Consider the following 72089-nt stretch of genomic DNA (forward strand, 5'->3'; position numbering starts at 1 on the left):
TTTTTAATAGATCTTTATTGGAGTATATTTGCTTCACAATACTGTGTTAGTTTCTGTTGTACAACAAAGTGAATCAGCCATATGCATACATATGTCCCCATATACCCTCCCTCTTGAGCCTCGTTCCCACCATCCCTATCCCACCCCTCTAGATCATCACAAAGCACCGAGCCAATCTACCTGTGCTATGCTGCTGCTTCCCACTAGCTAACTATTTTACATTCGGTAGTGTTTATATGTTGATGCTACTCTCACTTCGCCCCAGCTTCCCCCTCCCACCCCGTGTCCTCAAGTCCATTCTCTATGTCTACATCTTTATTCCTGCCCTGCTACTAGGTTAACCAGTATTTTTTCTTTTTTTTAGGTTCCATATATATGCGTTAGAATACGGTATTTTTTTTTCTTTTTGACTTAACTTCACTCCGTATGACAGACTCTAGGTCCATCCACCTCACTACAAATAACTCAATTTCGTTTCTTTTTATGGCTGAGTAATATTCCATTGTATATATGTGCCACATCTTCTTTATCCATTCATCTGTCGATGGACATTTAGGTTGGTTCCATGTCCTGACTATTGTAAATAGTGCTGCAATCAACATTGTGGTACATGTCTCTTTTTGAATTATGGTTTTCTCAGGGTATATGCCCGGTAGTGGGATTGCTGGGTCATATGGTAGTTCTATTTTTAGTTTTTTAAGGAACCTCCATACTGTTTTCAATAGTGGTTGTATCAATTTACATTCCCACCAACAGTGCAGGAGAGTTCCCTTTTCGCCACACCCTTTCCAGCATTTACTGTTTCGAGATTTTTTTGATAATAGCCATTCTGACCAGCACGAGGTGATACCTCAATTGTTGTTTTGATGTGCATTTCTCTAATAATTAGTGATGTTGAGCATCTTTTCACGTGCCTCTTGGCCATCTGTATGTCTTCCTTGGTGAAATGTCTATTTAGGTCTTCTGCCCATTTTTTAATTGGATTGTTTGTTTTTTTGATATTGAGCTCCATGAGCTGTTTGTATATTTGGGGGATTAATCCTTTGTCTGTTGTTTCACTTGCAAATATTTTCTCCCATTCTGAGGGTTGTCTTTTTGTCTTGTTTATGGTTTCCTTTGCTGTGAAAAAGCTTTTAAGTTTAATTAAGTCCCATTTGTTTATTTTTGTTTTTATTTCCGTTACTCTAGGAGGTGGGTCAAAAAAGACCTTGCTGTGGTTTATGTCAAAGAGTGTTTTTCCTATATTTTTCTCTAAGAGTTTTATAGTGTCTGGACTTACATTTATGTCTTTAATCCATTTGGAGTTTATTTTTGTGTATGGTGTTAGGTAATGTTCTAATTTCATTCTTTTACATGTAGCTGTCCAGTTTTCCCAGCACCACTTATTGAAGAGGCTGTCTTTTCTCCATTGTATGTTCTGGCCTCCTTTGTCATAAATTAGGTGACCATCTGTGTATGGGTTTATCTCTTGGCATTCTATCCTGTACCATTGATCTATATTTCTTTTTTTGTGCCAGTACCACACTGTCTTGATTACTGTAGCTTTGTGGTATTGTTTGAAGTCAGGGAGCCTGATTCCTCCAACTCCGTTTTTCTTTCTCATGATTGCTTTGGCTATTTGGGGTCTTTTGTGTTTCCATACGAGCTGTAAAACTTTTTGTTCTAATTCTGTGAAGAATATCACTGGTAGTTTGATAGGGATTGCATTGAATCTGTAGATTGCTTTGAGTAGTATAGTCATTTTCACAATGTTGATTCTTTCAATCCAAGAACATGGTATATTTCCCCATCTGTTTATGTCATCTCTGATTTCTTTCATCAGTGTTTTATAGTTTTCTGAGTACAAGTCTTTCACCTCCTTAGGCAGGTTTATTCCTAGGTATTTTTTTCTTTTTGTTGCAATGGTAAATGGAAGTGTTTCCTTAATTTCTCTTTCTGAATTTTCGTTGTTGGTGTATAGGAATGCCAGAGATATCTGTGCATTAAGTTTCTATCCTGTAACCTTACCAAATTCATTGATTAGTTCTAGTAGTTTTCTGGTGGCATCTTTAGGATTTTCTATGTATAGTATCATGTCATCTGCAAACACTGACAGATTTACTTCTTCTTTTCCAATTTGTATTCCTTTTATTTCTTTTTCTTCTCTGATTGCCATGGCTAGGACTTCCAAAGCTATGTTGAATAAGAGTAGCGAGAGTGGACATCCTTTTCTTGTTCCTGATCTTAGTGGAAATGCTTTCAGTTCTTCACCATTGAGTATGATGCTTGCTGTGGGTTTGTCATATATGGCCTTTATTATGTTGAGGTATGTTCCCTCTATGCCCATTTTCTGGAGAAATTTTATCATAAATGGGTGTTGAATTTTGTCAAAAGCTTTTTCTGCATCTATTGAGATGATCATATGGTTTTTATTCCTTAATTTGTTAATGTGGTGTATCACATTGATTGATTTGCGTATATCGAAGAATCCATGCATCCCTGGATAAATCCCACTTGATCACGGTGTATGATCCTTTTAACGTGCTGTTGGATGCTGTTTGCTAGTATTTTGTTGAGGATTTTTGCATCTATGTTCATCAGTGATACTGGTCTATAATTTTCTTTTTGTGTGATATCTTTTTCTGGATTTGGTATCAGGGTGATGGTGGCTTTGTAGAACAAATTTGGGAGTGTTTCTCCCTCTGCAATTTTTTCGAAGAATTTGAGAAGGATCAGTGTTAGCTCTTCTCTAAATGTTTGATAGAATTCACCTGTGAAGCCTTCTGGTCCTGGACTTTTGTTTGCTGAAAGATTTTTAATTATGGTTTCAATGTCATTACTTGTGATAGGTCTGTTTATATTTTCTAATTCTTCCTAGTTCAGTCTCGGAAAATTGTACTTTTCCAAGAATTTGTCCGTTTCTTTGTGGTTGTCCATTTTATTGGCATAGAGTTGTTTGTAGTAGTCTCTTAGGATGCTTTGTATTTCTGCGGTGTCCATTGTAACTTGTCCTTTTTCATTTCTAATTTTATTGATTTGAGCCCTCTCCCTTTTTTTCTTGATGAGTCTGGTTAAGGGTATATCAATTTTGTTTATCTTCTCAAAGAACCAGCTTTTAGTTTTATTGATCTTTGCTATTGTTTTCTTCGTTTCTATTTGATTTATTTCTGCTCTGACCTTTATGATTTCTTTCCTTCTACTGACTTTGGGTTTTCTTTGCTCTTCTTTTTCTAGTTGTTTTAAGTGTAGGGTTAGATGTTTATTTGAGATTTTTCTTGTTTCTTGAGGTGAGATTGAATTGCTATAAACTTCCCTCTTAGAACTGCTTTTGCTGTGTCCCATAGGTTTTGGGTCGTCGTGTTTCGTTGTCATTTGTTTCTATGTATTTTTTAATTTATTCTTTGATTTCTTCAGTGATCTATGGGTTATTTATTAGCCCACTGTTTAGCCTCCATGTAATTGTGTTTTTTACAGTTTTTTTCCTGTAATTGATTTCCAATCTCATAGCGTTGTGGTCAGAAAAGATGCTTAAATTTTCCAAGGCTTGATTTGTGACCCAAGATATGATCTATCCTGGAGAATGTTCCATGTGCACTTGAGAAGAAAGTGTATTCTGCCACTTTTGGGTGGACTGTTCTATAAATATCAATTAAATCTATCTGGTCTATTATGTCATTTAAAGCTTGTGTTTCCTTATTTATTTTCTGTTTGGATGATCTGTCCATTGGTGTAAGTGGCTTATTAAAGTCCCCTACTATTATTGTGTTACTGTTGATTTCTCCTTTCATGGTTGTTAGCATTTGCCTTACGTACTGAGGTGCTCCTATGTTGGGTACATAAACATTTATAATTGTTATATCTTCTTCTTGGATTGATCCTTTGATCATTACGTAGTGTTCCTCCTTATCTCTTATAACAGTCTTTATTTTAAAGTCTGTTCTTTCTGATATGAGTATTGCTACTCCAGCTTTCTTTTGATTTCCATTTGCATGGAATATCTTTTTTCCATCCCTTCACCTTCAATCTGTATGTGTCCCTGGTCTGAAGTGGGTCTCTTGTAGACAGCATATATATAGGTCTTGTTTTTGTATCCATTCAGCCAGTCTGTGTCTTTTGGTTGGAGCATTTAATCCATTTACATTCAAAGTTATTATCAATATGTATGTTCCTACTACCATTTTCTTAATTGTTTTGGGTTTGTTTTTGTGGGTCTTTTTCTTCTCTTGTGTTTCCCGCCTAGAGAAGTTTCTTTAGCATTTGTTGTAAAGCTGGCTTGGTGGTGCTAAATTCTCTTAGCTTTTGCTTGTCTGAAAAGCTTTTGATTTCTCCATCGAATCTGAATGAGATCCTTCCTGCGTTGAGTAATCTTGATTGTAGGTTTTTCTGTTTCATCACTTTAAGTATGTCCTGCCACTCCCTTCTGGCCTGCAGAGTTTCTGCTGAAAAATCAGCTGATAACCTTATGGGGATTCCTTTGTATGTTATTTCCTTTTTTATGTTTTTCCCTTGCTGCTTTTAATATTTTTTCTTTGAATTTAATTTTTGTTAGTTTGATTAATATATGTCTTGGTGTGTTTTTCCTAGGGTTTATCCTTTATGGTACTCTCTGCGCTTCCTGGACTTAGGTGACTATTTCCTTTCCCATGTTAGGGAAGTTTTCAACTACAATCTCTTCAAATATTTTCTCAGACCCTTTCTTTTTCTCTTATTCTTCTAGGACCCCTATAATTTAAATGTTGGTGCATTTAGTGTTGTCCCAGAGGTCTCTGAGATTGTCTTCAATTCTTTTCATTCTTTTTTCTTTATTCTGCTCCTCAGCAGTTATTTCCACCATTTTGTCTTTCAGCTCACTTATTCGTTCTTCTGCCTCAGTTATTCTGTTATTGATTCCTTCTCGTGTATTTTTCTTTTCAGTTATTGTGCTGTTCATCTCTGTTTGTTTGTTCTTTAGTTCTTCTGGACCTTTGTTAAACATTTCTTGTATTTTCTCAATCCATGCCTCCATTCTATTTCCAAGATTCTGGATCATCTTTACTATCATTACTCTGAATTCTTTTTCAGGGGGATTGCCTATTTCTTCTTCATTTATTTGGTCTTGTAGGTTTTTACCTTGCTCCTTCATCTGTGACATATTTTTTTTGCTGTCTCTTTTTTTTTTTTTTTAATGAGTGGGATTGTGTTCCTGTCTTACTGGTTGTTTGGCCTGAGGCTTCCAACACTGGAGTTTGTAGGCTGTTGGGTAGAGCTGGGTCTTGGTGCTGAGATGAGGAACTCCGTGAGACCTCACTCCAATGAATATTCCCTGGGGTCTGAGGATCTCTGTTAGTTCAGTGGTTTGGACTCGGAGCTCCCACCACAGGAGCTTCTGCCCAACCTCCGGCTCATGAACCAAGATCCCGCAAGCCACGTGGGGTGGCAAAAAAAAAAAAAGAGAACAATAACAAAGTAAAAAATAAAATTAGATTAGGAAACTAACAGATATGTCAGAAAGAATATAAAAGTAAAAATATAGATGAATCAACAACCAGAAGGTACATCAGTACCACAGTAGTAAAGAAGAGGAGGGAAAAGGAAAAAAAATGAAAGAAAAAAAAAGGGGTGGAAGGCCTTGGCTGTGGAGGAAGGGCGGGGCCTAAGCAAGGGCGAGGTTTGGGTGGTGGGCGGGGCCTATACTTAGGACCCACAGAGCTGGAAAAGACCCTGGGGGCTGTGGGTGGTGGGGTTTAGGCTCAAGGAACAGAAGGGGCCCAGGCATTCCCCCCGCCCCTGGTCTCAGAGGGCAGGGCACCTCACCTGGGAGCCCAGCAGGCTTCCTGGGTTTGAGTTGGAGGGGCAAACGCCCTCCTCTCCTCTCCTGCTCCTCTGGTCCTGGAGGGCCCTTCCCGCCTGTCTCTCCTGTTGTTGCCGCCCTCCCTCCTATGCCCCCAGAACCAATGTGGGGTGGGGTCTTGGAGGGCAGGGGACTGGCCAGGGAGCTCAGCAGGCTCCCCAGGCCAACTGGGCAGGGCAATCACCCTCTGCTCCTCTCCAGCTCCTCCCAGAGGGCCCCTCCCACCTGCCTCTCCTGATCTCCTGGGCCTCCCTCCTATGCCCCCAGGACCCAAGCGGCCTAGAGGGGGCTTTGGAGGGGGGGGTACCGGCCTGGGAGCTCAGCAGGCTCCCCAGCCCGAGTGGGCCAAGAGATTGCCCTCTGCTCCTCTCCCGCTCTTCCCGGAGGGTCCCTCCCACCTGCTTCTCCTGATCTCCCCGGCCTCAGAGCCGCCGATCCTGTCTGGCCTCCACTTCTCCTCCTCCCTCAGTCCCCCCACGTCCTACCGGTTCACTTGCGGGTTCCTCCTGTCTCGTTGGGCATCAGCGTCCCTGACCAGTGGCCAGCAGGTGCCCTAGCTGCGGGGAGACGCTAACTCGACATCTTCCCACACTGCCATCTTGACTCCGCCCCCATCACTTATTTTTTGACACATGTATTGAGATCCTTCTAAGAGACAGGTTGTGTTAGGTGCCATCAATGGAGCAGTACACATAAGACCCAGGATCCCTACTCCCATGAAGCTCATATGCTGGGGCAAGAGACACCCAATTAAGAAATAAAGAAACAAAATTACAAAGTAATTACAGCTTGTGATAAATGCTATTAAAGAAATGAAGAGAGTGATGAGATAGAGATTAACTGGGAGTAGGGGAGGGAGGCCCTTTAGCTATAATGGTCAGGGCTGGCCATTCCGAGGAAAGAGCATTTGAGCTGACACCTCTGGGTGCAAACAAGCCAACCATGTGGAGATCTGGGAGAAGAATATACCCTAAAGAGGGAACAAGGGCAACCATACCCAAAATATGGTACCTTAATCACAAAAATGCATGTTATTAGCAGACGGCAGTATCCATATATACAAGAAAAGAAATATAGGCCAAGATAGTTTGAAATATCTACTAATTTCAGACTTCTATGTCTTAAATCGGATGTCCAGTATGATTCACCCTACTTCTGAATGAGTAGCCACATTTTAAAGCCAACTCCAGAGTCAAAACTACCCTGGTGACAACCTCCGACTTGAAAGGTTCTTCTCCCTAAGCATCCCTGTCATAGTTGTCTCTTCTCACTTTGCTTCCTGAGCTGCTTCTTCTATATTTGCCTTTTAAATGTTTTTCCCTTACATTCCTACTCTTTTTTTGCTCTGTAAAATTCTCCTCAAAATCCTTCATTCCCATTGACATCCATATGTTCCAAAGTCTCTCCAGAATTTCCAAGTCAAATATCCATATTCCATTGGATTTCTCCACATGGATGTCCCACTAGCACTCTAAATTCAACAGAGCCAAAACTGGATGCATTACTCCCTGCCCTGACCACATACTCCACGCATTGCCTATGTAACCTGTCTAGCACCATCAGTGATCATTTGCCCATGCTTGACACCTGGAAGTCCTCTCCTATTTCCTGACTTCTACCCCCTCAGCTCCCACACACAGTCACCCAATCTCCCAGTTTTACAATCTTAACATTTCTTGGCATGAGTTCCCCCAGAAATTAAGTCAACAATGAATTCTTTACTTCTTTACACTATGAACTGGAGTTATAGTAATATAAACTAATTATGTGCTTAACAGGTGTTAGGCACTCTGAATGATTCACATGCATTATGTCATTTCATCCTTCCAATAGCCCTGTGAGCTACGAACAGTGTGATTATTTCTCTTGTGTATATAAAGAAACTGAAGCTTAGAGGTGTTCAGCAATTTCCCTAAAGTCCCCTATGGAAGTGGAAGGGATGAGATTTAACCTATACATTTCTGACTCTAAAATCTGATCTTTTAAACATTATATCATAGAAAAGTAAAAAAATTAGCTTTCATAACAGAAAAATTAAGCATTTAACTTGACAGTTCTCTCTAGGAACAAACTTACCACTTTAAAGATTTTTAAGATTCTGGGATAATGGGCACTAAATCCAGCTATGAAGGTGACATGGTGTTTGATTAATTAAATCAGTTATTGTGAAATGTGTTCAGGAAGCAGACATCTGAAAGTTGTGTTACTTGGGTAATAACCAAAAAAATGATACCTTTAATTTCACCAAAAACCTAGATCTAATGTTTCTAACAGAAAATAAGACTATATTTTACATAAATAGCTCCACATTATTTGGAATGTCTAAAAAACACTTTTAGTCACATGAAATATTTTATCCATCCATTCCTGCTGGTTTCTTCTTTGTTCATTTGTTTTATGACTTGCTAACTAAAAATGCTAGCAGCCTGCCCATTTTTAAAGAACAAATGTGAAGGAGAAATTTTGAAATTGAGAGAAAAAGTTTCTTGCAATAGCCCAAGCAAGAGATGTGGCCCTGAAATAAAGTAGTGAGGTAGGAAGGGCGTAATTTGAAAGACATTTAAGAGAATCAACAGGACTTGACTGGATTTGGAGGTAGAAGAAGGAATCAAAGATGACTCACCAAAGTTTCTATTTATGATAGATGGAAGGTAGATAACAGTTTTTGTTTGGGGTTATATACATAAAACTATAGTGGTCCCCATTTATCCACAGTTTTGCTTTCCATGGTTTTAGTTCCCTGTGGTCAACTTTGGTCCAAAAATATTAAATGGAAAATTCCAGAAATGAACTACAGTAAGTCCCCTACATACGAATGAGTTCCGTTCCAAGAGCGCATTCGTTAGTCCAATTTGTTTTTAAGTCCAACAAAGTTAGCCTAGGTACCCAACTAACACAATCAGCTATATAGAACTGTGCTGTAATAGGTTTATAATACTTTTCACACAAATAATACAAAGAAAAACAAACACAAAAAGTAAAGAAAACATTTTTAATCTTAAAGTACAGTACCTTGAAAAGTACAGTAGTACTGTACTAGCAACAGCTAGCATACAGGGGCTGGCATCGAGTGAACAGGCAAGAAGAGTTACTGACTGGAGGAGAGAGAGGAGGTGGGAGATGGTAGAGCTGAAGGATGGTCAGCAATAGGAGACGGAGGGCAAGCTGCAATTTCACTCACACCTGATGTGGATGGCACAGGTTCTGGTTCCTTGCTGGATTCAATTCTATCTACCCTCTTGAAAAAACAATCCAGTGATGTCTGGGTAGTAGCTCTTTTTTTCTCGTCATAGATGACACGGTAGCACTGGATTGCATTCTGAATGGCTGCTGCAAACTTCGTGTACCATTCTACATTCAGGTCCTGTGCCTCAAAAACTAACAGTGCCTCCTCAGATAAAGAAAATCCCCTTGCCATTTCCCATGTCGTGAATCTCATCAGTTCTTCAGTTACTTCTTCTTTCTCCTATCTCTCTTCATCCTTTCTCTGGGCCTCCAATTCCTGGCGCTTCTTAGCAGTACCAGCTACATCACCGCTGCTTTTACGCTTGCTTCCAGACATCCTGGGCTTGAAATAAAGATATTGTACTCCTGTACTCTATACAGTACTGTAAAGTACACAAAAGCACAACCACTTGCAGAGGATGCAGACACATGAACTAACTTATGTGACTGGACACGGGAACGCACGTTCGCTTCTTTGAAAGTTCGCAACTTGAAAGGTCGTTATGTAGGGGACTTACTGTATTTGTAAGTTTTAAATTGTGTGCCATTCTGAGTAGCTGTTCTGAGTGGCATGATGAAATCTTACACTATCCCACTACAGCCCGTCCAGAACATGAATCATCCCTTTGTCCAGCGTACCCGTACTATATATGCTACCTGCCTGTTAGCACTGTACAGGAAAAGAAAACATAATATATATAGGGTTTGGTACCATCTGCAGTTTCAGGCATACATTGGGGGTATTGGAATATACATACCCCCGATGGATAAGGGGGGACTACTGTATTTATGAAAAGCTCTAAGGCTGTAGAGAGTAATAGGTAGGGTGTGGAGGTGAGAGATAGGAAAAGTTGGCCTAAAATGGGGAGTATAAACTGAAATAATAGAAGATAAAAAGCATAATTGGTTGGAGGAAAGAGTGGAATCCCTTGTATTAAATTCAAAAGGATATGGGAAACCATCAGAAAGCTATTACTAGGGAAATGCCGTGATTTATGGGAATCGTAAGAAATGGTTTTAGCTTCAATGAAGCAAAAAAATATTTGGAAATTGTACATCTTGATTTCTTGACAAATGCCATAATAATTTTATCATAATGGCACCAAGAAATATTTCAAATAGAAACAGATAAGTCACCCATGTAAGTCACCCATTTAAGAAAACTTTACATCAGCGTAGGCTGAAGTGAAGGTTCATAGAATTGAAACTCAAACTGACAAGTTAAAAGAGATTTTACATGCGCTACTGAAACAATGGCAAATCTTTTGTAATAGTTTATTATTTTGGAGAGGAAAAAATGTCTTCAGAAAACTGCCGACGTGTCAGAAGCATTTTGAAGCCCTCAATATTTAAATCAAAATTACTTTCTAATATGTACTGCCTCAATCCATAAAATAAATCAGCAACTTACATGGCCAGTCAAATTAGTCTTGTCTTAATGACAAGAATTTATTTACATAAACTAGTAGTCTTGCCTCTGCTCACCGTAACAACACCCACAGCATAGTTTGGTCTTTTATCAGTTAGTGTATTAGTATGCTGTGATAACAAAATATCACAGACTTGGTGGCTTAAACAACAGAAGTTTATATTCTTATGGTTTTGTAGGCTAGAAGTCCAAGATCAAAATGTCAGCCGATTTGGTTTCTTCTGAGGCCTCTCACCTTGGCTTGCAGATGGCTACTTTCTTGCTGTGTCTTCATGTGGTATTTCCTTTGTGCACATGCATACCTAAAGTTTCTGTGTGAAAATTCCTCTTATAAGGACACCACTTAGATTGTATCACTATTAAAGCCCAACCTAAAAGGCTCATTTTAACTTAATCACCTCTTTAAAGGCCTTATCTGCAAACACAGTCACATTCTGAGGCACTAGAGATCAGTGCTTCAACATATGAATTTGGAAGGGTTGGGGGAGGCACAAATCATCCTGTAACAGAGTCTTTAGGTGCAAACAACTAAAATCAAGCCCAATTTAAGTAAAATATATATATATTGGAAATGTTGCCCACAGAATCTAAGGAATCTGGTACACTTAGGATATCCAGAATCTTGAGAAGCCTGGAGAATCAGGCTGGGAAAACCTAAAGAGCAAGAGATAATAGCAAAGAATGTAATTAAAGTGTAAAGCAGATACTGCCACTGACCTACCACCTGGATTTGTAATAAAGTGTATTCTTCTAATGCCCTGAAAGACTCCAGAACTCTTCCTGAGTCTTGTCTCATTCCTTTGAGATAAAAACCTAGGCATTGGGGTGGGGGGGAGGTGGCAGGAAGAATCTGCCTGCCCAACCCTAAATTATGTAGCTAGAATCTGGTTCTGTGGGATAAGGGAAAGGGAGAAACTTGCCCCTTTTGTTTCTAAAGTGGGAATTTTAGCATAATGGGTAATCCCTCTCTCTCTCTCTCACACACATGCACACACACACATAGGAAGGACATTTGGTTTTGTTTGTTTAAGTTCTTGGATCTCTATTCTTTTCTCTTCCCCCCACCCCAGATTTATTGAGATATAATTAACACATAACATTGTGTAAGCTTAAGGTGTACAACATGGTGATTTGACATATGTATATGTTGTGAAACTATTACCACAATCAAGTTAGTTAACACACCCATCACCTCACATAAGTTACTCTGTGTGTGTGTGTGTATGCATGTGTGAGCAAACTTTTAAGATCTACTCTCAACAACTTTCAAGTATACAATACAGTATTGAGTTTTTTTACTAATTATTCTAAAATTTATTATGCATCTTTTTAAAAATTGAAGTATAATTGATTCATAATACTATATTATCATATTGTTAACTATAGTCAGGAAGCACCTTTGGCTGCTGGGTAGCAAAAAAATAATTTCTTCTTCAGTACCAAATCTCCTACCGCCTAGAGACTCAGGTCCAAGTAATATATTCTGATGTCTTCTAAAGATGTAAAGTTAAGGGAACAGACTACATCCAAGGCAATAAATCCACAGCCTGTCTACCAAATCAATCAGCCAAGACCAACATTTTTTTTAACTTTTTTATTTTTTGAGCTCTTTTATGGTGGGCATTTACCTCAGGTTTAACGCTGGTCCACTATTCCTTAGTGCAGGGGTCCCCAAACCCCAGGCCTCGGACCGGCAGCCTGTGAGGAACCGGGGCGCACAGCAGGAGGTGAGCGGCGGGCAAGCACGTGAAGCTTCATCTGCTGTTCCCCATCCCCTCTACATTGCTCGCATTACCGCCTGAACCATCCGCCTACCCCACCACCCCACCCCAGTCCGTGGAAAAATTGTCTTCCACGAAACTGGTCCCTGGTGCCAAAAGGGCTGGGGACTGCTGCCCTAGTGTATTTCATTCATCTTGACACCCATGTTTATATCCCTGCTTTCTGGGGCATTTGAATTTGTAACCCCTGGACTACACCTTTAAACTTTGTTTTGTGGAAGTTTAGTTTGAATTATAAAGGAGTAAAAGTACTGAATTCCTAATCCTACTTTCATTTGCTACTGGATACCACAAACAAGCAATTATTTCACAAAACAGTGAATTCAATGAGTTAGACTTATTTCTAATGTATGAATAAATGACTATGAGGGACGAGGGCTATCAGAGGAGGTACTATATTTTAAAATGTATATTTTCCACTTAAGGCAAGGCAGGATCTTTTTTCTCTGCCTGGATCACAACTGCGGGGCAGAAACAGAAGTAATGGTCGGAGGTAGAAGGGAGTTAAGACCTATGAACCTGGGGCCACTACCATAATTTAGTTTCTAGATTCTTTATAATGCCCCCATATTTGTTACTTATAATTCATCAGTTTTATAAGAATGATTACCGATAAAATTCTTCAAAAATCAAAGGGCCCAATGCTATCCTTGGGAGCACTAAAAAGAGAAACAAGGCAAATACATTCCACCCCCACCGGAAGTCTTAAAGGAGAAGATTCTCAAAGAATCAGAAAGATTATAATACTGAATAGAGAAGCAGGTGGGGTCCTTCCGTCTTCTGACATGAACAACTACAAAAATAATAAAAGATAAACAAGAAAGTAAATAAATAAGTAAAAGACAGGGGAGTCCACCCATCAACAAGGGATAGGATCCCAGATGAAGTAAAATACATCTCACACACACACACGGGATTCTTTGGCATTATCTTATGTAGAAAGTTTCCACTTCTTCGTAAACCTTCACAGTAACCTGAAGCACGCTGCACTCGCCGGCCGGCCGGCCCTGCCCCACCTGGGCACGAGAAGAAGGTAACTGGGTACCCTGAACCTCCAAGCATCCCCGAGTTGCTGCGGCTGCTCGGTGATCACCCAGGCTGGGGATGCTACAGGCGACCACTAATCCAGCAGGCAGAAAAAGCCTCCACCCGAGGCGAAGATGGGCATGAGTAGCACATCCTCAGCGGAACAGAATGCGCAGGGAGAACTCAAGCGCAGTGGGTTCCAACCCGCTCGCCCCAATCACTATGAGGCCTGACGCAGCCAAGAAGACGCTAGGCGCGTAAGCGACATCACGTGTGACGCCTGGTCATTTTCCCACGTCCCGTCCCCGCCCCATCCTGGCCGGCCGCTGCAGAAGCGCACGCGCACCTCCGCTTCCGCGCTCCTCGCTACCCACAATGCTCCGCAGCACCGAACTGTCGCAAAGGCCGCGTTTCGGCGGCGAGTGAGCGACTAGCTTTCCGTGTGGTGCGGCGGCGACGGCTGCGCGTGTCTTCCTCCTCCTATCGCGGGGCCAGAGTCCCTGAGGGAGTCCAGCTACGCTTAAGTCTGGCCGGTGCCACCTATCTCCGCAATGCCCCCCAAGAAACAGGCTCAGGCCGGGGGCAGCAAAAAGGCGGAGCAGAAAAAGAAGGAGAAGATTATCGAAGTGAGTACCCACCCCCTCCCCCACTCACGCCGCGAGTCCTCAGGAAAGCAGTCTCCCGGTTCCCCGCTCCCCGGCTCCTGTTCGCGTCTTCCGGGGCCACGTGCCCCTTCCTTTGGTTCTGTGTGCCCACAGCCCCTTCTCCAGCGCCCTGATGACGCTCACTGCCTCTCATCGCTGTAGTGACGCCGCTGGCGCCCCCGTACCCAGCCTTTGCTTCTCCGCCCACACGGCAGCCTTCACCGGGTCGCGAGCGAAACGACCCCCACCCCAGTGCCGACACAAGGTTGTGTCCTTCGCTAGTCACCGAAATTGAAGATGTTTTTAGGCTTGTGTTTTAAAAACTACGCTGAACTGCCCCGGACCAGACTCTTTCTGGGAGGCCGACTCATTACGAGCCTTTGTGTTCCTTGTTTCTTTACCCGTCACTTAGGAATAGTGGTTACTTTTTTCAAGGCAACAGATTACTTCTTCGTGGCCTTCTCGATCCATCTCTAAACTGTTTCAAGTTACATAAAGAGAGGAGGTTTCTTTCATGTCGTAGCCCACCGTCTTGTACATGGCGCTTGTCACATAGATTCTGAGTTACGTTAAATCCAATGACGTTTTAAGAGAGATTAGGTCTCATGTCACTAGCTGTGTACAGTGCCGTATCTGGATTTGTTATATATTATACATATTCATTTAGTGCACTGAGCCTGTTGCCCTTTAATGGCAGAGGAACGCTGTTGACGTTCTCAAATGTTTTATGTTTGTAGTCGAACGACTGTATCAATGAGTTTCCTTAATAGAGTGAACCGTATTTGAGATTCCATAAACGTATAGTGTAGTCCCCAACAAGATATTTCTTCCCTCAATTCCTGTTATTAATCCTTCTCATAAACAGTTCCTCGTGTACGTTACAAGTAATTGGAAAAGCCATGACCATTTTTCCTGCATAAGGTATATCTGAATAATTAATGGAGAGCCTTTTGTGGAATAGTTAACTTTTTATTAGAACACGACCAAAATGCGTGTTGCGTGTTTTGAAATGAGATGTTTATTTATAAATGATTATTATTTTTAATATTTAGTATTTATAGCCTTGAAAAATAGCATTGAAAGCCTCCAGAGTTTCATTGTATAAATCTAATCAGAACTGTCAAATTTCACAAAATTTTTAGTCTGCTGGTTGAATTTAACTAACATGCTTATTTAGAATTCTAGTAGCCTTGGCCAAGTTCCAACACTGAAGCAGAACCTGTATTCTTATTGCCAGTTTGTGCTATTTAGAACTGTCATGAGTAGCATAACCGGAGATTTGAAAACAGAATGATTGTCACCTTCACACCTGTGTCTGCTATATCTTTTTGAACAATCTGGACTCCTGGCACTTAGGTAGATCTCTGGGGATGGAGATCTGATGGCATTCGGTGCTGTGTAAATAAACCAGGAGCATTTTAGGGATGACATTTTACATGTTAACTTCCTTTACTGAGGTTGTATTAACATGTTAGACCATGATGCCAAGTAAAACTCCCGTATAGACATGAAATTAAATGTTACATGACAATTTAAGTATACTTTACACATCATCAAGTTTTAACTATATATGATTGTTTCTATTTTTAAATAAATATTTATTTTTGTTTTAAGGAATTGTAAATGAAAGTTACTTATAGTATCCCATCAACTAAAAATGGTAGTTATATTATGGATTCATTAATCTTGTTACAAGGTTATTTTTAAGGTAAAGAGGACTTTAGTTTCGTTAATGAAGACTTCACCAAAGAAAATTGCAAAATAGCTGTATTCTTTAGCCAAAAGTATTCTAACAGAATGGTGAAATTAAGCCTTTTTCCCTCACATTTAACATATATGATGAGTGGGGGTTTTTTTGCTTTTTGTTTTTAATTATTTATTTATTTATTTTTGGCTGTGTTGGACCTTCGTTTCTGTGTGAGGGCCTTCAGTTGTGGCAAGTGGGGGCCACTCCTCATCGCGGTGCGCGGGCCTCTCACCATCGCGACCTCTCTTGTCGCGGAGCACAGGCTCCAGACGCGCAGGCTCAGCAGTTGTGGCTCACGGGCCCAGTTGCTCCGCGGCATGTGGGCTCCTCCCAGACCAGGGCTCGAACCCGTGTCCCCTGCACTGGCAGGCAGACTCCCAACCACTGCACCACCAGGGAAGCCCTGTTTTTTGTTTTTAAATGGTAGTGTGTTGCATAGATCTTTGCTACCACCAGAGAGGAACGACAATATTGTAAATTGTAGGTTAAGTTATATCATTTTTTGTGAAACTAGATTTATAGAGAATATTGTGTTATTCATCATGGTTAGGAAACAGTATATTCTATTTTGTTAAATATCATAAGTGACTTTTTTTTTTTTTTTAAACTTACCTAAAACCCTAGCATGTCACAGTGGCTCTTGCAAGGGGTTGAGGAGAGTTACAGCAGGCTTAGCTCCCAGCTCCTCAATCAGATTTCATCCAGAACAGCACTTTATCAATTTTTGTATAATTTGCACAATTTTGAATACTAGAAAGGATTTTTATTACCAAAGCCTTTAAAAATTAAGATGAAGTAAAATATATATTTTTAAGAATTCTACATGTTTTTTAATTTTTTAAGTTTTATATACAACTTCTAAAGGTTACTTTCCATTTATAGTTATTACAAAATATTGACTGTATTTCCCGTGTTGTACAGTACATCCTTGAGCCTATATACACCCAATAGTTTGTACCTCCCACTTCTCCACCTGTCTATTCCCCCCCTCCACTGGTATCTAGTAGTTTGTTTTGTGTTATATTCACTAGTTTGTTGTGTTTTTTAGAGTCCACATATAAGTGATATCATACAGTGTTTGTCTTTCTCCATCTGACTCATTTAACTTAGTATAATGCCCTCCAAGTCCACCCATGTTGCTGCAGATGGCAAAATTTCATTCTTTTTATGGCTGAGTAGTATTCCATTGTGTGTGTGTGTGTGTGTGTGTGTGTGTATGTACCATATCTTCCTTATCCATTCATCTGTTGATGGACACTTAGATTGCTTCCATATCTTGGCAATTGTAAACAACGCTGCTATGAACATTGGGGTGCATGCATCTTTTCAAATTAGTGTTTTTGGGGGGGGGGGGTTGGATATATACCCAGGAGTGGAATTGCTGGGTCATATGGTAGTTCTGTTTTTAGTGATGTAAAATATATTGTGCAACAGACTTATAATGAACGTAGTTGGAACCTGGTTCTTACTGGTTGTTTATCTCTATGACCATAATATTTGTGGAAAGAAATATTTCTTTTTCAAAATAGTCTATATTTTGACCTGTAAAAGGCTAATACTTATTTAAGAGTCTGGTTAATTTTGGAAGGTTTTTATAGGACTATGACCCGAAATTCTAAGTTCACCAAAAATTGACAGTTAAGTAGAACATAAGCTTTTTAAGCAGTACTTTTGAAGAGATTTTAAAATAAGTGGTTGCACTACTTGCCTGTCCCATCTTCTGTACCTCTGTTGCTTCCACTGCCACCACCATAGGCACTCACTATAGAAGAACAACAGCAACACGTAGCTTTTGAGAACTCTAAGTAAGGAAGTAAAAAGAGGCATGAGAGACAGCATAATTTAATGAAAGAAGCACTGGCTTGGGGCGAGATAGACCTGCATTTGAATCCCATATTTCACATTAAAATTTCAAATTTCGGAGGCTTCCCTGGTGTGGCAGTGGTTAAGAATCTGCCTGCCAGTGCAAGGGACATGGGTTCGAGCCCTCCATGGGTTCGAGCCCTCGTCCGGGAAGATCCCACATGCCACGGAGTAACTAAGCCCGTGCGCCACAACTACTGAGCCTGTGCTTTAGAGCCCACGAGCCACAACTGCTGAGCCTGCGTGCCACAACTACTGAAGCCCGCGTGCCTAGAGCCCGTGCTCTGCAACAAGAGAAGCCACCTCCATGAGAAACCTGCGCACCGCACCAAAGAGTAGCCCCTGCTCGCCACAACTAGAGAAAGTCCGTGTGCGGCAACAAAGACCCAACACAGCCATAAATAAATAAATGAATGAATAAATAAATATATATATATATTTCAAATTCTGTAGTTTTAGGCACGTTACATGACCTATCTGAACCGCAGTTTCTCATTAGCAAAATGGAGCTAATTCTTATATTACAGAACAGTGGGTTAAATGAGATGACATGTAAAGTACCTCACATATGGTATATGTTCAATTAATGGCAGTTGTTAATTTATTAATATAAAAGAACTAGTTAGGGGAAATAGACTGAACTGTACTGTTTATGCAGTGCTTACTTTCTATCACTTGAAATAATTTCCTTATGGTGCCTTCATTTTTTTACTTTCTCTATTTAAACTCCCCAAGATTTCATGAATTCATTTGCATTTATAAGTATTTTCTTTCTGAAATGAGTATATCAAAAAGGGTTATGGTTCTGTTAAACATTTACACTGTTGTCTCAAATGGCATGCACTATTTGCTTTCTTTCTATACAATTTAATAAACTGAAGTCAGCTTTGGGAAATAGAAGGTTTGTTAATGGAAAGGGGGGGATAATCTGGGTTTAGGGCAAGCAAATAAAGGATGTCCAGCTAAGGCCTTGTAGCAGTAAGGAAGTAGTAATGGAGACCTATAGGGATAGGATCCAGGTATGTAAAGGATGGAGAAAGAAATGATTCTCGTTGCCAGTGAAAAACTTCAGCTAAGGTCAACTGTTGATTACTTGAAGCTATATTAACCAGCTGCAGAATATCCATTGCATGGATAGACAACAAAAACATACTGGAGTGCATTTGGGGAAGAAATGAATGAGGTAAAACATTGCTGGCCTTTGTTTATACTAGTGTCCCAAAAGGAGGACTCCAGTTATCTTGGAGTACTATTCATTATTGACCTGCACTCCTGCCCCCTTCCTTTATTCAGACATCTTATTTAAGGAGTGGAGGCTGTCCTGTAAAAGAAGCAGGATTACTGAAGAGTGGAAGGGGGAGAAAGTGTCAGTTTTAAGTGAAGTCTGGAGTTCACTGAGTGTTAAGGCTTTTGGAACCTCTGGGAGTCCTCCTTTTCTTAGAATTACTGCCTGTTCTCTAAACTCCTTTGTATTTAATTTCCCAAGTCTGAAACACACACTGTTTCTTCCTTATCACTTAACCTTTGGGACATTATTAATCTAATGAGGACCACTGTTTCCCTAGTTTTATTTTAACCATGATTTGGGGTTGAGTATAACCTCCAGTCTTCCCATCTCATATCCCCCGACGCTAAATCCTGGTTAATCTTTAGGTAAGGTCTGTCCTGAACTCAAGAAAAAGGGAAAGGAAGCCTTTTGGAAGTATTCCGAATTTCAAACTATCCTATTTTCAAGAGGTACTGTTAGTATCCCAGGTCCACAGTGTAATATTCAGAAAACTTTGTGTACCAACCGACCCAATAACCTAACTAGTTTCTCTGGGAAGTAGTTTTTCATGGTGGAAAGAACAAGGACTTTGCTTGGAGTCAAATATACCTGGGCCAGACACAGTTCTCAGTGTTTTGGGGAAAGGAAGGAAAAGAAACAAGCCATCTACAAGTGATAAATTTACACAGCTCCTTTAATTCTCTCACTGAGATAAGTACCTTTTTGCAGTTGAGGAAACAGAAACAGGTTAAATAACTTGCCCAAGGTTATTAAGCCGGCAAGTGGCAGAGTCAGGATTCTGGCTCCAGAGTCCTTGATGTTGACCACTGTGTTCCACCTCTTTGTAGTAATCCTAAGAGGTTAGCATGAGACCCACTTTACAAATAAGAAAACTGACAAAGAAGGTAATTTGCCCAGTTCTGTTTGGGATTAGAATTTGGCCAGTCTGACTCCAGAGCTTATACTCTTAAATCATTACATTGTACAGCCTGCCCCTTATTAGCAATGTTACTTCGAAAGAATTGTTGAACATTTCTGAGTTTCAGTATCCACATTTACAGAATGAGATAATAGTATATCATATGGTTGTTAAGAGGATTCAATAAAGTATATATTCAGGAGTTTATGTTTAGTGAATACTAGGTAAGTAAGTGTCCCTTATCTCTGGAAAAAAATAACTATTTCCAAGTTCTAACCTAATTAGAGACTTCCAAGACACAACTCATTCATTCTCTTTAGACTGGTTAATTATGTGCTAAAGCAGTGTAATTAAACCTGAAAAACTGTTTTTCTCCTGGAATCTGGAGCTTATATACCTCTACCAGCAGCTGTTGTCATGAGTACTTTCTTCTCTAGCTGGCCACATCCCCTTAGAGGACTTTTTTCTTTCCTAAGTCTTCATATATCAGTATCTACCTTGCTATTTGGCCTTGTTTATTCAGTTTGCTTCTCCTCTGTAGTTACATGTGGGGCATGAGTTGAACCCCAGATACGCTGTTCTCTGATGAGACATATGTAGATGGTGTTGCACTTTTGAACCTCAGCATACGAAGATTGATAGTGGATGGATGAGTTGGTTAACTGGCTTAGTAAAGCAGAGCAGTTGGGCCTGAGTGCCCACCTAAGAGTGCGTGATTGAGAAGCAAGTGGGTTTGCTCTGCAGAAGTCTGCAAAAAGCTCAACAGTGGGAGGTACTAGGTAATGCAGAAGGCGAGTGACTGAAAACTCGGTGTTAAAAGTATAGAAGTAGCTGATAGCTCTTATCTATTCCCCTTGCAAGAAAGGGGGGTGGAGGGGATAAGTCAGGAGGCCTCTTTGCTTCTGTAACTAGACACAAAGGATGTGGGAAGCATGGTTAAAATGTGAGCCTGAAAAGGGCCACTAAGGAGTCTGTGTAGTAAACTAAGAGACACCTTCTCCCACCTGCTCTCTTCTCCAGTCCTTTAGCCAGGGTTGTTGCTCTCCTAGCTAGAAGATTCTTCTCCAGAGAAACAGAAAAGACAGGAAAAAAGACTTCAAATACCAGTGTTTGGTGGTTTCCTGACAGCCTTTTCACCCATTTACCTTAGAGTGAAGCTCACTCAGTCTAGCTTCTTGTGTTAATTTCTTAGGGCTGCCATAACAAATTACCACAAACCAGGTGACTTGAAACAACAGAAATTTATTCTTTCACAGATGTGGAGGCTAGAAATCTGAAATCAGGTGCAGGCAAGGCAGTGCTCCCTCTGAAGACCCTAGGGAAGAATCTTTTCTTGCCTTTTCCTGGTTTCTGGTGGCTTCTGGCAGTCCTTGGCATTCCTTGGCTGGAAGTTGTATCACTCTAATCTCTCTGCCTCTTTCTTCACACTGCCTTCTCTCTCTGTGTGCGTGTCCTTTCCTCTTCTTATAGAGATACCAGTCATTGGATTTAGGGCCCACTGTAATCCAGTGTGACTTCATCTTAATTTATTACAGCTACAAAGACCTATTTCCAAATAAAGTCACATTCTGAGGTCGGGGTAGACATGAATTTGAGGGGGGGACCCTATTCAACCCACTGTAGCCCCCAAACACACACACAGTTGTGCAGTGCTTTCTAAATGTTTTTATGCTGTATACTTACTAAATATGAATAAGTAGTCAAAGACCACCGTTAGTGCCTTGCACATAATGAGCATTCCATAACTGATAGCTGCTATTGTATTAATAACTTGCCCAAATTACTATTTAATAATATTCCAAATTTAGATTGTTGCTTTTTAGTTAGGAATACTTCAATTTTAATATTTCCTGTTTAGCAACAGCTAGTAATGTATATACTTTAGTAGTTTGATTTCTATAAATTTAATTGTTTTGAGAGGATAGCTCTATTACACCAAAAAACCAATCCAGAACTTAATGTATCTTCTTACGCAGTATTCCGTAAAATGTGTTCAGTAGTGCATAATCCCTCAGGATACTCTGAGAAAAATGCTTTCTGAGGTAAAATAAGATTTGGGATTGCTGCCTACTGTATCCCCTCTAGTAAAGGCTCTCACATATCTTGTGCTTGAGAATTAAAAACCCTGTTAAATAAGCATTTTCCTAAACTTATTTGACTGTTGAACTAATTATCCTAGTGTAACAACTCTGCACATCCTGTAATACTGATATTCTAAAAACACAACTGAGAAAAAGCACTATAGGCTAACAAGTTTATTGACGATAGTTATAAGTATGTATTGAATCCTAAAGAATCCTGGGTGATGTTTTGAGGTCATATGTTGCCTAGACTTGTCGTTGTAGTGTTTTGCATGTCTGTGTATAGCATAAAGAAAGAATAATTTTCTTACCAATACGTAAATGAAAGAATGATTTTTAGACATGACTGAAAAAAGATAAGAAATTAATATAAATTGCTAAGATATCTCAATAATTTTTCTCATTTAGGACAAAACTTTTGGTCTAAAGAATAAGAAAGGAGCAAAGCAACAGAAGTTTATCAAGGCTGTCACTCATCAAGTTAAATTTGGTCAACAAAATCCACGTCAGGTAAATAACTTAAATTTCTTCATTTTCTTCATATGGATGTAGTACAGCATCGTTGCAGATAAAAATGTTTGATATTGTAATTGTGTTTCAAAATGGAATCCTACTCTATAAACTTTCCTGCATCTTGCCTTTGTTACTCAGCAATACCTTTTAGATATTCCTCCAAACCATTTTGATATAGTTCTGATTTATTCTAATGGCTGCATACTGTTCTATGATGCGGATGTACAGTATCCATCCATTTCACTGTAAGTAATCATTTTGTTTCCAGCTTTCTGACATTAAAAACAGTTGTACAAGAAATATCCTTATACATGTGTTTTTACATGCATTTGTGCTTTTATTTCTGTAGCATAAATTGTCTGGTGACACATTTCTAAATAAAGGGAAATGGATTTCTAATTTTTAATAAATTTGCCTATCATTCTCCATAGAGATTGTAATACTTCAGATTTTCATTTGCAGTACATGAGTTATAGGTACTAAAGCTCTTTTTAATGTTTTCCAATCTGATTATGTATAAAGTGATACCTCATTTTTACTTTCTTTCCCTTACTCCTAGTGAGTTTGAGTACCTTTTCATAAGCTTGTTGGCTATTTTGGTTTGTACTTCTCTGACTTGTCTATTCAAATCCTTTGCTTTTTTGGTTATTTGTCTTTTTATTGTCAATTTATGAGAGACACCTTCTGTCTACATTATAGATAATTTGTGATGTTTTTGTTACATTTTGTTGTACAACAGTTTTTAGTTTTTGTATTGTCAGATATGTCTAGTTTTTCTTTTATATGGTTAAAAGGTCTCCCCGCCACGAGATTATGTGTGTTTTTCCTCGATTTTTTTCTAATTATTTTATTTGCACAGTCTGTAATTTTATCATATAAATTTATTTTGTATGATACTAAGTTTATTTCTTTTCAAATGAATAGCCACTTAGACCAGCATCGTTCATCTCACTGAATTGAAATACCCCTATTGACATATGTTAAAGTCTCATATATGTTCAGATCTATTTCTGGATTCTCTTTTCTTTTCTGTTTATTGTCTTTCCCTAAATCAGTATCACATTGATTTTGATTATAGCGACCTAGTAACATATTCTGTTAGCTATTAAGGCAAGTCCTTCCCCCCCAAGATGTTACTCCTTTTCTGTTTTTCCTGGCTGTTCTTAGGCGTTTATTTTTCCATATGAATTTTGAAATTATTTAATCATTTATCAGTTTTACCATTTTATCATTCAAAAAAATTTAGCTCCATTTTCTTCAAATCTCTGTATTCTCAATTCTTCAATTTATGTAGATCTTTCACTTTATTGAGTTTAGGATTTTATAGACATGGACCTTTATTTTAAAAAGTACTTTTTTCACCACCCTATCTCCTTTTCCTCAACTTTTGGAAACACTTTTTTTTTCCATCTGAAAATATCAGAATATATATTTGTGAGATGGTTAACCTCTATCACTGATGCTGTCTACAAATTAGTGCCTCCAACACTTTTTTTTTCTCTTACACAGTTTGACTCTAAAGCCAAAAGCTTGATCTTCCACATTGCTGACTTAATAGCTTGGTTTCATAAAAATGCGTGCTCAGGCCTTGGAATCAGATCAACTTGAGTATGCATCCCCCTATTTTGTTTGTTACATGATCTTAAATTATTTAGTGACACTGGTCTTTAATTTGTAGTATAGTGTAAGGGCATTTACCCTTGTAGGGTTTCTATGGTTTAACTAAAAGAGAAGATAATGTAAATCATCTGGCATAATATAAGAATTCATTTCAAACATGTTGCCCCTTCCTCTGTTTTCTCTTCTAGTGGGAAGTATGTTGACTGGTATTCAAATTTTATAGACCTGAGAAAGCCATAAAATGTGTTGTGGTTGTTAGGCTTGATAGTACATTTAGTAATATATTTTTGATAATTTCTTGGGTACCTGACCTTTTATCTGTGAACTTGAGGTATCTAACCACCATACTTAACATTGGAAATGAGCAGCAGTCTTGCTGTTGGAGCCAAGCAAGAGATGCTTCACCCTAAACCCTGTGATGCCGAGGATGACCCTACTCTGTGTCTCCTCCAGATGTACCTCTCCCCACACCAGCTCAGGGCCTGCAAAGGTCAGTTACCCCAAGTCCATCTTAGGGTATACTACACTGCCAATATGCCTGAAGTAGTCAAAGGGAGGATATGTGCTAGGAGTGTGGACAGAGCCTTGATCCATTCCATGTTCTGCTCTGCACCTTCTTTCTCCCTGCACAAATGTGGTGGGATGAAACTCAGGGTGGGAAGAGGAGGAGCCAGGGGTTGACTCTCACTTTACTGCCATGCTCCAGTGTGGAACTCCATGGAACCTAAGCGTTTTAAATTTGAAACTGTCCTTCCAGGTCACAAGATATATTTGTCAAGTAGGGGTACAAACCATACTTGATTTAACATTAGTTTGATTTCTAATTTATAAACATTTACAAAAATGATTTGTAGGCATCCACTGAACTCTTGCTTGGGGTCCCACAAATGTCTGAGTTGGGCCTAATGAGCAAAGAATACTTTTTATTAAAAATAAAGTGACTTAAATTTTTTCTTTTTAGAAAACTTTTCCCATTTTTCTGTTTAAACACATCCGACCCATATGGTCAAAGTCAGGATTTAGAATGCCTTTAACCCTATTATAGTATGTGGCCAATCTTTCCCTAAAATTTCCTCCTCCTTTAGTACATCTTTGTCCTGGATTTCTGTTTCTTTGATGTTTCTTTGTTCCTTTAACGGGCTTTTTAGGTTCTGTTGGCTTGTTTAATATTGGTATTCTTCAGGGAACTGTTCTCTGCTCTTACCACTTTTTTATGCTGTCCTTGCGTAATCTCATACACACCCAAAGTTTACTTATTTGTAAGCAGCTATTTCTAAAATCTTTATCTCAAAGCAGACGTTCTCTCCGGGAATCAAGATCCACGTCCAGCTGCCTTCTAAATAGCTCCACGTAGATGCCCTGTAAGCATCTCATACTCAGTATGTCTAAAACTGAGCTCATCCCCACCTCCTGCCCAGAAACCTGTTCCTCCTATATTCCCTGTCTTCTTTAACATCACTAACCATGCAAGTGATAATCCTAGACTCCTCCCTCTCCCTTGTACTTCATGTCCAGTCACTTAGTCCTAACAGTTCTACCTCCTTAAGAGCGCTCCTTCCCCTTTCCTCCATCCTTGCTACTAATGCCTATTTAAATTAAAGCCCTTGTGCTTTCTTGCTTACAGCAGTTTCATTAGCCTCCTCATTTTCGTTGCCTTCATTCTTGGGCTCCTTCTAGTCCACCCTTCACAAAGTTGTCGTGATCTTTGTAAAATACAATCTGATTGTTTCACTGGCTTACTTTAAACTCTTGAGTCTTATCCTGTCACCTGTTGATACGGTCCAGATTTCTCATTGATGTCTCTCATACCTTTTTCATATCTTTGCATTGACTGGCACTCTCTGCATTTCTTGCCCATCAAAAGAATTCATCTGTAAAATATTAGCTCAGTCTAATTTTCTTAGGCATATTGGCATTCTTTGTTCCCAGAGCACCATGTATTATATTATAGTTGTTGACATGTCTGTCTTCCCACTAGATTCTGAGCTTCTTTAAATAAGCATCTTTGTCTTTTCATCTTTGTATTCCCTGTCATCTAACATAGGACCTGACATGTAAATGTTTGGATGAATCCTCTAATCATATTAGGTATGTAAATTGTATGCCTGGAATTATGTCATATGTCATGTTTGTTTTGTTTTGTTTGATCTCCCCCATTGACCTAGCCCAGTGTTTTTCCACAAGGGTACTTATAGGTATTTGGGTTGGTACAATTCTTTATTGTGTGGGACTGTGCATTTCAGGATGTTTGTATCTCTAATCTTCAAAATGCACCTACTTGTTTCTGGGTTGTTGTCACAGAAGAAATTCCCAGGTGAGAACCATTTGCTAAAAATGCTGGGCATGTAGCATATGCTTAATAAATACTATTGCTATAAGCTTTTGAATATGCTTTTAACTTGGCATGGTACCATTTATAGGTTTTTTTTATAAAAGTCAGCTGCTACAAAATTTAGCAATTTCATTTAATAGTTTAACCACACCATTTAATATATACTGGAAGGCCATGTAACACTGATATTAAGAAGTAAGAACTATATACATGTAATATGCAGTTGTCTTTATGTCAGTGATATTGTATATTACTATATAGTAAAAACAATTTCATTATATGAAATCAAATTTATATTTTATACCTGTGAATATTATAGGTAGCACAAAGTGAAGCTGAAAAGAAGTTGAAGAAAGATGACAAGAAGAAAGAATTGCAAGAGCTAAATGAGTTGTTCAAACCTGTAGTTGCTGCTCAAAAAATAAGTAAAGGTAAACTTTAAATTTCAGAAACGTTATTTTTATCAAATGTAATTCATATTTTAACACTCTTAATATGTTTTCTTTAGATTATAAGCCAGTTGTGTATGCTATGAAAATAATACTCCCTTTGTCAAAGTTATCTTTGTCAATGACTTTCTTATGGTTCCTTTATACATCTGCATAGCTGTGTCGTACAACTGTTAAGTCCAGCCATTAGCCCCTCACTTAAGGGAAAATTAAGGATTTGGGGCAGTCTACTAGTTGATTTATAATATCCAATCTTTGGTAGTGGGCAAAGCAAACCTATGGTTGTAAAAACTGTAAATCCCAAACTGTTGGCAGTATACCTGCATTTATATTTCTCTTTTGCCTCCTGCCTCATTGACTCCAACTAGACAAGTGACGATAGAATAACCTATGTGTTTGCTTGGTTTCCCACCCCTGCTCTCTTTCTTTTTGGTAAGAATAAAGGAAACAAAAATAGATATAAAATGCTTTAGAAAGAACTTAGAAGAAATGTCTTACTGTTCACTTATATATGGCATTTCCTCTCACACCAGTAATAGAAAATAACAAGTTAACCAAAAGTAATTATATCTCAGATAGAAGCTCTACTTTGTGATCTGGCAGATTATGGTACAAATACCATATGCTATTTGACATAGGTGCAGATCCCAAATCTGTGGTATGTGCATTCTTCAAGCAAGGACAGTGTACTAAAGGAGATAAGTGTAAGTTCTCTCATGACTTGACTCTGGAGAGAAAATGTGAAAAGCGAAGTGTTTACATTGATGCAAGAGATGAAGAGCTTGAAAAAGGTATTTTTTTAAAAGATATTCTTTTAAAAGTAAATGTATATTACTTTTGGTTTGTTGTCACTAAGATATTTAATAGCTTGAAGACTGTTTCAGTCTTAGTAGGACTGTGTTTGTCCTAAAGAATAGTTGTTGTTGTTTTTCATAAAATCTGAATTTACCATATTATGCCCTTTGATTAAGTAAATGAAGATGTTTAAAAACCAGTGGCTTATTTTGTATTTGTCTCTTACCCTTTCTTCCAGTACTACTTTCTCATTTGCCTAAGGTACTTAGATTTTAGTGGATAATCTCACAACAGTGTTATTCCTACCTTTGGTGTTTTAAAGGAAATGTGTTTGGTTGTGAGTCTTAAAATAGAGCTTTCCTGTGTAAGGATACACGCAATGTGTTTTGGGGACAGTAGATAAAATTACAGTATTTAGTCTCCATATCTCTTTTTATTTAGATACTATGGATAATTGGGATGAGAAAAAACTGGAAGAAGTAGTGAACAAGAAGCACGGTGAGGCGGAAAAGAAAAAACCAAAAACTCAAATAGTATGTCCTTTTCTTGAATTGAGTTGCTGTGGTATTTATCATTAGGGAGAATTAAGTGGCAAGGTATTTGCTGCTGTTTTCTACTGGATTATTCTTTAAGTTATTGCCTCTTTTCATAAAGATTAGGTGAATCAAGCTTTGTTTTTGGAATTTACAGGTGTAAGTTATACAAATTTGTTTCTTGTTTAAAAGTGACTTGAAAACCATGTGACTGAAGTCCTTCAAATGCCGTTTTCTGAGGTGGTTTTACTTTCTCAAACGTAGAATTCTTTATTTTTTTGTGCAAAATTAATGGAGGTAGAACTATTAAATTAACCCGCTTAATTCATAACATACTCTGTTTTAATGGTAGGGAGACATTAATAAATCACAAGGGTGAAAATATTGTTGCATATGAATTGCAAAATGAATTTTTGGTAGATAATGGTTCTAGTATTCTAGGAAATGTACTTTTAAAAATTGGTGCCTTATTATTTCTCAGACCCTACATTCATGTCCACATATTTATTCTGTAGTATAGTTACCATGAAAAACCTTGCCGTGTTAGAAAAATTCTAAATATTGTTTTTACTTACTTCTGTTGTATTTTTTCAGGAAAAAAATGATGCTTATTAGTTAATTTTTCCTTCTTGTTTGTAAAGCGTGTTACCTAAGGCTTCAGTACAGTTGCATCTTGCACCCATTCATGTTTTAAAGGGTCACTATCCTTTGTGTTTCTTCTGTGCCTTGCTCCTTTCTTAGATGTAAGAAATTGCCTATAATTTCAGGTAATTCAAATAGTGTTAGTATCTTTACTGCATGTGATTAGTTTTTAGGAAAGATCAAATCAAAACAAAGTTATTGGTTTTATTTTTTTGTAACCATTTTTATTTTCTCATATTTGAAAACCAGACTTTTGGATTACATTTACAAAGCCTAAATGGCAGCAAATCCTTTTTGTATAATTCAGTTTAGAGCAATGTCAAAAATAGAAATTTTATACAGATCCTCCCTAAAGGGAATTTACCATTGTATTAAGTATTTTAATTAATTTATATTTACATTTCTGCATGCAAGGTGCTCTGTACGTAAGTGGTTAGCCTAAAAAAGATGTGAATTGAGTGTACTTGTTCCATGTACCTAAGCATTTACCTTGGAAATGGACCACACTGAGCCACTGCTTGTGAATAATATTGTCTCTATAGGTGTGCAAGCATTTCCTCGAAGCTATTGAAAACAACAAATATGGCTGGTTTTGGGTATGCCCTGGAGGGGGTGATATTTGCATGTATCGTCATGCACTTCCTCCTGGGTTCGTCTTGAAAAAAGATAAAAAGAAAGAAGAGAAAGAAGATGAAATTTCATTAGAAGATCTAATTGAAAGAGAGGTAACTAGTATCTTTTTCCTACCATAAAACACTAAAGCAGTATTTATTGTGAAATTCTAATATTTACCACTTGGGGGCAATAGCATGTTGTTATGAAAGGGAAAGAAATATTATGAATTTTTCTTGAAGCTGCCTTACTTTTTATTTGATTATTCTTATATGTCTAAAATGTAAGCCTAGCCATAATCATTAGCCAAGCATGACATTAATTTTAGAATTATGAAATAATTTTTTAAGTACTAGCTGCTGGCTTATCAAATAAACTGTTTCCATAAGATTGATATACTGGTATATCAGTTTGTGAAAATGCTTAGTTGGTATTCAGAGTGATTGAACTTGATGTTTTAGATATTTTCTTTGGTGTCTTTATTTTTTTGCCATTTTACTAATTATTTAGTAGTTTTTAACACGTGTGGAAGCAGACAACTCCACTACAGTTTTTCAACTATATGTTTTATCATCATTCCTGGACTCAAAGACTCTTCAGCTGCTCATCTCTGGCTCAGCACAAGAGTTTTATTCTTTGAGCCAGCAGATAGGGTTACTGAGTTAGCAGATAAGGCTCCTGGCCTTGACATGAAGCATGTTGAGATTATTGGAAATACTAGATTTAGGGTTGTATGCTTCAAACTGTATCCATTTTGCCTTGTCTTGGGTAATCTAAATGTGTTGTGTACATGTCTAATGTTGAGATTATATACATTTCATAAAAGGACGTACTGTTTGGTGTCTCACATAGGCAATATACTGTGATAGAAAATGTAGACTTTGGAGTCAGATATATTTGAGATTACTATTTGTATCCTAGTTCTGCCACATATTAGCTAATAACCTTTGGTAAATTTTCCGTCACCCTCTGTTTGCTTATTTGTGGAGATGGATGTGTTAGCATATGTGTATGAAGTACTTAACATTGAATACCTGGCAGATGTTCAGCAAGTATTATTTTTCTGTATATTTATTATTTGATTATTGGCCCTGAGGAAAGCAGATGGTGCCTTTTGCTTAGTTTTTTTCCTCATCTCTTGAGGATCACAAATGAAACTTGGATATTGTCATGGTGCTTTTCGTATTTATTGTTTTCAGCAATTGACTTATTTTAAAACTATTTCTCGTGACAAGTTTTACTCATCTTCAATTTTGAAAAGACATCTAGCTCAGGATAATATATTTTATAATGTTTAGAAATGTTTGTATCTCTGGACATGCATTTTGCTCCTTGCCATGTAAAGTGAAAATAAATCAGTTTATTCTAAATTTAATGTCTTCATAACAGTCATAAGCAAGGGCTTAATTGAAGTAAGAGAAAACTATTAGATCATAGTATCATAGATGACTTTAGGGGGAGAAAATTAACTTTTTTATCTTTGCAGCGTTCTGCCCTAGGTCCAAATGTTACCAAAATCACTCTAGAATCTTTTCTGGCATGGAAGAAAAGAAAAAGACAAGAAAAGATTGATAAACTTGAGCAAGATATGGAAAGAAGGAAAGCAGACTTCAAAGCAGGGAAAGCATTAGTGGTATGTCCCAAACTCACCCAAATAGATTCTCTATTCTTTCTTTCATTTTATAATTTCTGTATTATGCAAGATTTTATCCTTATTTAATTATGTGTATGTCTAAAATCAGTGACCAAGAAATGTTTGAATTTTGTCCTGAGTTGATACATGTGTGTATTTGAATAGATCAGTGGTCGTGAGGTGTTTGAATTTCGTCCTGAACTGGTTGATGATGATGATGAGGAAGCAGATGATACCCGTTATACCCAGGGAACGGGTGGTGATGAGGTAAGAGGAAGCTTTGTCACCTCATCTTCTCATGTTGATTGAGAGAAACAGTAGAGAGTGACAGTAGAGCAGTATAGTTAAGAGTACCAACTTTGGGGCCTTGGTTCAAATCCTGACTCTAACCTGGGAAATTAGTTACATGCTAGGCCTCCACCCCCATCTGTAATACGGAAATAATGATAATCCCTACATCACAGAGTACTTGTGAGAATTAAATGAGTTTGTAAGTTTATGTTTATTTACAGTTCTTTATAGAACTTAGGGCAGTGCCTAATATATAGTTAAATGCTTCTGTGTATTAGCTGTAAAATATGTTTTATTCTCCCTCTAAAAGAAAAAAGGTTTTTGTTTAATATTTTATACTAAAAAAGAAAAATCATGAGACAGACACTAAAAAGTACAGAGAAGGGAGCAGGAGACAGCAGCAGAATTATTTGGTGATACAGAGATTTAGTATTAGCAAATAGCTTTTCATTTTTCATATGGTTATCATAAAATTCTGACTTCTGCCTTTGAGTTGAAAGATGGAAATATACTCTATATGTAAAAATATGATGTCAGAGGAAGAAGCTTCAGGTATGGCATTGCTATTCTTTTTTCAAGAAGTTTAGAAAAAAGTGAATTTTGGCAATAGTCATTTGTTTTCATTTGGCATTATTAATAATTTTATTTCATTAAGATAAATGTCAGAGGTAAAGGGCAAGTAATTTATGAAAACTATTCTTATTAGTAACACTTTCTTTTCTATGTGTTTTTAAAGGTTGATGATTCAGTGAGCGTAAATGACATAGATTTAAGCCTGTACATCCCAAGAGATGTAGATGAGACAGGTATTACTGTAGCCAGTCTTGAAAGATTCAGCACATATACTTCAGAAAAGGATGGTAAGTATGCTAACTTTTGTGTAATTCTAAGAATTCAGAAACTGTCTAAAGGGGGTTAGGCCAGGCTTGGCAAACTTAGATGCTTGCAGGTATCAGACTGGTAACATATAAACATGTGATTTGGCCGTATATAAAAGTAGTAAACAGTGGAGGCTGTGGAAATGGGTGGCTGGTTGGATATTGAAGCCATTAACAAACTAGAAGGGGCCAAAATGAGTTTGGAGATGTAGCTAATGAGTTCAGTTCAGGACCTCATGAGTATGAGATATTTTGGTTATCAAAAGTGGCGTTGTCTAGGATACTGTGTAGACATTACCAGGAGGAAAAGGTTTGAAAGTCATCTGCATTGGTAGCTGAGAGTGAATGAACACACCCAGGCACAATACATACGATGAAAACATTCTAGAACAGACTGCAGAAAATATCAATGTTTTAGAGTAGTCAAAAGAGAAAAAGCTTGGGAAAGACACTGAGAAGGACAGAGAAAAATTAAGAAGAATTTCAGGGAGATTAAGTAGGATGAGAATTAGAAATAATTCCTTAATTGTGATTAGGGAAGGAGTTGTAGGAATAGGGTACACAGTTTTCATTGGGACTGCAATGGTATGAGGAATGAGGAGAAAAAAATGACTACAGATCACTCACTCTTAAGAACTTTGAGGGGGAGACATGGTCATGAGAAGGGCCTTTTAGGATATGGGAAATCTAAATATATCTGTTGGCCAGAGAAAAAGGATCTGGGAAAGAATGAAAATTAAAAATGAAACAATATTAGGTACAGAAGCAAGATCTGGAAGTATAAATAATGAGTTCAGTTAAGAGTGAGAATGGAGGAGAGGCTGGCTAGGTGTATTTGGAAATAAGGATTGCTGATACAATTTATATCTAATTGTACCTTGAGTGAGGATTTGAAGAAAAAAGTAAAAGTTTGGGGCTTCCCTGGTGGCGCAGTGGTTGAGAATCTGCCTGCTAATGCAGGGGACACGGGTTCGAGCCCTGGTCTGGGAAGATCCCACATGCCACGGAGCAACTAAGCCCGTGAGCCACAACTACTGAGCCTGCGCGTCTGGAGCCTGTGCTCCGCAACAAGAGAGGCCGCGATAGTGAGAGGCCCGCGCACCGCGATGAAGAGTGGCCCCCACTTGCCACAACTAGAGAAAGCCCTCTCACAGAAACAAAGACCCAACACAGCCATAAATAAATAAATAAATAAAAATTAAAAAAAAAAAAGTTTGGCATGGTTGCTGTGAGAGAAAAAGGTAGACTACTGATCAAGGCAAAAGTTGAGGGAAAAAAAGCTAAACCTTGTTTTTACAATGAAGGAATAAAAGTTATAACTTGAAAAACTGGCCTGTTCTCCTGAGATTTGAGAATGCTGTCAGACTATTGTCTTAATGCCAATCTGCTGACTGATTTGCTCCTTTGAGAAGTAGGGCTTTGGTGACAATAGGCACAATTGCAAGTACCTCAGAGGTTATAATTCCCAAGAATTTGTCATCAGAGATGTTTGAAATAACTTTAAATTAGGCTATTAAAAATTCTGTGTGTTCAATATTGATGTCATTGAACAAGAAAAGGCAGCATTTTTGTTTTCTCAGTCATATAATTATAGCCTGAAAGGAAAAGTAGCTCCATAGCCCCAGGGTTTTTTTTTTTCCCCACAGTTTGATGACAAGATGAAATATTTCTTCATTCACACTCATTTACAGCATTACGACTAGTGTGACTTAACTACTATTTGTAAAACCAAAAGCTAAGTAGCTGCTTATATCATAAATGTTTTTTTTTTGATTCCATAATCATTTATTCAAACAAAATATGTGGAAGTTGACTGTTTAAAAACCTAATTGTTGGGTCATGTAGAGAACACAAGGTTGTATAAGATAAATCTTGCCCTCAAATGTATGAACCATTAAGCAGTCAGATGTCTACAGTGAAAGACATATTTTATAGTAGGTATAGATAATTGATACAAATAAGCTCAGAAAAAGAGCAGTTCTTGTTGGAGTAATCTTAGGGAAGGCTTTCATGGAAAAAGGAAAAGAAGTATATCAGTCCTGTGACTGTCCGTTGCTAATGGACTAGTGTTTTCTTTTTCTAGGCCTTACTGATTTCAGTTTTTATTTTTAGAAAACAAATTAAGTGAAGCTTCCGGAGGTAGGGCTGAAAATGGTGAAAGAAGTGATTTGGAAGAGGACAACGAAGGGGAGGGACAGGAAAATGGAGTCATCGATGCTGTTCCTGTTGATGAAAATCTTTTTACTGGGGAAGATTTGGATGAACTAGAAGAAGAATTAAACACACTTGATTTAGAAGAATGACACCAAAGAAGTCAATGAAAAAATTAAGCCAGCTCAGCATGAGTTGAAATTGACTACATTAATTTTTTTCCACCTAGAATTCTTCAACAGGATGTTTGTTTCCCATGCTGATTCTGGAGGGCTTACTCTCCAAAAAAGGAATATTCTCCCTACATCTTGTCTTCTGACTTTGGCTACATCTCATAGTAAGTTCAGAGTAGTTCATGATAAATTAAAAATATAATGGTCATTGCAGAAAATGATTGATTGTTGTAACTGTCCACTCAAGTAGGAAGTGTAACTGCTTTTCCAGCTTTTGATTTTCATTGGGCATGCATTATTACAAGGACAACATAAATTTAAATTACCCTTCATTTAATGCAGTTTTTAATGAGTGGTTTTATTTCCTTTGTATTTATATGTTTAAAAGACTGCCTGAGATATGAGCCTGTACTTCATAAAGGAAACTGCATATGCAGATTCAGTATTGTATATCTTTGGACAATTAGATGGACATTTAAAATGAAACTTCATTAATCTGCCAGGATCGGCTGCAGTGCCCTGTGTTAGACTGTTTTAAACTATTCCTTTTCTTTTTTGCCAATGAAGTTGTAAATAAAGACCGTGATACATTAAAATCCAAGTATGGGCCTTTTTTTTTTTTTAAGGTTTTTTCTGTGAAAGTTTTCTTACCATTTCTAGCTTGAGAATTTTAACTAAATATCTGTTGGAGTTAACTATCACAGAAGGCACAGACACCTAAAGGGGTCTCTTAGTACTGATTATAGGACTGTGTAGAGTGCGGATAGCCCTACTATGAGCTTAGTAACACCAATACTTAGCCTCAGAAAAAGACCATAGGTGATGTTATATGAAAGGGTAATTACTGAATTGAGGATCATCAACCTAATTAAGTATCACCTGCAGTTGAACCAAATACTACTAAAGCATCATTGTGGAGATCCATGGTGTTATAATAGTACCTGATAAAGTTTGATTACTCTGTTTGAGAGAGTGTAAACAAATTCACAAGAAAACTGAGCTGGGGGCCTTTGACATTGAGATCCCCTGAAAAATTAGGGTGATACATTTAAAATGGACATAATTTGCCAGTCACATATTTAATACTAGTTATACCTTTTTATCATTTTTATGTAGGTATATTTTCAAATATTAATACAGTGCTTTTGTTATTTGCAAATATAAATGGATTTTAAGATAATAGCACTAAAAGATCAGGTGACCTGGGCCCTAATTAATTTCTGCCTCAGATAAATTATATGATTTTTAAATCTCTGAACCTTAGTTTCTTCATCTACATAGAGGAGTTAAAGTGCTTCTGAATTGTAAAACCTAAGAAAACATGACTAAATCTTGTCAAATGATAACATCAAAGTTGGTAAAGAAATTGAATTCCTGGCTGTTCAGTACTATACCATAATTGACATTTTTAAAATGTAGAATATCATGAGCCAAGTTTCCCATCTACAGTGGGAGTATACTTACATACTTTCTACGAAAGATTTGTTTCATTCTTTTTATTAAAGAGTTTTAAATGTTACTTATGCTTTATTTAATAATGCAACATTTTCAGTTTAAAGTATTACTACCTTACAGTAAGCATGTGATTTTGAAAACCAAATTTTCTTTAATCAGTGAGTTAAAAGGAAAATGCTACATTGTGGAAGTAATTTTTGAAACCCACAATTCTTTAAATTTTGGACAGCCTTCATCTAGCCTATAAGTATCTTTCATTAGAAAAACAGTATATGCTCAGAGAATGCAAAAAAGCATTTAAATCTGAAAAAATCAAAATGCAAAATTAAATTTGCTTCTAAAGTAACATATACAGGCATACCTCAGAGATATTGAGGGTTTGATTCAGACCACCAGAGTACAGCGAAGTATTGCAGTAAAGCAAGTACACGAATTTTTTTGATTTCCTGGTGCATATAAAAGTTATATTTACACTATACTGAAGTCTATTAAGTGTGCAATAGCATTATGTCCAAAAAACAATGTACATTCCTTAATTTAAAGCAATAGCTAAAAAATGCTAACTATCATCTCAGCCTTCAGGATGTCATTGCATTAATATCAAAGATCACCTATCACATATCACTAAAACAAATATTATAATAATGGAAAAGTTTGCAATGTTGCAAGAATTACCAAAGTGTGACACAGAAACACAAAGTCAGCAAATGCTGTTGGAAAACGACACCGATAGACTTGCTCAGCGAAGTACAATAAAATACGGATATCGCATTTTTACCAAAGATCTGTGGCATCCCTGCATCAAGCAAGTATATCAGCGCCATTTTTCCAACAGTGTTATTTTTAAATTAATGCTGTTTTTTAATGTTCGTTTTTATAGATGTAATACTATTGCATACTTAATAGACTATAGTATAAACTTAACTTTTATATGTACTGGGAAGCCAGAAAATTTGTGTGACTCACTTTATTGCAATATGCACCACTTTACTGTGGTGGTCTGGAGCTGAACCTGCAATATCTCTGAGGTATGCCTAATATTGTTTACAGTGCAGTTACCCTGTCTTAGTACAATAAATCTGAAATTGGCTCTTGTTTTTCAAACTCATTTACACATAACTTTAAATAGTTTTTTCTTACACATTGCTCTTTTATATAATTTCCATTGTAAACATAGTAGGTCTCTGTAATCTAATTTTAATTACGTGATGACTTAGCTTCATTTTTAAAGATTTGTGATTTAGGAATTTAGAAACTTATAATGTAAGCCTTCTACAGGAGGAGAACTATGGCTTTGCACCTATTTCCATATAATTTGTAAATGAGATCATTTTCCAAAACATAAGAACTTTTTATTTTCTCGTTAACATCTAGGAGATTACATCACCCCTACACTCTTTTATCCTGTACTCAATAACAGTTACAACCTATAATGATCCCTTGTTTGCCAAAATATTTCTAATGCAAAATAATTAAATTATGAATTTTAATTTATTTTTGCACAAACGATTCCATAATACTGTAGGCCCACCATGGATGGACTGATACCAAATTGTGTAATTGTTGTACCATATGTTTTTAATATTTGAATTAGTCCATTCTGATCATTAAGTGATTTAGAATGTGATAAAAATGAAGCTGCAGGATCACACATTTAGGTATAGCAGGTCATTAAGAAAGCATTGCATCCATCCTCAGGTTTTAACACACAAAGTACACAGAGGGAGTTTGTGACAAGTTAATACAGATAATTAATAGTATTATTGAATGAGTTCCATTCGTATTCTGGGTATTGAACTTCGTATAAAGAACTTTCAGGATCACAAGCTGCAGGCTACTCCTCACTCTATATATTAAGTTCAGGTCTGTGATTCTGATACATACACTATTATATTAAAGCTTCCAGGTATTAAAACACTGTGTTCACACCATATGAACTCATATACATGTTGCAATGAATGTGTCACAAGGAATACCGTATGAGAGGTAGGTGGACTACCAAAGTCTTGTATTTTAGGTTTTTGTCTTTTTTCTGGTGCATATCCCATTGGTAATAGCAGTGTTTTCTTAATAAAGATAATACCTTGTTTCTCAGTAAAAACTACAAAGATAGAAATTAGTAGAAGCCCACAGCATTTTAACTTTAAACTAGAATTTAGCAACATCCACAAAATTTCATGACATCTTCAGAAATAAACCTGAATGGCATTAGTGCAAAATGTATTTCCAAATACTCCCCTCCCCACCCATTTTAATGTTGTATGTTTACCCTTTCACTGTTCCTTGCTTTCTGTTTATAGGCAAAGAAGAAAGAATTAGCTTTTATTCATTCAATTAACAGGTATTTCTGTTATTATTATTCTCTCTAAAACTGTCAAGTGGTTTTTTTCTCCAGCCTTAGGTAGTTTCCTAACATGCATGGGCTAGTCAGTAGTACTCAGTTGAAGACACAAGAGGGACCCTTTGTGTGTCTCCAGAGTTCTCTTTGTGTGTGGCTTTCGTCCCTGGCACTTTGCCTTGCAAATTCTAGCTGCCTTGGCTTCCCTAGACTCCATCTCCTCCAGGGTTTCCCCTTCCTATCCTTTGGCTAGAAACTCCAGGCAGTAAGCTTGGAAAAATCATGGGGGTCACTTTTGTTTCCCATCTCTTAGAAATCATTGCCTATTGTCTGATATTTATATCTTGAAAACAATTGTTTATATATTACATCTGATTTTTTAATTGTTTCAAGCAGGAGGTAAATCTGATTAATTGCGTCATCTTGTCCAGAAGTGGAAATGAAATCTGAATTTAGATTTTCACCACTTTTTGATACAGGAAATATTTAAATGAAACCTGATTGATTTTCTCTACAAAATCTGCTAAGAATGTGGGTGTTCACAAAGTACCAAACCCCTAGTTAATTCTTCACCACATTTCCTATGTTTACCTGGGTAACTTATGTGTTTAGTCAGTACTACTCATAAAAATCTACTTGACAGAAATAGCTTTGCTAATATTAAGAATGTTCATATTCCCCAAAATATCTGGTTTTCCAGATTCTTTTTTAATGATTAAGTATTGGAATAGAAATTTTCTATATGTGAATTTAGTATAAAGTATTAAAATCTCATGAAAGCAACTCAGGTGTAATATAAATAAATATCAAGAACTTCAAGGGAAAGAACTTCAAGAGTCTACTGAGTGAGAAAATGATCTTTTACATAGTTCTTTGAATTCACTGTTGAAGAGATATATCAGTATTTAAAATGATTCTGTGAACAAGATTCCCCCAAATTACTGCTCTCTCTTTTTCAAGGCTTTTTATGTAAAACCCACAATAACTATAGAACTTTATAGAAGCTGAAATATTTAGTGGATGACCTTCTCAGAGAAGATACAAATATATCTTTATGTCTTGTTTTCATTTCCATATGTTTAAATTAAAAGCTGTTGCTTTAAATTGGATCTTTTGGTTCCAAAAGTATTGGAGTAGAAATTCTCTATATGTGAATATAGTATAAAGAAATACTTATGTATTTCTTGGTTCAAGAAATACTTGGATACTTGACCACTTTTGTTTTCTTGGTTCATTTACTTGCCCATATATTGATGATGAAGACTGAAGTTAACAGCACCCTAAAAATGGGGAAAACATTTGCAGTGATAATAACCTGTTTAAGATCTTAACTTTAAAACTTAGGCTCTAGAAATTCAGGGAACATAGAATATAACAGTTTATTTTACCTCAACCTCTGTACATATCATCCACATAATTATTTAGCTGTGTAATCATCCTGGGATGCTCAGCATCTGCACAGGCTATTTACTAAACATATTGCCCAAAATAGGTCACAGAAATTTTTTTTTTTTTTTTTTTTGGCCACATTGGGTCTTGCTGCACGCAGGCTTTTTTTAGTTGCAGCGAGCGGGGGCTACTCTTCATTGCGGTGCGCGGTCTTCTCATTGCGGTGACATCTCTTGTTGCGGAGCATGGGCCCTAGGCACCCGGGCTTCAGTAGTCGTGGCATACGGGCTCAGTAGTTGTGACGCGCGGGCTCTAGAGCGCAGTCTCAGTAGTTGTGGCGCACGGGCTTAGTTGCTCCATGGCATGTGGGATCTTCCCAGATTGGGGCTCGAACCCTTGTCCCCTGCGTTGGCAGGCAGATTCTTAACCACTGCACCGCCAGGGAAGTCCCTCACAGAATTTTTTTAATGACATGAATATTGCAGTCCATTTTCAAAAAACAGAGATGAAACCATTTATAATGTCAAACAGCGTATTGTCTAGAGAAATTCTAGCAAGTCATTTAGCGACTGTTTACAACTTATTACTGATGTGCTTTACCATCAGGAGCAAGCTTCCCATGGTGATCATATTAAAAATTATCAGTTTTACATTTGAAAGGCCCAATGCCAACCTGGAAAAATTGGTTGCACTGATGAGTAATAAATTGCATATTGCAGATTCCCATATTGCCTGAATTCATTTCACAATATTGGCAAAGAATCTGAATTTTTAACTGGATACATATATGTTTCTCTTCCAAGCAGGTATTAAAAACACATTGTCTGCTTTTCAGAGAATCATAGCAGAGTTGCTGCACTATGTCTTTCTGACAGTAGTTCAAGGTTTGAAATGTATTGAAATTGCTTGAAAAGATTCATTATCCTGCTCTATTTCTTCTCCATAAATTTAATACAACTCCAGTGCACTGTACCATTTGTTTTTAGATATATGGATAAATACGTGGTCTACTTTAAAACTGTTTTCCCTCCAAAAATGAATTTTGTTAAATGAGGGAAAAGATAATTAAACAATTGCGAAGTCACTATTTTCAGTTAGACTTGTAGTAAATGATGTATATTATTGATACTTATTGAAACATCAAAGTTTTTTTAAAAGGAGACAAGCTTAAAAAGCATGCCAGTACTCCTGCTGTTTAACTCCAACTTTCTAGACAGTTAAATAGAGTTTTGCATTTGAAGTGTTTGCATATGGCTTTGTTTTAAGGGCAAAAGAATATGAATTTGCCTTTCAAAATGTAAAAATTTTAAATGCACCTTTTTTCTCACTTGTCAAAGCAGGCTTGAAATTAAACTGAAATGCCCTTTTATATGTTTTTATCAGTGCCATATAGTAATTTTAAGGTGTACCTGGTCTTCCATAGGTAAAATTTATCTCTCTCTATAAGTGAAACATAAGTCCTGGGCCTTCACATATGAACACTAAGCAACTTGTCAATATACCATGTAGTTCTGAATGCACTAATAATACAGAGCTTAATTCTGTTCTTTAGTCTTCATGTCATCACTGATAATGGTGGGAAGAACCCTCAGCTTGACAATCTACAGCAAGTTATGTAGGAAACAATAACATTATTATTCTTATACATATATTAATGTACAGGAAAATGAGTGACAGAATGTAGATTGAGTGGCCCATATCACTTACTGCTGTTTTTAATCTTTTATCAATCACTCTAGTCCTGGGCTAAAAATATATAACATAACACTCGGGAGTTGACATTCAAAAGAAAAAAGTTGATAAAAATGTCATGAAATGATAAAAAGCAGGAAACAGTTTGTGAAGGTGCCCTTTGGTTTCCTGATCAGCTACTTTCAAACTCAGCATTCCACGTGGGCAGTTGGTAATTTTGACTGGGCTCAAGATGATCAGGTCATTATAGAACTATCTATTAACCTCATTTAGTATTTACAAGATGAGAGTTTTTCTAAATAGGTATTTCTTGAGGTCCTTCAGGCCTCTTTGCCATCTTTGATTATTCTCTATTCCTTGGCAGTCTCATTCACTCTCATGATTTCAGTTATAATTTCCGTATGTGCAACAGTATTCCAGCCTCACATTTCCAATAAGCTACCACACAGCTCAACATGATATCCTGCCAGTATATCAGATTCCAAACTAAAGTCATCATTTTCTCTCCTAAATCTTTTCTCCTTCCTTTTTCTTTAATCTCTTTTTTAACCCATTCTCGAGATTTTTTTTTCTTATCCAGCCACTTGAACTAAAAAAATACCTATTATTCTACAATGCCAAGATTTCTCTCACATCCATCCTCCTTTCTGTTCACACTGCCACTATCCTATATTACTCAGGTTCTCATCTCCCTTCATATTTAGCCACATGGTTATTTCTCTTCCAAACCAGGACACTTTTGAGTGTAAAAGGGACATTATGGAGAGTGAAGAAGGCTCTTTTAACACTTATACTAGGACAACTATTGTACACTCAGACTGTCCCTTGCAAACTTGGGCATATGATCACTGTACACTAGTTAATTTATTTCCTTCCTTCCTGTAACTAATCCATCACAGCAATACCAGATTTGTCTTTTTTTTTCAATTGAAGTATTGTTGATTTACAATATTGTGTTAGTTTCAGGTGTATACCATAGTGATTCAATATTTTTGCAGATTATACTCCATTATAGGTTATTACAAGATAATGGGTATAATTCCCTGTGCTATACAGCATATCCTTGTTGCTTATCTATTTTTTTTAAGAACTTTATTTATTTATTTTTGGCTGCGTTGAGTCTTCATTGCTGCATGTGGGCTTTCTCTAGTTGTGGCAAGCAGGGGCTGCTCTTCATTGTGTGCGGTCTTCTCATTGCGGTGGCTTCTCTTGTTGAGCATGGGCCCTTGGCACATGGGCTTCAGTAGTTGTGGCACACGGGCTCAGTAGTTGTGGCTCGCAGGCTCTAGAGCACAGGCTCAGTAGTTGTGGTACACGGGCTTATTTGCTCCTTGGCATGTGGGATCTTCCTGGACCAGGGATCGAACCCTTGTCCCCTGCATTGGCAGGCAGATTCTTAACCACTGTGCCACCAGGGAAGTCCACTTATCTATTTTATATATAGTAGTTTGTATCCGTTAATCCCATAACCCTAATTTGGCCCTCCCTGCTCCCCTCTCCTCTTAACCACAAGTTTGTTTCCTATGTCTATTTTGTCTGTTTCTATTTTGCATATACATTCATTTGTATTATTTTTTAGATTCATATATAAGTGATAGCATACAGTATTTATCTTTCTCAGTCCAATTTATTTCACTGAGCATAATATTCTCTAGGTCTATTCACATTGCTGCAAATGGCAGTATTTCATTCTTTTTCATGGCTGAGTAATATTTCATTGCATATATATGCCACATTTTTGTAAGCCAGTCATCTGTTGATGGGCACTTGGGTTGCTTCCATGTCTTGGCTATTATACATGGTGCTGCTATGAACATTGGGGTGCAATTAGTGTTTTGTTTTTTCCAGATATATACCCAGGAGTGGGATTGCTGGATCATATGGTAGTTCTACTTTTCGTTTTTTAAGGACTCTCCATACAATTTTCCATATTGGCTGCACCAATTTACATTCCCCCCAACAGTATACGAGGGTTCCCTTTTTTCCACATCCTCTCCAACGTTTATTTGTAGACTTTTTGATGACAGCCATTCTGACAGTTGTGAGGTGATACCTCGTGGTTTTGATTTGCATTTCTGTAATAATTAACGATGTTGAGCACCTTCTCATGTGCCTGTTAGCCATCTGTGTATCTTTGGGAAAATGTCTATTCAGATCTTCTGCCCATTTTTTGATTGGTTTGTTTGTTTTTCTGATATTAAGTTGTATGAGTTGTTTGTATATTTTGGATATTAAGCCCTTGTCTGTCACATCATTTGCAAATATTTTCTCCCATTCTGTAGGTTATCTTTTCATTTTGTTGATAGTTTCCCTTGCTGTGCAAAAGCTTTTAAGTTTAATTAGGTCCTATTTGTTTATTTTTGCTTTTATTTCTTTTGCCTTGGGAGACTGATCCAAGTAAATTTTGCTGTGCTTTATGTTAAAGAGTGTTCTGCCTATGTTCTTTTCTAGGAGTTTTATGGTTTCAGGTCTTACATTTAGGTCTTCAAACAATTATGAGTTTACTCTTTTATATGGTGTGAGGGAATGTTCTAATCTCATTGTTTTACATTTGGCTTTCCAGTTTTCCCAGCACCACTTGTTGAAGAGACTGTCTTTTTTTCATTGTATATTCTTGCCTCCTTTGTCATAGATTAATGACCATAGGTATGTGGGTTTATTTCTGGGCTCTCTATTCTGTTCCATTGTTCTGTGTGTCTGTTTTTATACCATTACCATATTGTTTTGATTACTGTATCTTTGTAATATAATCTGAAGTCTGGGAGGGTTATACCTCCAACTTGGTGCTTTTTTCTCAGAATTGCTTTGGTAATTCAGGGTCTTTTGTGGTTCCATATAAATTTTAGGGTTATTTGTTCTAGTTCTGTGAAAAATGTCCTGGGTATTTTGATAGGAATTGCATTAAAACTGTAGATTGCTTGCTTTGGGTAGTATGGCCATTTTAATAATATTAATTCTTCAAACCCTAGAGCACAGGATATCTTTCCATTTCTTTGAATCATCTTCAGTTTCCTTCAGTATTTTATAGTTTTCAGAGTATAGGTCTTTCACCAGCTTAAATTTATTCCTAGGTATTTTTAATGTGATTTTAAATGGGATTTAAATTTTTTTTCTCATTCTGATATTTCATTATTAGTGTATAGAAACACACCAGATTTCTGTATATTAATCTTGTGTCCTGCAACCTTGCTGAATTCATTTATTAGTTCTAATACTTTTTGGATGGAGACTTTAGGGTTCTCTATATAGAGTATCATGTCATCTGCAAATAGTGACAGTTTTACCTCTTCCCTTCCAATTTGGATACATTTTGTTTCTTTTTCTTGTCTGATTAATGTGGCTGGACTTCCAATACTATGTTAAATAGAAGCAATGAGAGTGGGCATCATTGTTTTATTCCTGAATTTAGAGGGAAGGCTTTCAGCTTTTCACTGCTATTTTGGCAGTGGGTTTGTCATAAATGGCCTTTATTATTGTGATATGTTCCCTCTATACCCACTTTGATGAGAATTTTTATCATTAATGGATGCTGAATTTTGTCAAATTCTTTTTCTGTGTCTATTGAGATGATCAAGTGATTTTTATCTTTCTTTTGTTAATGTGGTGTATCACATTGATTGATTTGCATATGTTGAACCATCCTTGTGACCCTGGAATGAGTCCAAGTTGATCATGTTGTGTGATCCTTTTTATGTATTGTTGGATTTGCTATGCTAATATTTTGTTGAGGATTTTTGCATCTATATTCATCAAAGATATTGGCCTGTAATTTTCTTTTTTTGTAGTGTCTTTGGTTTTGGTATCAGGATAATGGTGACCTCGTAGAATGAATTTGAGAGTATTCCCTCTTCAATTTTTAGGAATAGTTTGAGGATAGGTATTAGTTCTTCTTTACATGTTTGGTAGAATTCCCCTGTGAAGCTGTCCGGTTGTGGACTTTTGTTTACTGGGAGTTTTTAAATTACAGATTCAATTTCACTTCTAGTGATAGGTCTGTTCAAACTGTCTGTTTCTTCTTGACTCAGTCTTGGCAGGCTGTATGTTTCTAGAAATTTGTCTGTTTCTTCTAGGTTGTCCAGTTTGTTGGCATATAACTGTTCATAGTATTCCCGTATGGTTTTTGTATCTCTGTGGTATTGGTTGTTATTTCTGCTCTTTCATATCTAAGTCCTCTCTTTTCTTTTTGGTGAGCCTGGCTAAAGGTTTATTGATTTTGTTTTATCTATTTTTAAAAACAGCTTTTGGTTTCAATGATCTTTTTTATTGTTTTTCTTTAAACTCTATTTTATTTATTTCCTCTCTGATCTATATTATTTCCCTCCTTCTGCTGACTTTGGGTTTTGTTTGTTCTTCTTTTTCCAATTCTTTTAGGTGATAGGTTAGGTTGTTTATTTGAGATTTTTCTTGTTTCTTGAGGAAGGCCTTTATCACTATGATATTCCCTCTTAGATGTGCTTTTCCTGAATCCCATAGATTTTGGAAAGTTGTGTTTTCAGTTTCATTTGTCTCAAGGTATTTTCTGATTCCCTCTTTGATTTCATTGTTGAGCCACTAGATTTTATTAGCATGTTGTTTAGCCTCCATGTGTTCTTTTCCTGTTTTTCTTTCTGTAGTTGATTTCTAGTTCATACTGTTGTAGTTGGAAAAAATGCTTGATATAATTTCTATCCTCTTAAGTTTGTTGAGGCTTGTTTTGTTATCTAGTATATGACCTACCCTGAAGAATGTTCCACATGCACTTGAAAAGAATGTGTATTCTGCTGTTGTTGAATGTAGTGTCCTGTAGATATCAATTAAGTCCAACTGGTCTACTGTGTCATTTAAGACCACTTGCCTTATTTTCTGTCTGGATGATCTGTCATTGATATCAGTGGGGTATTAAAGTCTCCTACTATTATTGTCAGTTTCTCCCTATATGTCTGTTAGTATTTGCTTCATATGTTTAGGTGATCCTGTATTGGGTGTGTGTGTGTTAACAAGTGTAATATCCTCTTCTTGTACTGATCCCTTTATCATTATATAATGCCCTTCTTTGTCTTTTGTTATAGCCTTTGTTTTAAAGTCTATTTTGTCTTATATGAGTATTGCTAGTCCCCAGACTTGTCTTCTTACAACATTGTTTTAATCATGTCTTCCATCTTCATAATTCTTCAGTGGCTCTAAATTACCTACCAAATAGAATCTAAATGTTCAGGCATGCTCTTCAAAGTCTTCTTTATTCTGATCTCAGCTTCCTTCTCTTACATTATTATTCTTTTACAGTTTTATTGAGATGTAATTGACATACAGCAATATATACATTTAAGATGTACAGTGTAGGGACTTCCTTGGCGGTCCAGTGGTTAAGACTCTGCGCTCCCAATGCAGGGGGCATGGGTTCAATCCCTGGTCGGGGAACTAAGATCCAACATGCTGTGTGGCACGGCCAAAAAGAATATTAAAAAAAAAAAGATGTACAACATAATGACTTGACTTACATATGTTGTGAAATGATTACAGTAAGGTTAGTTAACATCCATCATCTCATATAGATACCAAAAAAAGTGGGGGAAATGTTTTTTCCTTGTGATGAGAAATCTTAGGATCTACTCCCTTAACAACTTTCAAATATACCATACAACAATGTTAACTACAGTCATTGTGTTGTACATTAACACCCTCTGTACTTACTTATAACTGGAAGTTTGTACCTTTTGCCCACCTTCATCCAGTTTTTTCACCTCCCATCTTTGGTAACCACAAATCTAATCTCTTTTTCTGTGAGTTTGGGGTTTTTTTGTTTGTTTTTAGATTTCACATATAAGTGAGATCATACAGTATTTGTCTTTCTCTGTCTGACTTATTCCACTCAGCATAATGCCCTTAAGGTCATCCATGTTGCAATATTATCATTTCTTTAGTCAAGTAACTTACAATGTTAATATTTACTTAACTTTTCTGATCCTGAGTTACCTCATTAGTAAAATGGGGATCAAAATGTTTATTCCTCAGTTATGAAGCTGAAAGGGGTATTATATGTAAAGAATGTAGCTTAGTACATAGATATTTAGTACTTGCTGCCAAGTACTTAGTACATAGGCACTGAGGAACTGGTAGCTATTATATTATTACATACTGTAGTTTTGTGTGTCTTATCTACCTGTTTCTACTTTGTGAAATATTCTCTTCCTCTTCTCTAGTCTCCCTATCTACGCAGTCCTAAATCCTTCCTATCCTTGAGTGTTCCAAAGATGCATTCCCTTGAAACTACCTTTGATTCCCCGCAAACTGGGGGTATAAAATTCACATGATGATTAATATATATGTCTTTCCACCTTGTTTATTTGTGTATCTTTGCTTCCATAATAGAGCATTGTTTGCTTGAGGACAGGAACTCTGTCATTCATTATAGTGCCTTCCCCACACCCCAGTGCTGTGCTTTTAGTCAATGAATATTTTGTTAATTTTTAAAATTTTTATCATTAAAGGGCTCATTTTTTTGGATGTATGAAGCCTCTGAGACCTGTGGTACTACATTTGCCAAATATGGTACATTCATATAGTGAAATACTATGCAGTTGTTTAAAAGAATCAAGTAGATTTTTCCGTTTACTGACATGAAAAGATGACCATGATATTCTATTGAGTATTTAAAAAGAAAAAAGGCAAGTATGAGAACTCTACTGAAAAGTATGTATGGGTGTATCTGTATATTCCTTTAAAATAAAAAAAAAGAATGTTTTAAAACGGTATACCTGTTAACAATATTTGTCTTTGTAGTATGGTGTTTATGTAGTGTGTTTATGTATTATGTTTGTAGTTGTTTGTAGTAGGAAGGGAATGTAATTACAGAGACCCTTGACTTTCAGATTTTTTCTTTTTGTGTGTGTGGCAAAAAAGAAAAAACACAAAATACATAACATTAAATTTACCATCTTAACGATTTTTAAGCGTCAGTTCTGTAGTGTTAAGTATGTTCACGTTATTTTGCAACAGATCTCTAGAACTTTTTCATCTTGCAAAACTGAAACCCTATACCCATTAAACACTAATTCCTCTTTTTTCCTTCCCCCTACCCAAAGCTCTGGGCCACCACCTTTCTTCTTTTTGTTTCTATGATTTTGATGACTTTAGATGCTTAATATAAGCGGAATCATACAGTGTGTGTGTGTGTGTGTGTGTGTGTGTGTGAGAGAGAGAGAGAGAGACTGATGACTTTGCTTAGCATAATGTCCTCCAGGTCCATTGATGTTGCAGCATGGGACAGGATTTCCTTATTTTTAAAGGCTGCATGATATTCCATTGTATGTAAATTCCACATTTTCTTTATCCATTCATCTGTCAGTGGACACTCGGGTTGTTTCCACCTCTTGGCTATTGTGAATAATGCTGCAATGAACATGGGTGTATAAATACCTCTTCAAGATCCTGCTTTGAATTCTTTTGTATATATACCCAGAAGTGGGATTGCTTAATCATATAGCAATTCTATTTTTATTTTTTTTATTTTATTTTATTTTTTTTTAAATTTATTTATTTATTTTTTATTTTTGGCTGTGCTGGGTCTTCGGTTCGTGCGAGGGCTTTCTCTAGTTGCGGCAAGTGGGGACCACTCTTCATCGCGGTGCGGGGACCGCTTTTCATCGCGGTGCGCGGGCCTTTCACTATCGCGGCCCCTCCCGTTGCGGGGCACAGGCTCCAGACGCGCAGGCTCAGCAGCTGTGGCTCACGGGCCCAGCTGCTCCGTGGCATGTGGGATCTTCCCAGACCAGGGCTCGAACCCGTGTCTCCTGCATTAGCAGGCAGATTCTCAACCACTGCGCCACCAGGGAAGCCCCTATTTTTATTTTTTTAAGGAAACTCCACACTGTTTTCCATAATGGCCACACCATTTTACATTTCCACTAACAGTGCACAAGGGTTCCAATTTCTCTGCATCCTTGACAATATTTGTTATTTCTGTTCTTTTGATAATGACCATCCTAATGGGTGTGAGGTGATATCTCATTGTGATTTTGATTTGTATTTCTTTTATGATTGATTATTGATATTGAGCATCTTTTCATATGCTTCTTGGTCATCTGTATATCTTCTTTGGAGGATTATCATTTCAAGTCCTTTGCCCACTTTTTAGTCAAATTATCTGCTTTTTGTTGTTGTTGAGTTACAGAAGTTCCTTATATATTCTGGATATTAGCCCTGTATCAGATATGTGATTTGCAAATAGTTTCTCCCATTCTGTAGGTTGCCTTTTCACTCTGTTGCTTGTTTCCTTTGGTGTGCAGAATTTTTAAGTTTGATATAGTCCCATTTGTCTATTTTTGCTATTGTTGCTTGTGCTTTTGATGTTATGTCCAAGAAATCATTGCCAAATCTAATGTCCTGAAGCTTTTCCCCTAGTTTTCTTCTAGGAGTTACAGTTTTGGACCTTATGGTTTACGTCCTTCATCCATTTTGAGTTAATTTTTAATATGGTGTAAGGTGAGCTTCCAAATCACTTTTGGCTTGTGGATATCCAGTTTTCCCAACACTGTTGTTGCAGAGACTGTCCTTTTCCCTTTTTCAGTCTTGTACAGATTGTTTGGCCATATACGTGAGGGTTTCTTTCTGGGCTCTCTATTCTGATCCATTGGTCTATATATCTGTTTTTATGTCTGTACCACACCAACTTGATTGGTCATCTCATATATTCCTCATAACAACCATGTGAGCTGGGTGCTGTTATCCCTGTGTTACATAAATGGTAATTGAGTTCCAGAGAGGTTAAGAAAATGTCCCAAGGTCAAATAGCCAGTAAGTGTCAGAAGCAGAATCAAATCTCAGTCATTTTTAAGGGTATTATTTTATGAATAGTTCTTTATTCTTAACCTTAGCTGATATACTGTGGGGCTATTGTGATCACCAATATGAAAATCGGCATTACTATGATTTAACTAGAAGAATATCTGAGTCTATTCGACTGCTTAGTTCTGGGCAATGGATATGCAAGATGAATTAATTGGGCCAAGGCACAGCAGAGCCATTCAGAATGAATACTGAACCCTGGGATCCAAATGATCATGCAATGATACCAGTCAACTCCTGAAGCAAAAGCTTAACCATTTAATGAATCTATTCATTCCATTCCTGGACCTACTCATTCGTTCCTTCTCCACATGGCATTTCCCTCACAACAGTTCTTATAACAACTTTTTAGTTGGAACGACATGCTGTCATTATACATAGCATTTACTGTGTGAAGCTGTTGTGCTTGCTTCACATGGACAACTTGTTGCTGCAGAGTAATTCATTTAAAATCATTATAGGAGAAGGGACCACTTGGGTGCTGTGTCTTATTAGCAATGACTTTAGTTCAGTCAAACATGGAGGGGAAAAAGTAGTCAAATCCCTCTAGTTCTGTGCCTTTGTTAAGCATCTCAACTTTTTCATTTATTCAGCAAACACTTATGCAACTACTATGTGCATGCACTACACTAGGTGTAGGAGATACCAGAGGTAGAAACAAAACAAAACGAAACAACCCACCTGTCTTCATGAGACCCCAGTCTCGTGGGGAAGATGGGAAAACAAATGGATGATTTTAATATTGAATACATTGTAATAGAGATATGCATGTGCACTATGAAAGCCTGTGAGGGAAGAGCTTAACTCAAGAGAGAAGATCAAGAAGGTATCCCACAGACACCTTCTTATAATAATACTTTAACTAAATCTACAGAAGTGTGAGCAAGCGTGGATCATAGTTCAGTACAATTGGAACATGAAAAGAGGAGTCGTGGGAGATTTCTGATTTCATGGTTGAAAGCATTCTAGGCATAGGAAACCATAATTAAGATTCAGGATCTTAAAAATCCAAAAGCAAGTTTACAGTCAAATATAATAACATTGCTTTAAGTAAGGGAATATTATAGACTCAATTCTTGGATTCTTCTAAGACTTTTAATGACTTAAGTAAACTAGTACTTCTGGCCTTTAGATTAGGCTAGAAAGTGAGATTTGAAGTCCTGAGGTACTGAAGGGGCTTGTGCAGGGGAATGAAGCCTACAGTGAGCCTTTACACCTGAGATAGTTAGAGAAAGAGCCCACACAGTAAAGAGCTCATCATCTCCTGCTTCTTAAAATGGCTGAAAAAATTTTGCTGCCTACTGAGTCCTGAATATTACCAGAGATAGTCATCTCCTTTAGCAGTCAATTAAATCAAACCCAAGCAGTAGCCAAGTTAATTCTACTATGTTATGCCATCAAAGAGCCAGGTTTTGATCTCCAAATGGTGGATTTTTCCCCTTACTTGCATACCCCACTCTCCCCAGTTTCCTCCAGTTCTTAATGAATTACTCAACAATAACTTTCAAGTAATGTTATTATTAATGTCTCGATCTAATATGTTTATAATTCAATAGACATTAGCCTATTTAGAGCGTAAATTAGATTTGATTTAATTACATTGACCAAATTCTCTAATGTTTATTGAATTAGATAACCCAGAAAAAAATAATTAAATAATCTCTAATTAACGTGATAAATGAAAATTTTGAAATAATGGATTAAGTTATACATGTCTGGTATTAATATACAAAATTTATTCTTGAATTCCTTCATATATTCAATATTAAAATGAAAAAAATCTTATTTTCAGAGTTTACCCAAATTTCAAGTTAATTTCTATCAACTGTGTAAGTCTTTCAACAATTCCCTTAGGTTTTTCTTTCTGAAAAATAGCAAAGTAACACATTGGAGCTTAATATTTCCTGCAAATTGGAAGGTGTTACTATACATATGTTTTGGAGTCCCACGTTTGAACATAAAAAGAAGAAATGTTTCTCTCTCCTTACACAACTCCATCCTTGGCCCCCATACTTATGCACAGACCACAAACTGACAAAAGTTGTATATCCCAAAACTGGATAAAGAAGAAAGAAGAAGCTTACCTAGAAGTCATGATTCCTTGCTTCTTAGGGTCCCTGAAAATTACCTCATGTCAAAGCACATTCATAGCATCAGATGCCTCACCCAATGGCCAGAAACCATGTAAGCAAGGCATGGTTGCCAGCACTAGTAAGGATTTCTTGAATCTGGACCCAAAGTGGGTTGAAGAGTACAGAAGTGTAGGCACAAGGGCCCTCTTGACCTCAGAAGTAAAAATTCAGAGCCAGTGTGTCATCCCTCCTCCTCCCCCAGCTGTACTGGAGTCTTGTTTGCCAAGTGTTTTTCCCATCTGTTTACAGACACAGCTGTATATGTGTATTGAAAGGTGTGGCTGATTTGGACTTGAATAAACTTTTTCTTGGAATCTTCTAATTGTGTGATACAACACCACGAACAACTTCTTTGTTATATGAAAGGAAAGCATGATAACGCACTGGTGGCCCCAAATGGAGATTGGCTGCTATTGCAAATTGTTGGGAGAGCAGAAACAAACAGATGCTCTATAGATTAAAATATTGTTTTAATTGGCACAGTATAAAATGCTCATGGGGATGAGGACATCTTTAGCAACAAATGAACTGAACATTGACTCTAAAAGGAAAGTGGATATCAAATTAATACAGCTAGAATATCAACCATAAACCTTGGTAGAGCAGCTGTCCCAACAAAAACCCCAAATGTAGAGTTTTTAAATATATATGTATTCACAAGCAGTATTGGAAAACTTTTGTATCCATTTCTCAGTATCTCAATACTGGGAATATGTAATATATTTTGGCATAGATTCAAAGAATAGCAATAAAAATATGTGAGACAGATTAATTTAGAAGACATTTAAAGGATTAAATGGAGGTTGGTTATGAAACGGATTGACAAAGAATACCCTGCCCTTATTTCAGTTCTCCTTGTTCCATGAAGGAGGTGAACTGGCCAACCATTTTAATGACTCCTTTGTGCCCGGGATATAGCTCATCCCAAATAGCTTTTGCATTGCCTGGGAACTCACAAAAGAGAAAAAGAAGAAGGATTCCTCAAGGGTTTCCAGGGGCTGTGGACTAGTTTGAGTACACCATGCTCTCTTTGTACTTAGTATCCAGCAGAGTTCAGAACACAAATAGGCACTTAATAAATAATGTTGACTTGAATGGATTAACTAGGTTTTTTACTGTAGTTTAAAATCAACCTCTTTTGGGACAAATATCAAATTATCTTTCTTTAAATGCTTCTAATGTTATACTATTTAAATCACAGTGTAAAAGTAAATAATCATAATTTCTTTTATTTATTTATTTATTTATTTATGGCTGTGTTGGGTCTTCATTGCTGCACGTGGGCTTTCTCTAGTGGTGGTGAGCGGGGGGCTACTCTTCGTTGTGGTGTGCAGGCTCCTCATTGCGGTGGCTTCTCTTGTTGCAGAGCACAGGCTCTAGGCGCGTGGGCTTCAGTAGTTGTGGCACGTGGGCTCAGTAGTTGTGGCACACGGGCTTAGTTGCTCCGCGGCATGTGGGATCTTCCTGGACCAGAGCTCGAACCCGTGTCCCCTGCATTGGCAGGCGGATTCTTAACCACTGCACCACCAGGGAAGTCCAATAATCATAATTTCTTAAATGTATGCTATTCAAAAAAACTTGCTCACTGAAAAGCAAGCTCAGAGGCACCCTTAAACCAACCCTTGCCCTAGATACTAAATTTCACTGCATCCGGTAAGAACAGACGAGCCGATATATTCTATTTATAGTTGATTCATATCCTTCTCCATCATTGAATGGGTTCCAGGAGATAAATAAGTGGGATGTTGTCACTATGTGCAGTAACATTTTATCATTCTCTAATTCATTAGAAGTGCTGATGGATAATTTCTTCCTCATATTTCTGCAAAGCCTGAGTTGCAAGATTTTAAGCTCAATGGTAAGAACACAGCTACATATTATCACCCTTGACATTTGCAGACTGAAGAGAATTCTTTTTTCCACTTGGTTTCTGGCTTCACTCACTGACTCAATAAACAGGACTTATTTATTGGAGAAAGATTTAAAGACCAAACCCAACATGGTGAAAATGGCAAGAGAATAGATTTTGGAGTAACACATCCCTAGTCACAAATCCTGACTATTCCCCTTAATAGCTAGATGACTTTGACCTTCTAACATTCCTCATCTGTAAAATGTGGAGAAAAAGATTTGTCCTGGGGACGCTGAGTTTTTGAAGAATAAAATGCATGTGAAGCACTTAGCACAAAGCCTGACAGTTTATAACTGTCAGCTCCTTCCCCTCTCTTTTCTCTCTTCTCTTCATGCTGTACAACATAATAATGACTCCAGAAGAAAAGATCCAGCAATACATTTCTCCATCCTTTATTTAGACAAATTAAAGTTTTCCTTCTGCTAATACTCATTATACAATTCTACCACATTAAAATATGAATAAATTATGATTAAAATATACTAATGACGATTTTTTTTATGTACAACACCTTCCAAGTTATTTGCCACATATTGTAATAAGCTCTAAAGGGCATGGTTGCCTCATATAACAGCCCAGGAGTAGGGCTATCGTTAGGCCAGGCTTGATCTAGATGCTCAAAGGATGTCATCAAGAACCTGGTTTTGAAGTTTTTACATAATATACAGGCTAGGTCCTCCCCTAGTGGCCCTGATGATACGGGAGAAAGAGGGAAATTCTTTGAGAGATACTGGAGAAGGCAAGAGGGGACGAGCAGAGACATTGAGCAGGTTACCTGGTGGAAGGACACTCCAGGCAGAGGGAAATCAAATGCAAAATTAATGGCGAAAGGCGTGTATTTGGTATATCTGGAGAAACAGCAAGGAAGCTAGTGTGCTGAAGCAGAGTGAACCACACAGAGTGGTAAGCGATGAAATCAGAGAAGCAGCAAGCAGCCAATTAATCTAGGGCCTCCCAGGCCATTGCACAGATATTGGCTTTTGCTCTGAGTAAGATGCACAGCCATTGGACGATTCAGAATAAAGGAATGTCACGATCTGACCTACATTTTAAAAGGTTCACTCTGGTTGCTGTGTTGAACTAGGCCAAAGGGAAATAAGAGAAAGCCCGGGAGACAGATCAGCAAATTTTCAATAGAGCAGGTAGAAGATAATTGTAGCTTGGACAAGGATATAGTGATGAAATACTGGGAAAGTTTGAATTCTGAATATATTTTGAAGGTAGACCCGGATTTTCTCATAGTCTAAATGGGGAATATGACAGGAAGCAAGGAGTTAAAGATGTTAGGAAGGTCTACAGGAGCGAGAACTTAAGGGAGAAAACTTGGAAATTTGGTTTTAAACGTGATGTTTGTGATGCCTAGTAGACAGCCAGCATGTTTTTAGCTGATTATATAAAGTACTTACTGTGTTCCAGACAGTTTTAAGTGCCTGTGTGCATTAACTCATTTAATCCTCATTACAACCGCATGAATTGGGTTTTTCTTTTGTTTTTTTGAGGCATCCTCGGTTATCAATAGTATTTAAAGCCATGAGTCTGGATGAGATCACCAAGAAAGTAAGTGTAGATACAGCAAAGAAGACCAAAGACTGAGCTCAGTACACTCCAATGTTTAGCATTTAGAGATATGAGGGGAAACCAGCGAAGGAGATTAAGGAAGAGTGGCCCACAGGGGAGAAGGGGAACATTAAAAATGGGCGTCCCAGGAACCAAGTGAAGTCAGTCTATTGAAAAAGATGAAATGATCACTGTCCACAGCTGCTCATATTTCAGGTTAACATGAGGACTGAGAATTGACCACATTTCAGTGAAATAGTGAGGGCAAAAGCTTGGTGGGAATAGATCCAAGAGAGATGGGAAGAGGGGAAATAGAGACAGCTAGCAAGTACAGGCAACTCTTTGGAGGAGTTTTTCTCTAAAGGGAGCAGAGAAATAAGGTGGCAGCTGGAAGCGAATGTGAGGTCCAGGAAGGTTTTTTTATTTTGTTTTTGTTTTGTTTTGCTTTTAAATTGACTTTATTTTTAGAGCAGTTTTAGTGCACAGCAAAATTGAGCAGAAGATAGAGACATTTCCCACATGTCTACTGAGCATACATGTATATACAGCCTCGCCCACCATCAAAGTCCCACACAGAGTGCTGTATTTGTTACAATTGATGAACCTGTATTGACACATCATTATCACCCAAAGTCCATAGTTTACATTAGGGTTCACTCTTGGTCTTTTACATTCTTTGGGTTTTGACATATGTATAATATGTATCCACCACTATAGTATTATACCTAGTCGTTTCACTGCCCTAAAAATCCTGTGTTCCACCTATTCATCCCTCTCTCCCCCAAACCCTAGCACCACTGATCCTTTTACCTTCTCCATAGTTTTGCCTTTTCCAGAACCAAATTCTCTAAAACTCCTCAGTGCTCTGCCTATTCATATCCTCACCCCCACCCCACCCTTGCAACAACTGATCTTTTTATGGTCTCTATAGTTTTGCCTATTCTAGAATGGCATATAGTTAGAATCATACAATATGTAGCCTTTTCAGATTGGCTTCTTTCACTTAGTAATATGCATTTAAGATTCCTCCATGTCTTTTCATGGCTTCATAATTTATTTCTTTTTAGCACTGAATATACTCCATTTTCTGAATGTACCACAGTTTATTTATCCATTCACTTACTGAAGGACATCTTGGTTGCTTCCATGTTTTGGCAACTATGAATCAAGCTGCTGTAAACATCTTTATGTGCAAGGTTTTGTGTGGACACAACTCTTCAATTCATTTGAGTAAATACCAAGGAGTGCAATTGTTGGATCTTATGGTGAGACATGTTTAGTTTTGACAGAATTGCCAAACTGTCTGCCAAAGTGGCTGTACCATATTGCATTCCCACCAGCAATGACAGGTCCTATTGCTCCACATCTTCACTAGCATTTGCTGTCGTTAGTGTTTTGGATTTTGGCCCAAACTAATAGGTGTATAGTGGTATCTCATTGTTATTTTAATTTGCACTTCTCTAATGACATATGATGTTGAGCATCTTTTTATATGCTTATTTGCCATCTGTATGTATTCTTTGATAGAGTGTCTGTTCAGGTCTCTGGCTCGTTTTTTAATGCAGTTGTTGATTTTCTTATTGTTGAGTTTTAAGAGTTCTTTGTATATTTTGGAAAACCGTCCTTTATAGATATGTCTTTTGGAAATATTTTCGCCCACTCTAAGGCTTGTCTTCTCATTTTCTTGACATTGTCTATTGCAGAGCAGAAGTTTTTAATTTTAATGAACTCTACCTTATAATTCTTTCTTTCATGGATCATGCCTTTGGTGTTACATCTAAAAAGTAATTGCCATATCAGGGGTCATCTAGGTTTTCTGCTGTGTTATCTTCTAGGAGTTTTATAATTTTTGTATTTTACATTTCTATATGATACATTTTGAATTAATTTTTGTGAAGGGCATAATTATCCTTAAAATGTTCATGGGATATTTTGTGATGTCCTGTCTTTCAATTCTCTCTTTCTTCTCCTCCTAGTATTCCCATTATGTGTATGTTACCCCTTTTATTATTGTCCCACAGTTCTTGGATATTCTGTTCTGGGTTTTTTTTGTCTTTTTTTAAAGTCTTCTGTTTCCTTTTCAGTTTTGGAGATTTCTATTAACATATGCTCAAGCGCAGAGATTCTTTTCTGAGCTGTGTCCTGTCTGCCCATAAGCCCATCAAAGGCAGTCCTCATTTCCATTACAGCTTTATCTCTAGTATTTCCTTTTTATTCTTTCTTAGAATTTCCACCTCTCTGCTTACATTGTCCATCTGTTCTTGCATGCTCTCTACTTTATTTGTTAGGGCCCTTAGCATATTAATCATAGTTGTTTTAAATTCCTGGTCTGATTATTCCAGCATCCCTGCAATATTGGAGTCTAGTTCTAGTGCCTGCTGTCTCTTCAAACTGCGTGTTTTTCCTTTATAACCAGACATAATATATTGGTTAAAAGGCACTGTGGTAAATAGACCTTTAGTAATGTGGTAGTAAGGTGTGGGGGAAGGGAAAGTGTTCTTAGGTCTCAGTCTTTTAGAGAGCCTGTGCCTCTGAACTGTGAACTTCACAAGTGTGTGTCTCAGTGTTTTCCCCCCAGGTGGGACAGAATGGCTAGAGGGAGATGGAGTTAGCTACTTCCCTTCCCTCACATGGAAGGCTAAAAGGGATTGGGATTGGGTATTTCCTTTCTCCCAAGTGGAAAGCTAGAATGGGCTAGACTTGGGTATTTCCCTTCTGATAAAATCTCAGTAGTTTAGGCTCTGTAAAGTAGTTTCTCTTATGGGCAGGACTTGTTAAGAAAAAATGCTCTTACGTATTTCAAAATGATTTCTTTTCTCCTCCTCCTTCCAGAAACCCAAGCGAATTTTCCTCTGATATTCACTGTAAGAACCAGGTCAAGCTCCTGGAGATAAAACTCACAAAATTGTGGGGACCTGCTGATGACTGGGTCCCCCTGGAGTTTTTAACTCTCAGGCTTCTGCACACTGAGCCTCCAGCAATTTGTCAATTACAGTTCAGGTTTTCATATCCCAGCACCGGTTCTCATGAAGGTTTCTGCTCCAGTAAGTTGTGATTTTCTGTATTTACCTGTCTCTCCAGTTTGGGAGGTAGTGGTTTGCCTATGACCTCACTTCTCTGAGGGAGCTAAGAAAAATTGTTGATTTTTCGATTTGTTCAGCTTTTTACTTGCTGTTAAGACAGAATGACAATTGCCAAGCTCCTTACAGGCCAGATCAGAAACCAGAAGTCTGTTTTCGTTTTTAAGATAGGAATATTACAGAATATGTGTCTGCTGATGGGAAATGATTTATGGGGGTAGGAAAATTGATGATACAGAAGAGAGGGTATATTTGAAAGAGAGAGATCCTGGAGAAGGTGAGGGGATGGGATCCACTGCACAGTAAGGAGCTACTGGATTTAGATAAGCACACGGACATTCATCCATGGTGAAAGGTCAGGCAGAGTACATGGGGCCCAATGCAAGTAGGTCCGTAGATGTGGTGTGGGGAGTATGTGGAAGTTCTCTTCTGACTGCTTCCATTTTCTCAATGAAATGGGAAACAAGTCATTACAGAGTGAAGACTGGAGAAGTGGCAACAAAAGTTTGAAAAGAGGTAAGAGGTAAAGTAATTAAGAAATGAACTGACTGGGAAAGTAGAGTAGGCTTTCAGGGCTGTGCCAAAGCATGAATGTGAAGGGAGAGTAATCAGCATGGTCATTAGTCTTCAGCTATGTTCAGCTTTTTTTTTTTTCCCCTGGGGTAGATACATTTATTTTGGTAATATACATTAAGCGGCACTAATTACACAGTAACTATAAGGTAACTAACATGAAACCACAGAACTGTAACTTTGCCACAGCTGCGTGGACTTGGGCCTTTCTGGCTGAGCACATTTTCACAAAACTGGATTGCCACCCAGAGCTATGCCAATGAAATCTGTTAAAGTGAGTAAAGCTCTCAAGTGGTGGCTCGCTCACCAGAGTGCCTTGCAGCTGACAGATGATGGGCAGGACATGTTAGTTATAAAGTAGTTACAGCCTAATTCACAAAAGTTACCAACTGTTTCTCTTTCAGAAAGAAGCAAGAGGGCTTCCCTGGTGGCGCAGTGGTTGAGAATCTGCCTGCTAATGCAGGGGACACGGGTTAGAGCCCTGGTCTGGGAAGATCCCACATGCCAAGGAGCAGCTGGGCCCGTGAGCCACAACTACTGAGCCTGCGCATCTGGAGCTTGTGCTCCGCAACAAGAGAGGCCGCGATAGTGAGAGGCCCGCGCACCGCGATGAAGAGTGGCCCCCGCTTGCCGCAACTGGAGAAAGCCCTTGCACAGAAACGAAGACCCAACACAGCCAAAAATAAATAAATAAATAAATAAATAATGAAAATAAAGGAATTCCTTTAAAAAAAAAAAAAGAAAGAAGCAAGAAGTTAGGAAATTCCTTGAATTAGGGCCTAGTGTGTCAGGTGGGAGTGCAGAGGAGGGCTGTTAGAGCAGTGTCAGAAGGACCCTGGTGGGTCAGGTGGGGAAGTACAGAGTTGAAGTTAACCAGAGAGGAGTTTGGCAGCAGTGCATGAAGGCGAAGAGTATACACTCTGGAGTCAGACTGATTAGATTTAAATCATGGTTCGGCCACTTGGAAGCTAGGTGGTCTTGAACAAACTGCTTACTCTCTCTGAGCTTCAGATTCCTCCCCTGTAAAATGAGTATAGTCTGTTTCCCATTTACAGAGAAACTAGGAGCATTTAGAGGAGATCTTTTACATGCTTCCACCACCCTGTCTCTCAACCTACCTGCATCTGGGCCCACGTACTCTGCCATATACTCAGAGCGTGTTGTTGAGTGAATAGATGGACAGTTCTAAGCACTGAAAGAAGAGGAGGCAAGGGGAAGGGAGGGGAGGAGAGGGGAAGGGCACAGAGAAAACACAACAGAAGGGCTTTATTATCTTCTAAGAGGGTAAGATGGAGGAGTAAAGTAGCAAGAAAGCTGAGGATATACATGACGGAACGATTAAAGTGATGAGTGATGAGTGAGGTACTGAAATCCTGCTAGTTTAGATCTCAACAAAAGTGCAGTAAACTCCGGTTAGCTTTAGGGAAACCCCTTCATCCGAAAGAACACTCTGGAATTTGACTTGAGCCTAAATGAAAGTGAGGCAGACTTGAAACACATGATCTCTCATAGAGTTCAATAATGAAAGGAGAAACATGTGCCAAGAAAATGACAAATTCTTAATGCAAATCAGAGAAATTCTGCAGCTTCGTTGAAAATGGTCTTTCTTTTTTCTACTGTAATTACTTTAGTGGTGTAGGATTGACTATAATCCCTGCTCAAAAGCAGCCTTAGAGCAGTTTTTATACTACCAGTTTCAGGAATCTAGAGTTACATGGCGGCTTGCCTCATATCTTAAGTATTTCATGTTCATTGGCCACAAAATAACTTCCATATTCTCATTTGTTGAAGAAAAAGCAGTCTTGGTAGTTGTCCTTATAGAGTTCCACCAGTTTCTTTATTTTCGGTTAATTCAATGACTATATCATGTTTGTCGTGAGGACCTTTGTTTCCTAATGTATCATAAGGGAGTCTATTGGAGAAGAAAGAAGAGAACCATTTTAGGAGGTAGCAAGGCATTGGGCAGTCGTACCGATGATCAAGTGATGTTTAGTGCTTCAGAGTGTGGCCTGTGAAGACAGACTGCCCAAGATCAGCACCCACTTCTCTTCACTACTGTCAGCTGTACATTCTTGGAGATTTCCCTTGGTGTTCTCATTTGTAAAATGGGCATCACAATAGGGTTAGGTGTGAAGATAAAATAAACTAATATATAAAATGTTCAGAATAGTACTTGATGCAATATGCACTCAATAGATATTATATATTTCAATTAAATAAATTACACAGGAATGGATTGTAGTTTTCTGTAGTTTTCTTCGTAAGTCCTATGCCTTGGGATTGAGCATGTCTAAACCGCATTTGAATACTCCCATCCTTTTTTTGTTTTTTGTTTTCTTTTCTCAAATAACCCCGAGCTTGTCCCTACCAAAAAAAAACTGTCTGCTATCCTAAAGATAGATAGATAGATAGATAGATAGATAGATAGATAGATAGATAGATAGATATATGGAAGAAAAAGGCGAAGCAGAGATTTTCAGGTAGGATCATGAGTTCATATATTCTACCATATACTCATTGGGTTATTGTTGAGTTAGAGTTGACTTCATATGTGTAAAGTGCTTAAAACAATGCCTAGCTCAAGTGTTGTTTATCTGCTAGGAGAGAAAGGAGGAAGAGAGTAGCAAAGACTCTGAGGGAGAACTAGCTCCCATGATCCAAATCAATTCTAAATCCTCTCTGTTTTCCCTTAACTACCTTGGGGATGCATCCCCTTACCTCCAACTTCCCTGAACGCACTGTGCCCCCTGCTGCAGGACCCCGTAGGTGCTAGTTGTTTCTGCCTGGCATGCTCTTACCACAGGCAACCCACCCCTCTTTCACTTTGTTAACCCCTCTTCCTCCTTCAGATCTCTGCTCAGGTGTTGGTTCTTCCTGAAAGAAGTGGGTTTTTTTGACCTCTCAATTAGGTCTTCAGTCCTCTGTTATAAAGAAACTTATCTTCAGCTGTAATCATGCTTGTGATCATTTGGTTAGTCTGTCTACTTGTGGTTAGCAGTCTGTAGAAATTTACTCAACAGTGACTGACTGCTGCTCCCATTCTCACACTCCTTCCTAAGTTTTCTCCTCCTTCCTAACTCCTTCACTGTTCATTCTTGGACAGTGACTTAAAGAAATAGCCAGAGGAGAAAAGGGGCTGGGGGCTATATCATCTTGTGGCTACATAATTGGGGCAAAGGCAAAAAAAAGCATAAAGTTCATTAAAAAGTGTAGAATACAAGAGCTGGGAGTATTCGTAGAGATTTTCTAGCCCAACTTCTTTGGTATTGACAACAGAGGGTTTTAGTCAAGGACTTTAGCCAGTTATCTTCCAGACCACAGCTTCATATACAAATAAAAAATATGTTTCAAACTATAAGAGCTTAAATGTGACTCATCAACATCTGCTTTCTTTAAGTATTTTTTTCCTCAGAGACTAAAAACCGCTTACAAGGATAGAAAAAATTCCCCCAACTTAACACATGGCAAAAGAGAAGCCTTTTATGCCATTTTTCTTTTTTAATTCCCTTGTTTTCCATCTGAAATGACTTTATCACAGGACTCTTTTGTGTGGAATGTTTGAAAGGATTTATTGAATCATAGCTGTGGAACTGCTTATTTAAGTTTGCTTTAATTAAGGAAATAATCAAAGTAGCATCTACTTTCAGTGGAAAGTTATCACATTTTGATATTGACCTAGCAAGTAACCCAAATGTTAGAGGACTCTAGCCTAAGGGGAGAAAAAAAATCAAGGTTTGTTTTGGGAGTATTCCCTTTTTGCCTTTCTCCTTTCTTCCTTCCTGAGAAAGAGAAAAGTTGTCTTGAAGCTACCTCCTTGCTACCCGAATCCTTCCATAAAATTTCTTCAAGCACATGAGCCATGCACTGTTTCAAACATTCTTTACTTTCCCTGTACATCTCATTCCCTCTGATAAAAATAAACGGCAAAATTTAATCAGAGAGCACAATTACTGTTAATAGGCTAATATCCTGTCTCAACAAGATAATAACATCCTTCACATGGTTAAAATCCAAGTTCCCAGAAAGTCCCTTGGGAATGACTCAGGTGGGAAAATTCAGACATGGCATCAGACTCATGGATTGAAATATATTTGAGCAGTTGAGCCTTTCTCTCCTTATCATTTAAATGACACTGTGTAGACGGCTTCCTGTACTTGACTTTGGGCAGGGTTGACCCTGGAGATTAAACAACTGCATAGTTACTGCCAGTAGAACAACCTAAGAACCTTAAGAGTACAAAAAATTTGTGCAAATTAAAAGTACCTTCCTGCAATAGACACCTTAAACAAAGCTAAAAGACAAAAGATAGACATAAATAGACAATCAAAGGATTGTTATATGGTATCTAGACTATATGAGGAATTTCTATAAGTGAAGAAAACATGAACAACCTAATAGAAAAGCAAGCAAAAGTTGTAAACAGGAAACTCATAGAAAATTTAGTGCAAATAATCCAAACATTTGAGAAGCTAGTCAACTTCATTTGTAACCAAGAAAATGCACACTGAAAAAGCAATGTGATAAGTTTTTCATCTGCCAGATTAACAAATATTTAAAAGTTTAATCTTATCAAACTTTGGATAGGAAGTAAAGAAATATTTTTTTGTACTACTAATGAGTGTGTAAAGTGGTAATGGCATTTGTAAGATTCTGCAACACTTAAAAGTTGCCCTCTGTGGAAGCAATTTGACATCTCCTTATTCATCCTACAAAATACTTCACATATGCATAATGAGGCATCTACAAGGGTGCTCATTGCAGCATCATTTGTGCAACAAAATGTTAAATGGTATTTCTCCGTTGTCTTATTCCCCAAACTGAAATCAATAGGTCCTAGCCCTCTCACACTGTAGAGAGATCCACTAAGGATCCCTCAAACTCAGTGCCTAACGGTACCTGAAACTTCAGCCATGATATTGGGGCCATGTTGAGAAATAGTCCAAGGGGACAAGCCAACAAGCAGAGAAAGCATCTGGGTCTTTCAGGATATCATTAAGCCAATGGCACTAAACTTTGGAGCAGTTCTACCTGGGGATTTGTTGTTTTGAGGTAGTCAGTATTGTTGAAGGCATTTTTAGTTAGGCTTTCTAACAGTCCTTACCCAATCATGCACCTCTAAAACCTGATGCAGTATCTTTTTCACTGACTTTAGTATTCCATCCACAGTCTTCCTCTCCACTTTAAGCTCTGTCATCCTCCCAAGGATAGACACTAAGGTATGATTCGTGAAAATACTGAAAGCTAACACTAAATATTAATAAAAGTATGTTCTGAGCCCTCATCAGGTGTCAAATGTGAGATACTTTACATATATTATCCCATTTAGTCCTCCCAACAATTCTAAAAGTTGGGAACCAATATGACCTCCATTTTACAGATGAGAAAAGAGACATGGAAAGGTTTAGTAACTTGCACAGCGTCACCCAACTGAAGAGTGATAGAGCTGGGGCTTAGAAGCCAGACCACTCTGCCTGGCCCACTGGATCGTATTCCTACACAACCTTTCCTCGCTGCTTTCTGGACTTTGGAAGCTGAGCTTCACTCCACGAGGTGACCCCCCGACAAGGCCCCCCTAGACTTCATCTCACTTGGTGTTGCTCTGCTTCTAAGATCTTAAAACCCCTGAGAATCCACATTCTAATCTCAACTTCAATTCCTTCCATATCTTCATGATCACCTAACCTGTTTTTAATCCTAATGGTATCCATATGTGTCTTGAACTCTCTCTTTTCTTCAATATATTCTCTCTGTTCTGGGTTCATTTGTTACGTCAGTTATATACCAAGCCATGTTAGTAACTTACTATTAATTACCACATGGCATCCCTTGCCATTTTTATGTTCCCTCATTTCTGCCTCAGCATTATCAAGTTTAATATAAGGCAAAATATGCTTTCCCTACTCTTCCTCCTGAAGATTGATCATTTCTAGGGAAAGTCAGTAGATTGCGTCTACAGGATATCATTAGACCAATGGCACTAATTATCTAATTTCAGCTAAGCTTTCTACAGCCCCAGAAATTATTGAATTCAGCTACAGTCAGCTCTGCACAGCAGCCTTTCCATACGGCTTTCCTTGTCCTTCAGTTCCCACCCACTCCTGGCAATCTCTCAGAATACTGTAGTCACTTTGTTTACCAGTAAGATCCAAGATATCTGATGGAGACCTCTTGCAATTCCATTTGCTCCATCTTAGTATCTCTTGGTAATTTTAATCTGCCTACTCCTTTGCTTTACTCTGGCCTCCAAGAGAGGCTCATGTCTCTGCTTTTACAAAGTTCAACCTAGCCTCTGTTCCCATTCTTCCCTGTTTCCTCTGGGTCCCTGTTCCAAGGACCTCTCTTGATGATGCTTTCATTTGCTTTCCCTGTTTGAGTTTCTACAAAGATTCTCTCTCCTTATAATGATCCTTCCCTTGACCTTACTACTGCCTCAGTTACTGCCCTGTTTTTTCTTCTCTTCTTTGGAAAATATCTTTTAAAAGCAGGCTACGATTGTAGTGTTCAGTTTTCCTCCTACTCAGTTCCTCAGAATCTGGATTCCACTCTTGATTCTCTTTCTAAAACTGTTCTCTCAAGGTCACCAATTACCCCATAATTGGCAAAGCCTACAGTTTTTCTCAAGCTTTTATGTACCATTTAGCAATGTCGAACATCCCTGTCCTTCCTGCAGTGTTCTCGTTTCTTGGGACTGTGATGGCTGTCATTCTACTTCTGCATCACTCATCTTTTCTTATGAGTCCCTTCCTGGCCTCTCTTCCTCCTCCCATCTTCAATGAGCAAACACCTGGTAAGGTTCATCAGGCCTCCTTATTCCCTATACTCCCTCAAGGTTCTCAATTATTATCTCTATGCATGTATTCTAAAATCCATACCTTAAGGCCCCAAACCCTAAGTTCCTAATACACAGAGCAAAGTGCCCTCTAGATATCTTCAATTTATATTTTAAAACATCTATCTATCTATCTATCTATCTATCATCTATCTATCTATTTTCTAAGTAAAATAGGTATTGAGAAAATTCTTTAAAGAACCCACAATTAATAGAGAGGTAACAACCAAATATCTACCTAATGCAATGTAGTTGTAGTAGTAGTATTAGTAGTAGCTATGTATTTATAATAATAGTACCTAACATTTAGAATCTTGACTGTATGCTGAACACATTCAAGAACTTATTGAATCTTCACAACAGCTCTGTTTGGGAGCTACAAGTGCTATCCTCTTAAGAAGTTCTATGCATAGATCATCTCATAAGTCTTTACAACAACCATAGTTGTTGTACTTATTCTTATTATCCCCCATTTTAAAGATGAGCAAACGAAGGTTTAAAAAGATTAATCACACAGCTAGGAAATGACAGAGCCAGTATTTGGACCTGACTTTGTAAGGGTGATGATGATGGTGATTGCTATCGTTTCTTAGCACCAACTACATGTTAGGACCTGTGCAAGGTAGGTACATATGTTATCTAACTTCAGAAGTCTATGACATAGGTTTTCCTTTTGCGATGTTAGGAAACTAAGGCTGAGAAAGATTAAGGTAAAAGCCCTAGGTTGCAGGGCTAATAAATTGTAAAATTGGTGTAGTACATTCAAGGTGGCAACAAATTCTTTGCAGAATTGGAGGTGGAGTCTCTTTCCCTACCAACTGAAGGACAGAATGGAGCCAGAAGTGACTAGAGTTATTCACTTGAATGTCCCAGTAACATCTCAAACTTAGTATCTAAGTCTGAGCTCATTGTTTTATCCTTCTAACACAAATCCTTTTTTATTTGCTTTATTCGGATAAGTCAAGGCTTAGAATCATACAAATAGGGAATTGAATCTCAATTCCACCTCAGTTATTCCCATTCCCTTATCTCTGAATTGAAACTGCCTTATGTATCATTGCCTGATTCATCTTCTTTAAAAGCAACTCTAAAGTGAGTACCTTGTTCAAAAATTTTCTGTGTTTCCACAGTATGGTCAAAGCCTGTCCAGCCTCTTTCCCAACTTACTTATACTCTAAGTTTCAGCCAGAATGAATTACTTGTTGTTTCTCCACAGATATCTCCTTGCCACCCTCCCTCTCCTGACACACATACTCATGCTTTTCTGCCTTCATGGCATTGCTGTGTGTTTAAAATGCTCTCTCCCTCCCCCATTCAATCTGTCAAAGTAATAACCACATTAAATACTATCTCTTCCATGAGTTTTTTTCCCTGATGCCTCCAAGAGGAAGTGATTTCTCCCTCCTTTGAATTGCCCACAAAATTTGCTTTTCTTTTTTATTTTATTTATTTATTTATTTATTTATTTATTTATTTATTTATTTATGGCTGCATTGAGTCTTCGCTGCTGCACGTGGGCTTTCTCTAGTTGCGGCGAGTGGGGGCTACTCTTCATTGCCATGCACGGGCTTCTCATTGCAGTGGCTTCTCTTGTTGCGGATCACGGTCTCTAGGCATGTGGGCTTCAGTAGTTGTGGCACATTGGCTCAGTAGTTGTGGTGCATGGGCTTAGTTGCTCCGTGGCATGTGGGATCTTCCCGGACCAGGGCTCGAACCCGTGTCCCCTGCATTGGCAGGCGGATTCTTAACCACTGCACCACCAGGGAAGTCCCCAAAATTTGCTTTTCTTATTTTAATTATTCATCCTGTGTTATAGTTACTTATGAAAAGTTATCATTCTTTTTACTAGATTTCAAGCTCCCCGAGGAAAAGAAGTTACCTTAGTCATTAATGTATCACCTACAGAAACCTCCGCGAACCTTACACATAGTAGGTTTTGAGAATTTGGGGACCCAATAAATAAAATATTATTCTCCCTCTGAGTCAAAACCAACTGAGAAAAAGACATCCTAGTCATATAGTAGAGAAATATAAGCTTTGTTACTGCTAAAAAAGTAGATTGGAAAATAGGTCCAAATAATGGATATCATAGCTCTAAAATAGTAAACTTATCATCTACCTTGTCATGGAAGAGCTAGACAAACTCAAATCTTCCCCACAGGGCCGTGCCTGACTGTTGGTGGAAAGCCACACCAGAATGTATCTGGTTGGCACAATGACAGATCCACTGACCACACAGCCCAGGTCCTTCTCCCAAACCCTCTAGGGTGAGAAGTGAGTGACAAGGCAGAGACCTGAGGTATTTGGCAGTTGAAGTCCCTCCACATGACAACTTGAGGATTGGCCTTGATGAAATGATGAAAACTGAAAGGACAGTCTATCTTCAACTAACACCCAACCGGATTAACCAGATATATGGTATAAGGAATAGAAGAAAAATGATTTAATATAGAGAAACTTAGAGAGGTACATGAAAGTAATAATAATGATAGGGCTGGGGGGCAATATATGCTGAATCTTAAAATGAGTTAGGACGTCGTTCCACGCCTTTTCCTTGTATTAACTCGGTTATCATCCCAGTACCTCTAGAAAGAATGTACTAATATTATCACTGCTCTACAGACAAAGAAACTGGATATAGAGAGGTTTAAAAATTCATCCAAGCTCACACATCCAGTAGGTGGTAAAACTGGGATTCAAACACAGTCTCCCTCTAGAACCCAACTGTTTATAAGCTGAGAAATATTAACGACCCTTTTCATATTGCTATGCTACCTAAACCTCCCCAGCTCCCACTCCACTTCCCTACCTCCAGCAATTCCAATAACTCAAAGTTTCTCTTTGTCACAGGTTATCCTTGGTTTGGTAGTCTGCAAATGAAGAATGTCTGTTATTGTGTGATCAAACCGTTATACGGCTACATCAATAAAGAAACCCCAGATTGGTTTCCAGAATCTAGATGCCCTTCAAGTAGCAAAAGGCATCTTCCAGTCATTCTATTTTTTTACTGCCCTGGTTTTCCATTGTAAAATGTATCTTTAAGTGATAAAATCTCTTGTCTGGAGATTTTAAAATCTGGAGAGATAAAATCTCTCCTCTTTACCCTCACTCCCATTCTCCAACAAATGAATGTGTTGGGTTTTTAGAAGTTTAGTTTACTACTAAGATACTTCGCTTAACTAAGAAAACATGATAGAGGCTGTGTGGCATGTAGGCATTAGCCCGGGAATGAAAAATTCCTTGCTGATTACATGCAGACCTGACAGGCTAGACTGATTGTCTCTTGGGACTTGCTGAGTTAGCACTACTCAAGAGCAATGTGCTATGAAAAGAAGTAGGTATCCACAGCTCCCGGTTATTGAGGTCAGTTGCCTCCTATGCTGCAACCAGTATGAAACTCCAGAAAGACACTGGCACACAAGCCTAACACCAGATAACAAACTCTGCCCAGCATTACTGCAAGCAGGGATGTGACGGCCTCCACTTGAGAAGTCCCAGAATACCCTAGGATGCCTGAGTAGGATGGGGTAAGGAGGGGAATCAGGATAAGGTGAAGAGAACAACACACCTGGACTGATTTTTATAGTGCCATGTTCATTGCATTGCCTTTTGATGGCTGCTTTAATGAAAAGCAAGGTTTAGGTTATCTTTGGAACGTAGACAAAAGCTGGGTAGAAACTGATATGCCCCACCGTCTTTGAACAGCTCTTCCTAAACCATAGCCGAGGCCTTGGACACCCCTTAGGAAGAGTGACAGTTTCACTTAGCTGCTCAGGGAATGTCTCAGTATCTGCCTCCGACCTCCCATGTCTTATCCCACTAGCTTTGTTTTGGCATATACAGTGTCATTAGTATTCAACAATATTTATTGAGCAAGGAAGGAAATAAAATAACACAGTCCCTACCTTCATGAAATCTGTAGTCTAGACTAGAGGAGAATACGCATTCCTGTGTAAAGCACTTAGAAAGTCCTTACCTCATAGTCAGTGCTATACTGATATTTATTATTATTATTATTATTTCCTATTGCTTCTTGCCTATTCAACCTTCAGATAATTCAGCTTCTCTGCTTATTCCTCTTAGATTTATATCTTGTTTGGACTCTGATTTTGCTTCCTGGCATTGTCTTGTATCACCCTGACCTCCATGTTTCCCAGACAATTGGTCAATTTCCATATGTCTCTCCATCTCTATCTCTCTGTCTCTCAAATACACACACAGGCTCCTGCCAGAGGATCAGAGCTCAAGTTCAGTGCCTCAGATTTAAATGGATACTTCTCAACCTTTAGATTGATGACTTTACACCTTAGTTCCAATTGAAAGGGAAAAAAATTCTCTGTCCAGCTCTGGAAAAAATTGTCTGTGCCCAAAAGAATAATAGTATGGGCCTATCTGCTAAAAAACAGACTGGTAAATGATTAAAATTAATTACTTGAAATTTTGTTTCTATTTAAAACGGGAGTGGTGAATGAGCAATTGTTCTGTTGAAGGATTGTATACATTTTTCCAGTCAGCAGGATGTTGTTCAAATGTGTTTCTAAAGAACACGAGTTACAATGATTTCACACTTGCCAAAAAGAATTATAATTCCTGTTTTGAAGCCAGTTGAAGCTCAGACGCTTCTGACTGTGTCGGATCTGACTGGAAACAGAGCCCTTAAGTGAATGAATCAGTAAATAAATCATTTATTAATACTGACATTATGTGGAGCAGTCAGCTAGACCCCTGCCTTCTAGCAGCTTGTGGGGTAACAGGGAGACAAATGCGTTGATATGAACAACATCATTGACACTAAAACGTAGTTTGAATTATATCCAATGAGTAGGATCGCTCAGTACTGCTAAGACTCTCTAAACTGGAGTGTGGAACAATTACTAGTGCCCTTTAACCTCTAAGGAAGTTTCACACTTAATGCCAAAGCAAGGGTATGTTTCTCAGGGTTCCCACTGTGTATAATACAGTAGCATTTCAACAGTGCCTACAACACATGGCAAGATAAAATAATGGGTAGTGCAGTAAACATTTTTTTCTGGCTATGCACACCTATTTACCCTACTTCTGGTAACAGCCCACAATTTATGTTTGGGGATTGACCGCTCCTCCCCCCTCAGTCCATGTGGTTCCTGTGCAGATAATTCCACTTTCAGCTCTGGAGTGTGTTACGTGACCCAGACTTGGCCTGAGCCAAGTTACTAATTCACAAGCAGGTCAATCATGCTAATGAGGCTCCAGGACTTTTGTTGGAGCCATCAAGGTGGCAGACTTCTTCTTTCCTGCTGGACTCCAACCAGAAACGTTGTGAGACCGGGGCTGCTGCAGCTCTCTTGTCACCAAGGGGAGACTTAGAATGGAGCATGAGCATGTCACACATGAATCTTCATATGGAGATTAAAAAGACAGAAGCCAAGAGCTTCCTACTCCTGGGTTTTTCAGTTATGCAAGCCAGTAAATTCCTTTCTTAGTTAGTTTGTGTTTGAGAATTTTGTGTGTTTTGGTTTTACCTAATGCAACTGGCAAGTGTGGTTTATTTTCTCTTAGGCAAACAGTGGCTGATTCAGGAGCTAGTCCTTAAGGAAACTCCCTTTGTCTCAAATCCACTGAGTCAGTGCCGTTTCTTCTCCAGAACCCGTGACTCACATGGCTGCAGCCAAGGTTGTTGCTCCCCCTGAGAGGAAATTTCAAGTCAGATTTTCTTTACCACCTACTTGACCTTGGAAGTTCCCCAAGAGCCAGTATAGGTGGGATTCTATCACCCTCTCCCACCTTCCCACCTCATGGTACTGCCCCTTACTTGTTGTGAGACCTTGGAAAACCCTGTCCTTGCCTCCCTCTTCTCCTCTGTCACTGCCACCCCTGCTGGAGTCCTTCCTCTCAGCAATTCTCTAGTGCGCTGATT

At 38.0% G+C, this 72089-nt stretch overlaps 1 protein-coding gene and 1 long non-coding RNA gene across 2 annotated transcripts; both read left to right on the forward strand.

Moving 5' to 3' along the window:
• The first annotated feature begins 13657 nt into the window (after positions 1 to 13657).
• On the forward strand, positions 13658 to 35009 carry ZC3H15 (zinc finger CCCH-type containing 15). Its single transcript, XM_007190364.3, has 10 exons — positions 13658 to 13896; positions 22200 to 22301; positions 26576 to 26687; positions 27344 to 27496; positions 27942 to 28033; positions 29218 to 29400; positions 30774 to 30920; positions 31086 to 31187; positions 31948 to 32071; positions 34202 to 35009. Exons 1-10 carry the CDS (start codon positions 13822 to 13824, stop codon positions 34390 to 34392), a joined length of 1281 nt encoding a protein of 426 aa, XP_007190426.2. The 5' UTR covers positions 13658 to 13821; the 3' UTR covers positions 34393 to 35009.
• A 23220-nt stretch (positions 35010 to 58229) lies between these two features.
• LOC130708665 (uncharacterized) lies at positions 58230 to 60112 on the forward strand. Its single transcript, XR_009008961.1, has 2 exons — positions 58230 to 58755; positions 59769 to 60112. It is a non-coding gene; the product is annotated as an uncharacterized LOC130708665 (long non-coding RNA).
• The last annotated feature ends 11977 nt before the right edge of the window (positions 60113 to 72089 follow it).

The sequence above is a fragment of the Balaenoptera acutorostrata genome, chromosome 8 (assembly GCF_949987535.1).
Source record: "Balaenoptera acutorostrata chromosome 8, mBalAcu1.1, whole genome shotgun sequence".
Taxonomy (NCBI): domain Eukaryota; kingdom Metazoa; phylum Chordata; class Mammalia; order Artiodactyla; family Balaenopteridae; genus Balaenoptera; species Balaenoptera acutorostrata.

Bases quoted from the DNA above. Each gene is read 5' to 3' on its own strand.
- ZC3H15 (XM_007190364.3), top strand. From the start codon at position 13,822: ATGCCCCCCAAGAAACAGGCTCAGGCCGGGGGCAGCAAAAAGGCGGAG. The intron at 22,302-26,575 runs GTAAATAACTTA...TGAATATTATAG, and splicing joins GTCAACAAAATCCACGTCAG to GTAGCACAAAGTGAAGCTGA. The intron at 29,401-30,773 runs GTAACTAGTATC...TTATCTTTGCAG, and splicing joins AAGATCTAATTGAAAGAGAG to CGTTCTGCCCTAGGTCCAAA.